General features: G+C 46.0%; 1 long non-coding RNA gene across 1 annotated transcript; it reads left to right on the top strand.

The window, feature by feature from the left end:
- The first annotated feature begins 21,650 nt into the window (after positions 1-21,650).
- Positions 21,651-39,332, top strand: LOC115079131. The gene is made up of 3 exons (XR_003853200.1): positions 21,651-21,700; positions 33,754-33,783; positions 39,306-39,332. It is a non-coding gene; the product is annotated as an uncharacterized LOC115079131 (long non-coding RNA).
- Positions 39,333-72,089: the final 32,757 nt, after the last annotated feature.

Here is a 72,089-nt window from a genome sequence, read left to right as displayed (position 1 = left end):
ATTTACACCAACAAAACCAGGTTACATGCATACATTTACACAATCTGAGTTCAGGCTTTTTTAGTACAGATATTTACTCACAGGAAACCAGGTTACATGACTACATATACACAAACTGGGCCCCAAGCTATTTTAGTACAGATAGTCATTTACTCATATAACCCTGGGTACAATCATACATTTACACAAACTGAGCCCAGGCTATTGAAGTACAGACATTTACACACATAAAACCAGGTTACATGCATACATTTACACAAACTGAGCCTCAGGCTATTTTAGTACAGACATTTACACACATAAAACCAGGTACATGCATACATTTACACAAACTGAGCCCCAGTCTATTTTAGTACAGACATTTGCACACATAAAACCAGGTTACATTCATACATTTACACTAACTGAGCCCCAGACTATTTTAGTACAGACATTTACACACATAAAACCAGGTTACATGCATACATTTACACAAACTGAGTCTCAGGCTATTTTAGTACAGACATTTACACACATAAAACCAGGTACATGCATACATTTACACAAACTGAGCCCCAGTCTATTTTAGTACAGACATTTACACACATAAAACCAGGTTACATGCATACATTTACACAAACTGAGCCTCAGGCTATTTTAGTACAGACATTTACACACATAAAACCAGGTACATGCATACATTTACACAAACTGAGCCCCAGTCTATTTTAGTACAGACATTTGCACACATAAAACCAGGTTACATTCATACATTTACACTAACTGAGCCCCAGACTATTTTAGTACAGACATTTACACACATAAAACCAGGTTGCATGCATACATTTACACAAACTGAGCTCCAGGCTATTTTAGTACAGACATTTACACACATAAAACCAGGTTGCATGCATACATTTACACAAACTGAGCTCCAGGCTATTTTAGTACAGACATTTACACAAATAAAACTAGGTTACATGCATACATTTACACAAACTGAGCCCCAGGCTATTTTAGTACAGACATTTACACACATAAAACCAGGTTACATGCATACATTTACACAAACTGAGCCCCAGGCTATTTTAGTACAGACATTTACTCACATAAAACCAGGTTACCTGCATACATTTACACCAACTGAGCCCCAGGCTATTTTAGTACAGACATTTACACACATAAAACCAGGTTACATGCATACATTTACACACACTGAGCCCCAGGCTATTTTAGTACAGACATTTACACACAATAAACTAGGTTGCATGCATACATTTACACAAACTGAGCTCCAGGCTATTTTAGTACAGACATTTACACACATAAAACTAGGTTACATGCATACATTTACACAAACTGAGCCCCAGGCTATTTTAGTACAGACATTTACACACATAAAACCAGGTTACATGCATACATTTACACAAACTGAGCCCCAGGCTATTTTAGTACAGACATTTACACACATAAAACCAGGTTACATGCATACATTTACACAAACTGAGCCCCAGGCTATCTTAGTACAGACATTTACACACATAAAACCAGGTTACGTGCATACATTTACACAAACTGAGCCCCAGGCTATTTTAGTACAGACATTTACTCACATAAAACCAGGTTACCTGCATACATTTACACAAACTGAGCCCCAGGCTATTTTAGTACAGACATTTACTCACATAAAACCAGGTTACCTGCATACATTTACACCAACTGAGCCCCAGGCTATTTTAGTACAGACATTTACACACATAAAACCAGGTTACATGCATACATTTACACACACTGAGCCCCAGGCTATTTTAGTACAGACATTTACACACAATAAACCAGGTTACATGCATACATTTACACAAGCTGGGCCCCAAGCTATTTTAGTACAAACATTTACACACATAAAACCAGGTTATGTGCATACATTTATACATACTAAGCCCTAGGATATTTTAGTACAGCATGTACTCATATAAAACCAGATTACATGCATAAATTTATTCAAACTGATCAAAGGATATTTTAGTACAGACATTTACACACATAAAACCAGATTACATGCACACATTTACACAAACTGAGCCCAGACTATGTATTTATTTATTTATTTATTTATTTGTTTGTTTGTTTGTTTGTTTATTTGCTTTTATATACCGACATTCGTTGGAATACATCACATCGGTTCACATTAGAACACCTGGAACAGTTTGACAAGGGTCGTACTATTTTACATTTTAACATAAACTGAGATTGAAATAACATAAACAAAAGTCATTTAACAAAAATCTTTTAACAATAACTGTGACTGGTACTAATACATATTATGTAACGTAGGTTTAGATAGAGAGTTTTAAAAAGGGGGGTATAGGGGTAGAGGAGAACATGAATAACGGAGGGTGAAAAGGGGTGTGAGGGTGGGGGGGTCTCAATGTTGGATGCCGGAAGTACTATGATTGTAATGGCGGGTCTGTGAGGCAGAGATTGAGTCGCAGGTGGGAGAGAGGGAGTTGGGGGAGGGTTAGGTTGTGTCATGGTAGGCATAGAGGAATAGCCATGTTTTCAATTTCTTTTTAAAAGTGTGAATGGAGGGTTCTAGTCTGAGTTGAGAAGGGAGCTTGTTCCAGAGGGTGGGAGCAGCTACAGAGAAAGTGCGTTGTCTGGTAGAGGTGAAGTGTGCTAGTTTAGTGTGAGATCACAGGTTTTTCTGGCTGTGGTGTGGTTGGGGAGGGTTGTTAGACCATTTGATTTTACGGTTGTTGATTGTTTTGTTAAGTATGGTGAGGATTTTGTATTGTGATCGGTGTGATATGGGGAGCCAGTGGAGTTCTTTTAGTATGGGGGTGATGTGTGAGGAACGGTTGCTGTTTGTGAGAGATCTGGCTGCTGCGTTCTGAAGCAGCTGGAGGGGTTTTAAGGTGGAAGCAGGGAGTTACAATAGTCCAACTTGGATAGTTTGAGGGATTGAAGCACGGATCGGTAATCATAGTGGAAAAGAAATGGTTTGAGCCTTTTGAGGACTTGTAGCTTGTAGAAGCCCTCCTTGATTGTCATGCTGACATGTCTTTTCATATTGCGGTCTGAGTGGAGGGTGATGCCGAGATCTCTGACCTCATTGGTGATGGAGGTGTTAAGTAGGAGAGAGGAGAGGTCTTTGTTGGTTTTGGTGGAGGATTTGTTTGAAATGTATAGTATTTCAGTTTTTTTGTCATTGAGGGTGAGAGATATCTGCGAGAGGAGATTCTTTATTTGGGTGGCGAGTGTGTCCCAGTGTGTAATGGTGTTGGTTAAACTTTCTTTGATGGGGAGGAGAATCTGGACATCGTCTACGTAAATGTAGAAGGTGAGGTTCAGGCTGGAGAGGAACTTACAGAGTGGGAGCATGTATATATTGAACAGGGTTGATGAAATGGATGATCCTTGTGGAACTCCGTGGGGGAGTGGGAATTGGTCTGATTCGCAGTTGTTGAGGTGGACTTTGTAGGATCGGTTGGATAGGTATGATTGAAACCAGTTGAGGGTGTTTTCTCTTAGGCCGATCTCCACCAGTCGCGTTATCAGTAAGTCATGGTTTACGGTGTCAAAGGTGGCAGAGATGTCCAGGAGGATGAGGAGGTAAGAGTGATGGGCGTCAATGCCTCTCAGTGCTGTGTCTGTGAGCAATAGGAGGAGGGTCTCGGTGTTGAGGGATTTTCTGAAGCCGTGTTGGCTGTGGTGCAGGATGTTTTGATTTTCTAGATGCTCGGATAGTTGTAGGTTCACATGTTTCTCGATGATCTTGGATATGAAGGAGAGAGTGGAGATTGGTCTGTAGTTGGAGGGGTCAGATGGTTTGAGATGTGGCTTTTTGAGGATGGGTTTAATCATGGCACATTTCAGTGCTTCTGGGAAGATGCCTTGTTCAAATGAGGAATTGATTATGTCTGCGATGGGTTTGGCGATGCTGTCGGGGATGAGTTTGAGGGTCGACTGAGATTGTGTTGATGGGGTGTGAGGATGGGTTGATTTTCTGGATGAACTTATTATTTTCTGGATTTTCTGGATGAACTTATTATTTTCTGAACTTATTGATTTTCTGGATGAAGACTAGTACAGACATTTACACACATAAAACCAGGTTACGTGTATGCATTTACACAAACTGAGACCCAGGCTATTTTAGTACAGACATTTACACATAAAACCAGGTTAGTACAGACATTTACACATAAAACCAGGTTACATGCATACATTTTCACAAGCTGAGCCAGGCTTTTTTAGTACAGACATTTACACCAACAAAACCAGGTTACATGCATACATTTACACAATCTGAGTTCAGGCTTTTTTAGTACAGATATTTACTCACAGGAAACCAGGTTACATGACTACATATACACAAACTGGGCCCCAAGCTATTTTAGTACAGATAGTCATTTACTCATATAACCCTGGGTACAATCATACATTTACACAAACTGAGCCCAGGCTATTGAAGTACAGACATTTACACACATAAAACCAGGTTACATGCATACATTTACACAAACTGAGCCCCAGTCTATTTTAGTACAGACATTTGCACACATAAAACCAGGTTACATTCATACATTTACACTAACTGAGCCCCAGACTATTTTAGTACAGACATTTACATATAAAACTAGGTTACATGCAGACATTTACACAAACTGAGCCCAGGCTATTTTAGTACAGACATTTACACACTTAAAACCCGGTTACATGCATACATTTACACAAACTGAGCCCAGGCTATTGAAGTACAGACATTTACACACATAAAACTAGGAAAGTGCATCCGTTTTCGACGTATTGGTGATCCGCAACGTATTTTGTCCTATCCGTTAAATACGTGGGGAGGCGAAACGCATCGCGACTCCCCAAGTATTTAACTTATTATCTGTTTAATTCGGTGCGCCCAGCGGCGCGCGCTTTTCTTCGCCCCCATTAGCTACTAGCTACCTATAATTTGCACAAAATGGCAGCACCCCTGCCCTACATTCCGGTATCCATGCCGACCTGTCTGACCCTTTCCTGTGAGTCACAGTGACTCACAGGAAAGGGTCAGACAGGTCGGCATGGATACCGGAATGCAGCGTATCTGCGCTGACATGTTGTGACATGCAATGAATGCAGCCAATAGCGCTGTCATTCAGGGCTCTCTGTCGATTTTACTGATGAGCCAGCACTATATAAACATCAGCACGAGGAGCCAGACACTTATTTCCAGTGATGCTGTGGGGAGGTGGGCTGGGTGGAAGAGAAGGCTGTACTGAGAGATAGGCTAGTTAAGCTAGTTAAGGAAAGAAAAAGCTAATTATTCTTTGTTTTGCTGCAGTGCCAGGGTCAGCTACAGCTAGTCCTGTTTCTTTCAAGCTGTTTATTTTGGTCATCTCTGACTGAGAAGAGAAGCTGTACTAGGTTAGCTAGCACTGACCACCATTTAGGGCTGGCTTGGAGAGATATATTATTTTCAATTTCATCCATTTTTCTGGAGTGACAAAAATTCCTGCTTTTTTAAACAGATTTTTTTTAATTCCAATTAATTAGTCTCTCAGTGCACTGGGCTTCACTGGGCAGTTTAACAGGCTGGGTCAGTGCAGTCAAGTGCCCAGGGAGTCTGCCTCTTTTGTGCTTACAAGCAAGCAGCTTCTGTGGGCACGCCACACACATTAGTGCACAGCCAGGCACCGTGACAGTGGGTACTTTTAACAGACTGATCCTCACTCTATGGGTGGGTCTGTGCAGTCAAGTGCCCAGGGAGTCTGCCTCTTTTGTGCTTACAAGCAAGCAGCTTCTGTGGGCACGCCACACACATTAGTGCACAGCCAGGCACCGTGACAGTGGGCAGTGGGTAGTTTTAACAGACTGATCCTAACACTTTGTGTGGGTCTGTGCAGTCAAGTGCCCAGGGAGTCTGCCTCTTTTGTGCTTACAAGCAAGCAGCTTCTTTGTGCACGCCACACACATTAGTGCACAGCCAGGCACTGTGACAGTGGGCAGTGGGTAGCTTTAACAGACTTATCCTAACTATTGGGTGGGTCTGTGCAGTCAAGTGCCCAGGGAGTCTACCTCTTTTGTGCTTACAAGCAAGCAGCTTCAGTGGGCACGCCACACACATTAGTGCACAGCCAGGCACCGTGACTGTGGGCAGTGTTACTACTCAGTGACATTAAATCCATAATGTCAGGGAAAGAGATGTAGTCGAGTGATTGGGACTGGCAGAGGAGGCACCTCAAAAGACACAAGTGCAACACCACCAATAGAGCTAAAAAGGCAACTGTTGCACTCTAAATTGTTTGTAGGGGATGGCAGTTCCATGCCAAATAAAATGAAATCTGACAATGATACATCGCCATCGCCACCACTTGTTTCTGGCCCTGTAGTTTTGGAGGTGAGGGAAGGGGAGGCAGAGTCATGCCAGACAAAATGTAGACACCCAAACGCAGCAGGGGGATAGAAGTCTCGACTAACACTTAGCATTGACAAGGTAGCACAGTCATTGTTTGCTTCTGATTCAGATGAAGAATCTTCTTGTGTGGGATTCTCATCAGAAATGGAAGAATTAATAGCTGCCAAATCTTTGGTAGAATCAGTTAATCCTGTCTTAGCCTCCACAAATGTGCAGCAGGGGAGAGATGAAAGTGATAATGAGGAGAAGGAAGAACAGTCACTACAGGCACAGAGTGTGACTGAGGCCCCCTCTGGCATTGCTTCTCAGGGTGCACCCACTACCTCAGCTCCAGGGCCAGCATCCACCCCCAAGGTGTTAGAGAAGGGAGGATCACGAAAGACATCTCCGATCTGGAGACACTTTAAAGTAACGGAAGACCCGCGTTATGCTCGGTGTAATTACTGTGCCAGGGATATTAGCAGAGGCAAGCAAATGGGACATCTATCTAACTTTGGCATGAACTATCATATGAAGAGGCAACACCCAACAAGATTACTGCCATCTGGGGATGGTGGCAGTATCAGTGGGGGGACCCCTTCCAACCAGTGTGCAGTGGTAGGAAAGCAGCAGAGTCAGCCCACGCCCTCATCCCCTTCTAGCAGTCAGGTGGCAGGCCAGCAACCGCCTGACATGTCTCAGAAGCGACAATCCACCATGGAGGAAATGGGGTGGAGTGTGGTAACGCTATCCCGGGGTAGGAGTGACTCTGAGCCCGCCCAAGCAAAGGAGACACCAGCACAGCTGTCAGTGACATGGTATCTCTCAGAGCCGACAGAGAAAATGCAGACAGATCCGCTGGCATATTGGGCACACAAGTCCACTGTCTGGCCACACCTAGCCACAGTGGCTGAACGATATCTGTCATGTCCACCAACCAGTGTGCCCAGTGAACGTGTCTTTTCAATGACAGGAGATATCATGAGCCCTCACCGCTCAAGGCTGGCACCAGAGTTGATGGAAATGCTAGTGTTTTTGAAAGTAAACCTGCCTTTGCTTGGGTTTCCAAATTTTCCCTGTGAATGGCAAGATGAATAAAAGCAATTCTAAGCCTTGCAGCAGCTCCAATTGCCTCCTATGCTGCAGATAATATAAGCATTGCAGCACATGTACCTGACATGAAACGCTGTGCCTGACTGTCAACTGTCCAGGCCTTGTGTTCCTACAAGTATTAGACCTCGATTGCTGCGCCTGTTCATCCAGGCCTTATGTCCCTAGGTGGGACTGACCTCTGTCCTCGACTGCTTTGCCTGTCAGTCCAGGCCTTGTATTCCTACAAGTGTTTGACCTCGATTGCTGTGCCTGTTCATCCAGGCCTTATGTCCCTAGGTGGGATTGACCTCTGTCCTCGACTACTTTGCCTGTCAGTCCAGGCCTTGTGTCCCTAGGTGGGATTGACCTCTGTCCTCAACTTCTTTGCCTGTCAGTCCAGGCCTTGTGTTCCTACAAGTGTTTGACCTCGATTGTTGTGCCTGTTCATCCAGGCCTTATGTCCCTAGGTGGGATTGACCTCTGTCCTCGACTGCTTTGCCTGTCAGTCCAGGCCTTGTGTTCCTACAAGTGTTTGACCTCGATTGCTGTGCCTGTTCATCCAGGCCTTATGTCCCTAGGTGGGATTGACCTCTGTCCTCGACTGCTTTGCCTGTCAGTCCAGGCCTTGTGTCCCCAGGTGGGATTGACCTCTGTCCTCTACTGCTTTGCCTGTCAGTCCAGGCCTTGTATTCCTAAATGTGTTTGACCTCGATTGCTGTGCCTGTTCATCCAGGCCTTATGTCCCTAGGTGCGATTGACCTCTGTCCTCGACTGCTTTGCCTGTCAGTCCAGGCCTTGTGTCCCTAGTTGGGATTGACCTTTGTCCTCGACTGCTTTGCCTGTCAGTCCAGGCCTTGTGTCCCCAGGTGGGATTGACCTCTGTCCTCTACTGCTTTGCCTGTCAGTCCAGGCCTTGTGTTCCTAAATGTGTTTGACCTCGATTGCTGTGCCTGTTCATCCAGGCCTTATGTCCCTAGGTGCGATTGACCTCTGTCCTCGACTGCTTTGCCTGTCATTCCAGGCCTTGTGTCCCTAGGTGGGATTGACCTTTGTCCTCGACTGCTTTGCCTGTCAGTCCAGGCCTTGTGTTCCTACAAGTGTTTAACCTCAATTCCTGTGCCTGTTCATCCAGGCCTTATGTACCTAGGTGGGATTGACCTCTGTCCTCGACTGCTTTGCCTGTCTGTCCAGGCCTTGTGTCCCTAGGTGGGATTGACCTTGACTGCTTTGCCTGTCAGTCCAGGCCTTGTGTCCCTAGGTGGGATTGACCTTGACTGCTTTGCCTGTCAGTCCAGGCCTTGTGTTCCTACAAGTGTTTGACCTTGATTGCTGTGCCTGTTCATCTAGGCCTTATGTCCCTAGGTGGGATTGATCTCTGTCCTCAACTGCTTTGCCTGTCTGTCCAAGCCTTGTGTCCCTAGGTGGGATTGACCTCTGTCCTCGACTGCTTTGCCTGTCTGTCCAGGCCTTACATCCCTACAAGGGCTTGACCTCTAACACTCTGCCTATCCGTCTACTGTCAAGGCCTTACATCCCTACAAGGGCTTGACCTATAAAACTGTGCCTGTCCGTCCAGGCCTTACGCCCCTATCAGGGCTCGACCTCTAATGCTGTGCCTGTCTGTCCAGCTTGGAGCTAGGATATAGTTTTCATGACCTTCATAACTCGGGCCATTTTCCCAAGATGTTTCTTAGTTGCTACATTAATGTTTCTAGTGCTATAGTGCTATAGTGCTACCCACCCTCCCCTAGGTTTGTGTTTCTTATATAACCTGCCTAGATTCATAAATGGCAACAAGGTAAATTAGTATTTCCATAATTGCTATTCATCACAAGTCAAAAATTACCAAAATGAGGACTATCCAATGTAACTGCTGTGGAGCCTTTATTCTGAGGGAAAGCATCTGGAAACATAGAGCTTGCCCAATTTGTGCACAACTCTCTTCCTTGAAAAAGGAGCTGACTGAGGTTAAAGCTCAAGTAGCTTCAATTACAAGAATTACACCCACATTGCATTACTCAGAAAATAATTCCCCAACATCACAGAAAAACCAGAAGTCATGAAAAAGAGATTCATTAGGCTCAGGTAGGACCCACAGTCACCCATTCTTGACAGATGGACAGCCAACAGGTACACCCTCCCACTCAAACAGGTCATTAAGAAATTCTTTAATATCCAGGATTACAGTGGGCTCTGGAAGAATTAGACATGTGATGAGGAGACACACAATGTACCGAATGCAAAAAGAACAAAAAGCCTTCTCTATATTAAAAACTGAAGAAGTTCTTGAGAAAAACATTGAAGTGTTACCAGAAAAGAGAAAACAAACACAATGCATGCAGAATTTCAAGATCCATAAACAAAAGAAAAATCTAATTGAGATGGATATCTCTGTCAACAGTGGCACAACTGCAAAAGGAAAGAGTGAAGTGAATAACAAATCTCAAATAAAGTCTCATAAGGCGTCCAGGAAAAGCAATAACCTTAAAGAGAGTACCTGGAAGGCTATGTCCACAAATGCTCATAGTTTGGGAAATAAAATCCCAGATCTGCAGGCCCTAATGGCTGAGGCAGAATTGGACATTGTTGCTATCACAGAGACATGGTTCACAGAATCTCATGATTGGGATACAACAATACCAGGCTATAACTTGTTAAGGAAGGACAGAGAGGATAGAAAAGGGGGAGGTGTGGCTCTTTATGTCAGAAACAACATCCAAGCATCTGAGCTGCAAGGAAGTTGGGGCAAGGAAGAAGCACTATGGGCCGACCTAACAAAAGATGACGGAGCATCCATTTTTATTGGAGTGGTTTACAGGCCTCCAAACCAAAAGGAAGAGCTGGACAGAGATCTGGTTGAAGACATCCATAAGATAGGCAAGAAGGGAGAAGTGGTGATCGTTGGTGACTTTAATATGCCAGATGTAGACTGGAAAATCCCATCTGCAGAAACTAAAAATAGTAGAGCGATAGTGGATGCCATGCAAGTATCTTTGTTCAAACAAATGGTATTGGAACCCACGAGAGAAGGAAATATACTCGACTTAGTGCTCACTAATGGAGATAATGTCTCCGATGTCCAGGTGGGCACCCACCTCAGCACCAGTGATCATCAAATGGTATGGTTTAATATCACTAAAAGAATAGGGAAAAGAACCACAAAGACCCGAGTTTTACAGTTCAAAAACACAGACTTTGAGGAAATGGGGAAGTACCTGGAGGTAGAACTAAAAGGATGGGAGAACGAGAGAGATGTGGAGCAGCAGTGGACCAATCTAAAAGGAGCAATCACCAAGGCAACTACTCTATATGTTAGAAATGTAAAGAAAAGCAAAAGAAAATTGAAACCTATCTGGTTCTCAAAGGAGGTAGCTGACAAAATTAAAGCTAAAAGAACAGCATTCAAGAAATATAAAAGATCCCAAGGGGAGGAACACAAAGAAGAATATTTGATTCAACTGAGGGAGACAAAGAAATTAATCAAGTTGGCAAAAAGTCAAGCGGAAGAGAGGATTGCCAAAGAGATAAAAAATGGTGACAAAACATTTTTCAGATACATCAGCGAAAAGAGAAAGGTCCAAAGTGGTATAGTGAAATTGAAAGGTGGTAATGATCAATGTGTGGAGAGAGACGAAGAAATGGCAGAAATATTAAACGAATACTTCAGCTCTGTGTTCACTAAAGAAGACCCTGGAGAAGGACCATCTCTACACAACAAGAAACTGGAGGGAAGTGGAATAGATGATAATCCTTTTACAGTAGAAAATGTGTGGGAAGAGCTAAAGAACCTGAAAGTGGACAAAGCCATGGGGCCTGATGGGATTCATCCAAGGATATTGAGGGAGCTCAGAGATGTTCTGGCGGGTCCGCTGTGTGACCTGTTCAATAGATCCCTAGAAACGGGAGTGGTGCCGAATGATTGGAGAAGAGCGGTGGTGGTCCCGCTTCACAAGAGTGGGAACAGGGAGGAGGCTGGCAACTACAGACCAGTTAGCCTCACTTCGGTGGTGGGAAAAGTAATGGAGTCACTGCTGAAAGAGAGAATAGTGAACTATCTACAGTCCGGAGAATTGATGGACCAGAGGCAACATGGATTCACCAGGGGAAGATCCTGTCAGACAAATCTGATTGACTTTTTTGACTGGGTAACCAAGGAATTGGATCAAGGAAGAGCGCTCGATATCATATACTTGGATTTCAGCAAAGCTTTTGATACGGTTCCGCACAGGAGACTGGTGAATAAAACGAGAAGCTTAGGAGTGAGTGCCGAGGTGGTGTCCTGGATTGCAAATTGGTTGACGGACAGAAGACAATGTGTGATGGTAAATGGAACCTTCTCTGAAGAGAGAGCGGTTTTAAGTGGTGTACCACAAGGATCGGTGTTGGGACCGGTCCTGTTCAATATCTTTGTGAGCGACATTGCGGACGGGATAGAAGGTAAGGTTTGTCTTTTTGCGGATGACACTAAGATATGCAACAGAGTGGACACGCCAGAAGGAGTGGAGAGAATGAGACGGGATCTAAGGAAACTGGAAGAGTGGTCGAAGATATGGCAGCTGAGATTCAATGCCAAGAAGTGCAAAGTCATGCATATGGGGAGTGGAAATCCGAATGAACTGTATTCGATGGGGGGGGAAAGGCTGATGTGCACGGAACAGGAGAGGGACCTTGGGGTGATAGTGTCTAATGATATGAAGTCTGCGAAACAATGCAACAAGGCGATAGCAAAAGCCAGAAGAATGCTGGGCTGCATAGAGAGAGGAATATCGAGTAAGAAAAGGGAAGTGATTATTCCCTTGTACAGGTCCTTGGTGAGGCCTCACCTGGAGTACTGTGTTCAGTTCTGGAGACCGTATCTACAAAAAGACAAAGACAAGATGGAAGCGGTACAGAGAAGGGCGACCAGGAAGGTGGAGGATCTTCATCGGATGACATACGAGGAGAGATTGAAGAATCTAAATATGTACACCCTGGAGGAAAGGAGGAGCAGAGGTGATATGATACAGACTTTCAGATACTTGAAAGGTTTTAATGATCCAAAGACAACGACAAACCTTTTCCGTAGGAAAAAAATCAGCAGAACCAGGGGTCACGATTTGAAGCTCCAGGGAGGAAGATTCAGAACCAATGTCAGGAAGTATTTCTTCACGGAGAGGGTGGTGGATGCCTGGAATGCCCTTCCGGAGGAAGTGGTGAAGACCAGAACTGTGAAGGACTTCAAAGGGGCGTGGGATAAACACTGTGGATCCATAAAGTCAAGAGGCCGCCAATGAAGAGTGGGTGACTCGCCAGAATGATGGCTACTGCCTGGAGACAATACCCTTATTCAATAAACATACACATGATTACTGTGACTCCAACATCGATCTAAGCTTCAACAGCAAGAGGAAATGTGGAAAAAAGGTTTGCACTCACAAAGAGGGGAGTAGCTGGCTTGTTACGGCGGTTACTACCCCAAACCAAATAAGCCTGATACTTCACTTTCAATGCATATCCAGCATAGTTCTCTGCTTCAATGGCAGGGGAGAAGAAAAACTGATACTTCACACATCCAGCAGAGCTCTCTGCTTCAACGGCAGGGGAGAAGAAAAAAGGATTCGCACTCACAAAGCGGGGAGTAGCTGGCTTGTTACGGCGGTTACTACCCCAAACCAAATGTGCCTGATACTTCACTTTCGATGCATATCCAGCATGGCTCTCTGCTTCAACGGCATGGGAGAAAGACTGATACATCATGCATTTCCAGCATAGCTCTCTGCTTCAACAGCAGGGGAGAAGAAGAAAAACTGATACTTCACGCATATCCAGCATAGCTCTCTGCTTCAATGGCAGGGGAGAAGAAAAACTGATACTTCACGCATATCCAGCATAGCTCTCTGCTTCAACGGCAGGGGAGAAAAAAACTGATACTTCACGTATATCCAGCATAGATCTCTGCTTCAACGGCAGGGGAGAAAAAAACTGATACTTCACGCATATCCAGCATAGCTCCTTGCTTCAATGGCAGGGGAGAAGAAAAACAACCAATAAGGGCTGTATAACATAGTCTGGGTAGAGCAGGTGCAAGAAAGCAAAGAGGTAGGCGATCTATGATACCGTCAGGTGAGCACAAAAGAAATAGATGCCTTAATCTTTTTCAATACTTTATTGTTGCAGAGACGTTTCAAGTGAATTGCTCGACTCAGGCTGAGTTTCGCAGCTTGTAGCCGCTGCCTCAGGGGCTACAATTAAACAATCAACATTAACCAAATAAATATCTCACAATAAATATATTATTAAGATCTCTTAAATATTAAAAAGAATTTTATATTAATTAATAAACATCCTTTTTAAACATTGCAAAGATCTAAAATCAAAACATCAAATCAAATAGAAAAATAAATTTTTTTTTAAAATTTCACAGCAAATATAATATTAAGATCTCAAATATTAAAAAGAATTTTATATAAATTAATAAACATCCTTTTTAAACATTGCAAAGATCTAAAATCAGCAAATCAAATTAAAAAATGAAAAAGTTGATAATAAAACAGTGACATTAGATGATACTTTACCTCCAAACTTCAAATCACTGATACTGTATAATCCACTCTGATTAAACAATATGCCATCGATGAATAAACAACTAAAAGAGAAGCAACCACTATTAAAACATGTATGAAATCTAAAAAATCTAATCTTTAATTCCATGTGACAAATGACCTCCATTATATATGCAAATTTCAAAAAATAACCCAAAATTATCTGTTAAGAATAATAAAAAATGTAAAAACATTTTTAAACAAATATATAGAAAAGATGATCTACACTGCAGCTAATACACCACACCACATTATTTGATTTGTGCACGACAGAAATTATTGATAAAAAAAATGTTTTTCAACTACTCACTATGTTGTATATCTCATTTCAACATTTTTGAGCAACAAATCACGAATGAGATGACATTACTAGCATCAGTAGCACTGTTTAATCAATAGTGCAAACTTGATCCTTTATTAATGTAAAATCTGCACATCGTTCATGATCAATACCTATCCTTTAGTGTAACACAACCTAAACGAGAGAGTATTATTAACAACAGTAGCACTTCTTGAACAAACTTAATCCTCAATTAATGCCACATCTACTACCCACTTGTGATTAGTAATCCTCCTAAACTATACTAAAAATATATTTTAGCTATCCTAAAATAATCTTTATATGCAGTTATTTCAAGCCGCGTTTAATCAATCATTTTGATTTTTAGCGCTAAAAAATGTATCTATGTAATTCAATTCCTGCCGATCTAAAAAATATATCTATGTAATTCAATTCCTGCTGATCTAAAAAAATATATGATTAATACCCCGGTTTGAGTACCATAGAACAGAAGGTGTAAGAACATCTGATTCAACTAAGGGACAGTGGAATATGTCATCAAAGTGAGTTTACGCTAGGATCTAAACAAATTGAAATTAGCTACCACAACGTTCTAAGCAAAACAATATAAGAAGATACAATCGATACTAAAAATAATTTATGTATTTCCTTAAAAGCAAAAGGTCCAAACCCAGATTTCTGTGGCAAACCGCAGTCTCTGCTTGTAGTAAATGCAAGCCGCGTTTCGGTAGCCATTTTTAAAGAGCCAATTTTGGCGCCAAAATTTTTTTTTCACAAACGTCAAAAATGAATGAAAAAGAAATTGTATTGGTTCAAAATGCATGAAATTAAATCTATACTCATTTATAAAAACCGAATATTAAAAAGGATTTAAAAAGTGTAAAGTGCTGTCAATCAAAAAGTGGGCGTGGCTAGTGTCACGATTCTGACATGATCATTAAAATGGTGCACTGAGGTCAAGTAGAATGCTCTTTCATATAATACCAACATCAATGTGAAATCTAAAAACACCAATTCTCTTGTGGCAATAAATGTGAAGCTAATCAAAAAACACTAATTCACTTATAACAATGAATGTGAAACTCGTGAAGAATTTCAATGTTTCAATTGTTGTCATGTCTGTCATGTCTATTGGTATGGTGTATATCTTATCTAAAAAAAATTTTTTAAAAATACATATATAATAAATATTAAAATATTTACTAATAACTTCCGCATATGTAAAAAGTGGTTGTTCTCAATCAGCAGCTTAAAAATTCTGTAATTGATAGACAAAAATGAATTCAAATGGCAAAAAGAACATCGGTTATAAAAATACTGACAAATCAGACTCCACATTCAGACCATACGGTGTTAAGGTATTAAACTCATAAATATATTTTTGCTCAATTTGTAATAGCAGTTTATCCAGATCACCACCTCTCCAATTCAACTGTGGTTGTTGGATTACACAAAATTTAAAATCTTCAAATTTGTGACCATTTTCAATAGAGTGATCAACCAAAGTTTTTGAGCTAACATTTCTTTTGATGCTACTTTTGTGTTCTAAAATCCGTTTGTTAAATTCTCTAATAGTTTTACCAACGTACAGTTTGTTACATGGGCAGATAGCTAGATATACCACACCTTTGCTTTTGCAGTTTGTAAAAGAGAGAAGTTTAAAATCTACACTACATCCTGGTATTTTTAAGAAATTAGTCTTCATATTGACTTTACATACTATGCAGTTCCCGCATGGACGATGACCAGGCGGTCTCTTATCTTAGATAATCTTTCTGGATAGAGCAGAGGGTGCCAATATGTCTTTAAGGTTTTTATCTCTTTTATTAGCTATCATTATTTTCTTATTCTTAAAAAATGGTAATACTTGTACTATTGGCCAGAACTTCCTTAGAATAGTGCTAATATGATATGACAAATGTGTGAAAGTAATAGGGCAGACTAAACAATCACTAGCTTTTCCAGATTTCTTCTCTCCTTTCAATAGTGCACGCCTGTCTTGTTTTTTTGCTTTATTTAAACCATTTTGTACATAATGTAGCGGATAATCCTTCTCTAAAAATCTCTGTTTCATTTGTGTTGATCTTTCATCAAAAATTTCTTCAGTTGCACAAAGACGTCTTAATCTCAAAAACTGTGAATATGGAAGATTCTTCAGTAGAGATCTGCTGTGACTGCTCGTATAGTGTAGCAATTTATTGGTATCAGTAGGCTTTCTAAATATATCAGTGACAAATTTGCCATCCACCAAGTTTATTTGAATATCTAAAAATGAAATAGATGATTTACTGTGATTCATAGTGAATTTAAGATTAAGATCTAATGAATTCAGCCAATTAAAAAACTCAAGTAGTCTTTCCATGCTTCCTTTCCACAGCAAAAAAACATCGTCAATAAATCTTTTCCAAAGGAGTATGTTATTAGTAAATACATGTGATCTCAAATTAACTTTTTCAAATTGAGCAACATAAAGGTTCGCAACTGAGGGTGCCATCTTTGACCCCATCGCGACTCCTTTAATTTGTTGGTAGATTTTCCTATTAAAGCTAAAAAAAATTTTTGTCAATGCCAATATAGCTATATCATTTAGAAACTCACTCGGAATGCGTTTATGTGTTGTACGAGTCTGAAAAAAATGTGTCAAAATTCCTAACGCTGCAGTCTGAGGTATATTTGTATATAGTGACTCAATGTCTAACGTCACCATAATAATGTCCTCATTCGAATCATTGGAAATATTCACTGTTTCTAATGTGAGAATGAAATCTGAAGAATCCAGGATATAGCTTGGTGTTTCTGAAACATGATTTTTAAGGAAAATATCTAAAAATGAGGAAAGCGGTTCTAATAAGGATCCTATCGCTGAAACTATCGGTCTCCCAGGGGGATTGATTAAAGACTTGTGTACCTTAGGTAGAATATATAGAGTGGGCATAATTGGATTGTCAACTTTTAAGTAACTTATTTCCTTACTCGTGAGAAAGCCTCTGTCACTTGCAATCTTGAGTAAAGTATCTATTTCTCCTTTGATTGTGCTTGTTGGATCTTTATCAAGCTTCAGATAAAAAGTCTCATCTGTTAGTTGACGTTCTACCTCTTTAATATAATTTACAGTGTCCATGATGACTATGGAACCTCCCTTATCTGCGGATTTAATCACAATGGAGTTGTCATTCTTCAACTTACCCATCGCTTCTCTTTCTTTCTTTCTTAGTTATTAGAGATGTGAATCGTGTCCTCGATCGTCTTAACGATCGATTTCAGCTGGGAGGGGGAGGGAATCGTATTGTTGCCGTTTGGGTGTGTAAACTATTGTGAAAATCGTTAAAATCGTGAGCCGGCACACTAAAACCCCCCTAAAACCCACCCCCGACCCTTTAAATTATATCCCCCACCCTCCCGAACCCCCCCAAATGCTTTAAATTACCTGGGGATCCAGCGGTGGTCCGGAACGGCGGCGGTCCAGAACGGCCCCCTCAATTGAATCGTGTTGTCTTCAGCCAGCGCCATTTTGCAAAATGGCCACCGCAAAATGGCGGCGGCCATAGACCAAAATGATTTGACTGCAGGAGGTCCTTCTGGACCCCCGCTGGACTTTTGGCAATTCTTGTGGGGGTCAGGAGTCCCCCCCAAGCTGGCCAAAAGTTCCTGGGGGTCCAGCGGGGTTCCGGGAGCGATTTCCTGCCGCGAATCGTTTTCCGTACGGAAAATGGCGCCGGCAGGAGATCGACTGCAGGAGGTCGTTCAGCGGGGGTTCCAGACCGCCGCTGAACGACCTCCTGCAGTCGATCTCCTGCCGGCGCCATTTTCCGTACGGAAAACGATTCGCGGCAGGAAATCGCTCCCGGAACCCCGCTGGACCCCCAGGAACTTTTGGCCAGCTTGGGGGGCCTCCTGACCCCCACAAGACTTGCCAAAAGTCCAGCGGGGGTCCGGAAGGACCTCCTGCAGTTGAATCGTTTTGGTCTATGGCCGCCGCCATTTTGCGGCGGCCATTTTGCAAAATGGCGCCGGCTGAAGACAACACGATTCAATTGAGGGGGCCGTTCCGGACCGCCGCCGTTCCGGACCACCGCTGGATCCCCAGGTAATTTAAAGCATTTGGGGGGGGGGTTCGGGAGGGTGGGGGATTTAATTTAAAGGGTCGGGGGTGGGTTTTAGGGGGTTTTAGTGTGCCGGTTTTCCTGCCCTCCCCCTTCCCCCGATTTACGATTTTTTGACGATAAATCGGGGTAATTGGTATTGTATCGTGGCCCTAACGATTTTTGACGATTTAAAATATATCGGACGATATTTTAAATCGTCAAAAAACGATTCACATCCCTATTAGTTATATTAAAAAATCTTTTGCTCAATTTCTTATCTTCAATCTTTCTGATCTCTTGTAGAATAAGAGTTTCAAAGTTTGTATCACAGGATTGGAGGTTCCAGGAGGTATCCAATTGCTCGGTTTCTTAATCACCGAGATATCAGTATATTCTGTTTCCTTGTTTGAAAAAAATTCTGCAATTCTAAGTTTGCGAATAAATTTAAACAATTCCACCCTGGTCCGAAATGAATTATAGGAGGGGGTAGGAATAAAGGATAAGCCTTTATTTAATATCTTGGTCTCTTCTTCATCTAATACTCTGGAGGATAAATTGATCACTCTGTTTTCATTTAATATTGGATCCTCCGATCTTGATTGGTCTGGAATCGATTGTTGTAACTGCCTCTTCTCCCCCTTCCTCTCCCCCTCCCTCTCCACTCCCCTCCCCCCCTGAAAAAAGAAGTCGAAGGTTTATTAACTAAGGGGTAGATTTTTAAACAGCGCGATTTGGCCTACTTTTGCTTGCGCATCAGACTCAAGCAAAAGTACGCTGGATTTTAGTAGATACGCACGGAGCCGCGCATATCTGCTAAAAACCTGAATCAGCGCGCGCAAGGCTATTGATTTTGTATAGCCGGTGCGCGCCGAGCCGCGCAGCCTTCCCTCCGAGGCCGCTCCGATTTCGGAGCGGCCTCGGAGGGAATCCTCTAACGCCCTCCCCTCACCATCCCCTCCCTTCCTCTACCTAACCCCCCCCCCCCGCCCCGTCTACACCCCCCCCCCCCCCTTACCTTTCTCCGGGGATTTACGCCTCCCGGAGGGAGAAGTAAATCCCCGCACGCCAGCGGGCCTGCTGCGCGCCGGGACGCGACCTGGGGGCGGGTACGGAGGGCGCGGCCACGCCCCCAAAACGCTGCCGACACGCCCCCGAAACGCCGCGATGACCGGGCCCGCCCCCGACACGCCCCCCCTCCGAAAACCCCGGGACTTACGCGAGTCCCGGGGTCTGCGTGCGCCGGTAGGCCTCTTTGAATGTAGGCATACCGGCGCGCAGGGCCCTGCTCACCTAAATCCGCCCGGATTTGGGCGGATTTAGGCGAGCAGGGCTCTGAAAATCCGCCCCTAAGGGTGCATCTAACTCTGATTCTTTTCCTTGATCTTTTACTGAATCTCTCCTCCAAAACCTCCCAATTTCTTTAACTCTATTAGATGGTCCTTCTTTATTAATTGTAGTAAAGAGGGATGCAGATGCATCTAAATCTGCGTCCGTACTGCTTCTTACATGCTTAGCGTTCCTATCTAAATTCGGACTGTCTTGTTGTCTCTTTTCATTCCTTTCTTCTCTGTTGTGTATTCAATTATCATTGTTCATCATTGTTCATCCCATAATCTTGTTTGTTTTTATTATAATTATGTTTATGGTGTGAGCATGGGTAGTGCAAGCAGGACAAGGCTGAAGCAAGGACTAGGATACAAGGTCTGACCCTCTACAGACCTGCACGCCCCAGGATGACCAACAGCGCAGTGTTGATCGTGAACAATCCTCCAACTGTTCCAAAGCCTTTCGCACCTGCCGCTGGGTACAGCAAGAGGCAGCAGGCTGGACAGAGGACGAGGCAGACAGAGTCCTTAGAACACTGAAGACTTTGGACAAAGACTGAAGTGAGGACACTGAAGATGAGGACTGAAGCGAGGACACTGAAGATGAGGACTGACGCGAGGACACGGAAAATGAAGGCTGAAGAGAGGATCAAGACCTGGGTCAAGACTGCAATGCAGCGCGCCCTACACAGTCCACCCGTGGGACTGGTCGCAGACCACGACAGCGGTACGCCAGGAAAGTGACATCTGGGAACCAAGGCATGGAGATAGAGGCGAAGACAAAGGCTTCAGGAAGGACATCAGACATCAGGAACGTGGAGACATCAGAAGACATGGACGAAGGACATCAGGAACCTAAAGACATCTGGAGGCACGGACAACGGACATCAGGAACAAAAAGACAACTGAAGACCTAGATGAAGGACATCTGGAACACGAGGTCGACTGAAGAACTGGACGAAGAACATCTGAATTGAGGGACTATATAAATAAGTCAGACTGTAACTCTGCGAGGATCAGTGATTTCCTATTAGTTTATATTTTATGGGAGGGGGACCTCCTGGTTTCTGTAATTATTACTTACAAATGTTCTTAATAAAGTAGGTTTTGAATTGAGGGACTATATAAATAAGTGAGAGTGTAACTCTGCGAGGATCAGAGATTTCCTATTAGTTTATATTTTATGGGAGGGGTCCTCCTTGTTTCTTTAGATGTAACTTATACATTTTTTTACTGAAGGAGGTTTTAAATGGAAAACAGAAAATTATCTGCTCTGTTTGCCATCATAGGATGCAGCTTCTCTTACCCACAGAGGGGGAGGGCAAATGTCAGCCCCCACTTTTACCCAGCTAAAGGTTCAGTAAAATCATTTGAAATTGCCCTCAGAATTCAGGCCTGGAATGATTCAGAGATGATAAAGTCTGTGTGTGTTTGGGTATTAGTTTTATATTTATCCCGCTATATCCTGGTTTGGTAATTTGGGGGAACTCTGAGATGTACATTTTTCTCTTACCCTGCAGTTTCCTCCTGCTCCGTTGGGTCTCCCGCTCAGTTGGAAGCAGGGAGGGACTCCTGAGGCCATGACCCCTCATTCACAATTACCCCAGGACTTTCCTCTGTTTTATAATCCTCAACCCCTGCTGTGCTCCTCATCATATCCAGTGTTATCATTGCAGAGGAAGTCCTGGGCTGAGACCATGCACTCGGGACCCTCAATGATGGCCACTAAATCTGGCCACAGGGTGTCTACCTTCATCAGGACACCAGAGGTCAATCAATGACAAGGACAGCATGACCAGGACTTGTTCCCCCCAGGGTCTGTGAACGCTGCCTCTGCAAGCTGGAGAGCAGAAGACTTAGCTCTGCTGGCTCAAAATCTGCATTTTAATCACTTCTGTTTCTATTTCTTTCAGAGGGGAGACATTAGAATTAGATTGGATGGTAAACTGGTAAGAGCAATTTACTAAATTAGAAACAATTTCACAAACTGTCGTTTAATTTAAAACTAATTTTTCACATTGTATATAATTGTATTTGTGTGTTTGTGTGTTTGTGTGTGTGTGTGTGTGTGTGTGTGTGTGTTTTGTGGGTACCTTGTAACTCATCCCTGGTTCAGCTCCTCCTAAATCTATAGATACAATAAGGGGGTAATTTTATAAGAACAGCTATAGCAGTAAATTCTGACAGTAGATTGCACCCACGAACATTACCAAGTATTTTCAAAGCAAATTTACTCACATAAGATGCTCACGTTACATTGCACAAAGTAGAGTGCAAATAGTTCTGGGGGTTTTATATGTATATTTTGTTTTATGACAGTGTTTGGGTATTAATCACAACTCAGCCCACTGGAACACATCTCTGCATGATGGGCAAAAAGGGATACCTGCAATCATTTACACACACTGAGCCCCAGGCAATTATATTACAGCAATTTATACACAAATAACCAGGCTACATGTTGTGGTAGTCTCGGTTTAGTGGACCCTTGGGCTGACCTGCTGGATACTGGGAAATATGGTCAATGTCTCTAATGAATAGGTCGGGAGGCAGATGTTCAGGCAGGACGTGGATGCTCTTCACCCTGGAAGCTGGTACTCCCCTGGGAGGAGCCCAACCGCTGGGACTTAGGTGGCTTCACCCTTGGAAGCCGAAGCCCCCCCGGGAGGAGCCCGTAGGGGCCCGGCCGCTGGGACTTAGCTGGGTTGTGGATCAGGACAGGTAACTGGAACCAGACTAGGACAGTAGCAATACTGTAACTGGGGTCGGGTTCTGGAACCAGGCAGGAACTGTAGCAAAACTCGGGTACTTGAACCAGGCAGGAACTGTAGCAAGCAGGCAGGAACCAAGCAGGTACTGTAGCAGGCAGGCAGGAACCAAGCAGGTGCAGGAACCAAGCAGGTACTGTAGCAGGCAGGCAGGAACCAAGCAGGTACTGTAGCAGGAACAGAGCAACGAAGCAAGGCAGGGTCACTCCGGGGCACAGCGCAACAGGGAAGCGGGGAGGCAAGCCCATTGCAAGGCAAAGACTGGATGGCCGGGGCCAGCTTATCAAGGCCGCGGCGTCTGACGTCAGGGATTGGGCGGAGTCACCACTGGCGGGAAACGGCCTAGAAAAGCGCCCAAGTGGCGCGCGTGCATGCCTAGAAGCAGGGCGTCCGCGGGTGACTTCGCGGCGGCGCAGTCCCAGTGGGGACGCCGCCAAACAGGCCGCAAACCATGGCCTCCGGAAGCAGGAGCAAGTCCGGGAGTGTGGAGGTAAGGGCCTGGCCGCGGTGCTCGTGGCCAGAACCGCAACAGTACCTCCCCTCTTACGCCCCCTCTTAGCCGGTCCGGGTTTACTTGGGTGGTCCAGATGGAATTGCCGTAATAAATCCTTGTCAACGATGTTATGGGCCGGTTCCCAAGAATTATCCTCGGGTCCGCAACCCTCCCAGGCAAGCAAGTATTCCCATCGGCGTTGATGGAACTGGACATCCAAAACTTCACGCACTTGATACGTGACCTCGTCCGGTTCTGAAGGATCTGATGGTTCAGGAGCCCGGGAGTGGTACCTGGATAATACAAGAGGCTTCAGCATTGACACATGGAACACGTCATGTATGCACATGGAGGAGGGTAGGCGTAGACGGTATGAGACTGCTCCCACTTGTTCATCGACTCGAAAAGGCCCACAGAATTTCGGAGCTAGCATTCTAGATGGAATACGTAGCTGTAGATTTCTGGTGCTAAGCCAGACACGGTCTCCTGGGAAAAGATGGCTGCTGGCTGACGATGCCTATCCGCCCACTTCTTGGCGGACAGGGTGGCTTTACGGATCTGTTCCTGGGTAGAGATCCACAAGGAACGAAGCTGGAGAGCTGAGAGTTGCACTGCCGGGGGTGCACTAGGCTCAGGCGAAGGTAGGGGCGGTCAAAGTTGCTTCCCATAAACAACGAGGAATGGCGAACTTCCAGTATCAGCATGCATGCGATTATTATACGAGAACTCTGCCCACGGGAGTAGCTTGGCCCATTATCTTGTCGTTCGTTCATGAAGGCACAGAGAAAAGTCTTCAAGGTTTGATTGGTTCGTTCCATTTGCCCATTACTTTGAGGATGGAACGCAGATGACAGACTAAGTTGCACATTGAAGCGTTTGCATAGGGCTTTCCAATAACGAGCTGTAAGCTGTGGTCCTCGATCAGAGACTATATCCTGCGGGAGACCATGAAGTCTAAAGGTATGCTGAGTGAACAGGCCAGCCAGGTCAGGTGCTGAAGGTAGCTTTGGCAAGGGAACAAAGTGTGCCATCTTGGAAAATCGGTCCACGGTTACCCAGGTAACCGAATTACCTCCTGAGACAGGAAGATCCATGACAAAATCAGTGATGTGTGTCCAAGGCTCCACCGAGATGGTCAATGGTTGCAACAAGCCCCTAGGCTTCCCGGTGAGCGGCTTTTGAACAGCACAGGTAGGGCACGAGCCCACAAAAGCTTGGTCGTCCTGTCTCACCGTTGGCCACCATTAAATCGGTTTAGCAAATCTAAAGTCCCCTTCCAACCAGCATGGCCCCCAGTGAGGGAGTCATGGGACCAAGTGAGAACTGCTCTTCGGGAGCGAGGTGGAATGACGGTCTTCCCTTGCGAGGACACCAAGGTTGCTACAAGACTTACTTTCTTAGGGTCCAAGATATACTGAGGTGTATCAGGAGTCTCTTCGACCTCAGAGGAGCACGAGAGCGCGTCAGCTCGAACGTTCTTAGAGTCGGGTCGATAGCATAAGGTGAAGTCAAACCGATCAAAAAACAGCGACCACCCGGCTTGTCTTTGATTCAGGCATTGGGCTTGCTTCAAGAATGCCAGGTTTTTGTGATCGGTGTAAATCGTAACTGGATGGTTGGCTTCTTCCAACCACTGTCTCCATTCCTCCAGGGCAAGTTTCACGGCTAGCAACTCTTTTTTACCAACACAGTAGTTGCTCTCTGCCGGGGAGAATTTCTTCGTGAAATATGAACAGGGCAACAATGTCCAGAATCAGAGTACTGGCTCGGCACGACCCCCACGACCACATTAGAGGCATCAACTTCCACTACAAAGGGCTGGCTGGGATCCGGATGATGAAGACAGGTATCTAACAAGAAGGCTTCCTTAAGGGCCTCAAAAGCTTTGCAGGCGGGAGCAGGCCAATCCACTGCGTTAGCCCCCTTTCTGGTGAGGGCAGTCAACGGAGCCACAATACGAGTGTAGTTAGGAATGAAGTGATGGTAGAAATTGGAAAAGCCGAGGAAGCTTTGCAACGCTTTAAGACCCCCTCGGCCGGGGCCAATTCTTAATAGCCGCCACTTTCTCAGGATCCATCTGAAAGCCTACTGCAGAGACTATGTAGCCTAGGAACTGCAGGGATGTCTTCTCAAAGCTACACTTTTCCAGTTTCGCGTACAGACCGTGTTCCCTAAGTATCTGGAGCACTTGACAGACATGCTGACGGTGAGACAACAGGTCCTGGGAGTAGACTAACACATTGTTGAGGTAAACAATTATGCAGGTGTTTAGAAGGTGCTGGAACACCGCCGGGGCATTACATAGGCTGAAAGGCATCCTGAGGTACTCGTAATGCCCGTCTCGGGTATTAAACGCGGTTTTCCACTCATCTCCGGGACAGATTCTGACTAAATTGTACGCTCGTCATAAGTCCAACTTTGTGAAAATCTTCGCTCCCTGAAGCCGATCAAGGAGCTCCGGGATTAACGGGAGCGGGCAACGGTCTCGCTTGGTAATAGCATTTAGGCCTCGATAGTCTATGCATGGCTTCAGTGAGCCGTCTTTCTTGCTGACAAAAAAGAAGCCTGCCCCTGCAGGTGACTTGGACGGGCGGATAAACCCCTTGGCCAAATTCTCTGCAATGTACTCAGACATGGCCCGGGTCTCAGGTAAGGATAAGCGATATACCCTTCCTTGGGGGGGGAGGGCATAGTACCAGGTAGCAAGTCTATAGCACAGTCATACGGACGATGCTGAGGAAGAATCTCCGACTTGGTCTTAGAGAATACATTCATAAAGTCCTCATAGGTGCAGGAGGACCTACGGCAGAGTGCATCAATGGAAGTGTTGGAATCTTCGGCACTTTCATACAATTAGCTAGGCAGAAAGGACTCCATTTGACAATCTGTAGCGTATCCCACTGAATCGTGGGTGAGTGTTTCTGTAACCACGGCAACCCTAGCACCACAGGGTGGACAGCCTTATCCAACACTAGGAAAGCTATCTCCTCTGAATGGATCACCCCGGTGTGGACCGTAATGGGTGCCATGGACATCTGGACAGGTCCAGGAAGGGGCATCCCCTGGATAGAGGTAGTTCATAACAGGACCTCCCGTCTATGCGTAGGGATTCGCAACTGGGAGACTAAGTCGTGCAGGATGAAATTACCTCCGGCTCCAGAATCCAGGAACGCCATCGTCTCAAAGGAGCCTCCGGGATATTCCAGAGTAAAAGGGGACAGTACATTGAGGAGCTGTAGCATAGCCTATGAGGAGCTCCTCCCGACCTCCTAGGCTTTGGCATTTTCCGCACGCTCCTGACATAAGACATATTAATTTAATACTCTCTTAAGACCTTTCTTCTTCCAGCTGAATCAGCTTCCAAGTTCATGATCCTTGTTTTAATGTAACTTTTTACTTTTTTACTTTTCTACTTCCTTACTTTTTTGCTTCCTCTGATTATAAAAAGTTGTTCCTCTTGTTATATGTATCTATCCCCTGTTCGATGTAAACCGACCTGATATGGTATTCATCCTTGAAGGTCGGTATAGAAAAAATGTTAAATAAATAAATAAATAAATAAGAAGTGGCCCTTCTGGCCACAATATAAACACAACTTCAACGAACGGCGGCGTTGCCTTTCTTCAGCAGAAAGCGGGGCCCGTCCCAGCTGCATGGGTTTGCAGGTGGGAGTATTTGGACGAGAAATCTTGGGAGAGGGCACAGGTCTCAGCCCACAAACAGGACTATGGCGAGAGGAGCACTGCTCCTTGGCCCATTGTTGTAGGCGGCGGTCAATGCGGGCAGCCATCTCAATCAGGGCGTTGAGGTCCTCCGGCAGGTCTCGAGCCGCAATTTCATCCTTTATGCGTCCGGAGAGGCCTTCCAGGAAGATGGCCTTAAGACTACCATCTTGCCAACCTACTTCCTGGGCTAAAGTACAAAACTCCATTGCATAATCTGCCAAGGAACGAGGCCGCTGACGAAGTTGCAGCAGATCAGACTTAGCAGTGGCTACTCGGGCGGGCTCATCAAAGACCTGGCGAAGGTTGATGATAAACTGTTGTAAGTCCGTTAGTGAAGAATCATTGTTTTCCCAAAGGGGAGAAGCCCATATTAAGGCTTTACCATCAAGCAGGGACAAGATATATGCCACTTTCACCGCATTTGAGGGAAACTTCCGAGGCAACAAGGAGAACCGTACAAAACATTGGTTCAGGAAGCCGCCGCAGGTCCTTAAATCACCAGCGAAGCGAGAGGGTGCCGGTAGCTGAGTCACAGAAGAGCTGTGACCCTTGGGGACCCTGCCAGCGGGAGGCAAGAACTTCAGGCGCGAGGATAGCCGTTACTAGGGATGTGCAGAGCAAAAGTTTATGTTCATAAGTCCATAAGTCGAAAGGGGGGGTCAATTTCGGTCAATATGGACATATGGAGAATTCCATAAGTTGAGTCTATGTCCATACGTGCAAATAAAAATTTAAACCCCTCACCCTCCTTAATCCCCCCACCCCCCCAAGACTTACCAAAACTCCCTGGTGGTCAAGCGGGCAGTCAGGACGCCATTTCTGAACTCCTTTGCGAGGAGCACGTGACGTCGGCATCACGTCGGAGTGACGCGGCGTCACGTGATTCCCCGCGGGTTCACTCCGGGACCCTCCTTGGACCCAAAAGGAACTTTTGGCCAGCTTGGGGGGGCCTCCTGACCCCCCCAAGCTGGCCAAAAGTTCCTTTTGGGTCCAACGCGGGGAATCACGTGACGTCGGCGTCAAGTGATTCCCCGCGGGTTCGCTCCGGGACCCTCGTTGGCCCCAAAAGGAACTTTTGGCCAGCTTGGGGGGCCTCCTGACCCCCCCAAGCTGGCCAAAAGTTCCTTTTGGGTCCAACGCGGGGAATCACGTGACGTCGGCGTCACGTCGGAGTGACGCGGCGTCACGTGATTCCCCGTGGGTTCGCTCTGGGACCCTCATTGGACCCAAAAGGAACTTTTGGCCAGCTTGGGGGGTGCCTCCTGACCCCCCCAAGCTGGCCAAAAGTTCCTTTTGGGTCCAACGCGGGGAATCACGTGACGTCGGCGTCACGTCGGAGTGACGCGGCGTCACGTGATTCCCCGCGGGTTCGCTCCGGGCCCCCTCGTTGGCCCCAAAAGGAACTTTTGGCCAGCTTGGGGGGGCCCGCGGGGAATCCGCGGGCCCCCCCAAGCTGGCCAAAAGTGTTTCTGTAACCACGGCAACCCTAGCACCACAGGGTGGACAGCCTTATCCAACACTAGGAAAGCTATCTCCTCTGAATGGATCACCCCGGTGCAGACCGTAATGGGTGCCATGGACATCTGGACAGGTCCAGGAAGGGGCGTCCCCTGGATAGAGGTAGTTCATAACAGGACCTCCCGTCTATGCGGGAGCGAACCCGCGGGGAATCACGTGACGCCGCGTCACTCCGACGTGACGCTGACGTCACGTGCTCCTCGCAAAGTTCAGAAATGGCGTCCTGACTCCCCGCTGGACTACCAGGGAGTTGTGGTAAGTCTTGGGGGGGGGGGGGGATTAAGGAGGGTGAGGGGTTTAAATTTTTATTTAGGATCAACAATCGCGATTTCCAACGTATTCAACATAGCTATGTTGAATAAGTTGGAAATCCGATCGTTTTCGCCTCATCACTTTTTTAAGTTTAAAAAAAAAAAAAAGTTGCGTTTTACATTTAAGTTCAAAACGAATGCACACCCCTAGCCGTTACAGCATGGCTGCCAAAGTATCAATGCAGCTCTGGTGCTGTAGCATCTGCTGGGCCATCCCGGACAGATCCGAGGGAGCGGGAGCATCCGCCGAGTCCATGGCCTTGCAGTCTGTTGTGGGAGTCTCAGTTTAGTGGACCCTTGGGCCAACCTGCTGTAGACTGGGAAAGATGGTCAATGTCTCTAATGAATAGCAGGCCGGGAGGCAGATGTTCAGGCAGGATGTAGATGCTCTTCACCCTGGAAGCTGGTACTCCCCCGGGAGGAGCCCATAGGAGCCCAACCGCTGGGACTTAGGTGGCTTCACCCTTGGAAGCCGAAGCACCCCCCCCCCCCCCCGGGGGGAGCCCGTAGGGGCCCGGCCGCTGGGACTTAGGCGGGTTGTGGATCAGGTCAGGTAAATGGAACCAGACTAGGACAGTAGCAAAGCAATACTGTAACTGGGGTCGGGTTCTGGAACCAGGCAGGAACTGTAGCAAGACTCGGGTACTGGAACCTGGCAGGAACTGTAGCAAGTCTCGGGTACTGGAACCAGGCAGGAACTGTAGCAGGCAGGCAGGAACCAAGCAGGTACAGGAACCAAGCAGGTACTGTAGCAAGCAGGCAGGAACCAAGCAGGTACTATAGAAAGCAGGCAGGAACCAAGCAGGTTTGCTTTGCTTTGCTTTTCAAAATGGCGCCGGCCATATGGCCATATTGCCGTACAGCAAAATGGCGCCGGCCGTACGGCAACACGATTCGAGTGCAGGAGGTCATTCCCGGACCCCCGCTGGACTTTTGTCAAGTCTTGTGGGGGTCAGGAGGCCCCCCCCAAGCTGGCCAAAAGTCCCTGGGGGTACAGTGGAGGTCCGGGAGTGATCTCCTACGCTCGTGATGTCGGGGAACAGGAACCAAAATGGCGCCGGCGCTACCTTTGCCCTGTCATATGACAGGACAAAAGTAGTGCCGGCGCTATTTTCTATCAACGCGCCCGACGCCCGAGAGTGGAAGATCATAACGGGACCCCCCCCACTGGACCCCAGGTAATTTAATACATTTTGGGGGGGTTCGGGAGGGTGGGGGATTTATTTTAAAGGGTTGGGGTGGGTTTTAGGGATGTTTTAGTGTGCCGTTTTTCCGCTCTCCCCCCGATTTACGATTTACACGATATTTATAAAAACAAAACCGCGACGATCCGATTCCCTCCCCCCCCCCAGCCGAAATCGATCGTTAAGACAATCGATCACACGATACACATCTCTACAAAGTAGCAGGGAGAGTTTCAAAAACACACCTCAGTTTCAGAATAGAACATCGATAACAGCTGCATGAACCCTCGAAGGTAGCACAACAGGCAAAGTGGCAAGACAAGTGGCATCAACATCCTACAGCCCAATGAAGGGGGAACAGAGCAAGTAGAAAGGGTGTCAGAAAAAAACAGAAGGTGCCGATAAAGGGACAAAGTAGCAAAAAAAGACTAGTATCAATACACTGAGGAACCATGATAGTGGCAAAAACACCACAATGAGTAGAGTCATCTAGTGTATGGCAGCAAGGCAGAATGGCAGAAAGTTGATAGGGGCAAGACAGGCTGGCAGAGTGGAGGTAGTCAAGTCCTTGTGGTTTTTATAGGGGCAAGACAGGCTGGCAGAGCGTAGGTAGTCTGGTCCCTGTGGTTTTGATAGAGGTAAGATAAGCTGGCAGAGTGGATGTACTCAGGTCGCTGTGGTGTTGATAGGGGCTAGACCGGCTGGCTGAGTGGAGGTAGTCAGGTCGCTGTGGTGTTGATAGGGGCAAGAAAGGCTGCCAGAGTGGAGGTAGTCTAGTCCCTGTGGTTCTGATAGGGGCAATAGTGATCATAATATGATCAAATTTGAATTAATGACTGGAAGGGGGACAGTAAGCAAATCCATGGCTCTCGTGCTACATTTTCAAAAGGGAAGCTTTGATAAAATTAGAAAAATAGAAAAAAACTGAAAGGAGCAGCTACAAAGGTAAAAAGTGTGCAAGAGGCATGGCCATTGTTAAAAAATGCCATCCTAGAAGGACAGTCCAGATGATTTCAACGCATTAAGAAAGGTGGAAGGAAGGCAAAACAATTACCAGCATGGAGGTGAAAGAAGCTATTTTAGCCAAAAGAACTTCATTCAAAAATTGGAAGAAGGATCCAACAGAAGAAAAAAGGATAATGTATAAATGTTGGCAAGGCAAATGTAAGACATTGATAAGACAGGCTAAGAGAGAATTTGAAAAGAATTTGGCTGTAGAGGCAAAAACTCACAGTAAAAACTTTTTTAAATATATCCGAAGCAGAAAGCCTGTGAGGGAGTCAGTTGGACCGTTAGATGATCGAGGGGTTAAAGGGGCACTTAGAGAAGATAAGGCCATTGCAGAAAGATTAAATGATTTCTTTGCTTCGGTGTTTACTGAAGAGGATGTTGGGGAGGTACCCGTAATGGAGAAGGTTTTCATGGGTAATGATTCAGATGGACTGAATCAAATCACGGTGAACCTAGAAGATGTGGTAGGCCTGATTGACAAACTGAAGAGTAGTAAATCACCCGGACCGGATGGTATACACCCCAGAGTTCTGAAGGAACTAAAAAATGAAATTTCAGACCTATTAGTAAAAATGTGTTACCTATCATTAAAATCATCCATTGTACCTGAAAACTGGAGGGTGGCTAATGTAACCCCAATATTTAAAAAGGGCTCCAGGGGCGATCCAGGAAACTACAGACCGGTTAGCCTGACTTCGGTGCCAGGAAAAATAGTGGAAAGTGTTCTTAACATCAAAATCACAGAACATATAGAAAGACATGGTTTAATGGAACAAAGTCAGCATATTGGTAAAAATAACCCATGCTATAATTACACAATGTTAGGTTCCATAATAGGTGCTACCACCCAAGAAAGAGATCTAGGTGTCTGGTGTCATAGTGGATAACACATTGAAATTGTCGGTTCAGTGTGCTGCGGCAGTCAAAAAAAGCAAACAGAATGTTGAGAATTATTAGAAAGGGAATGGTGAATATAACAGAAAATATCATAATGCCTCTGTATTGCTCCATGGTGAGACCGCACCTTGAATACTGTGTACAATTCTGGTCCCCTATGAGGAAAGACTAAAGAGGTTAGGACTTTTCAGCTTGGAAAAGAGACGGCTGAGGGGGGATATGATACAGGTGTTTAAAATCGTGAGAGGTCTAGAACAGGTATATGTGGATTGGTTATTTACTAGGGATGTGAATCGTTTTTTGACGATTTAAAAAAATCGTCAGATATTTTTTAAATCGTCAAAATCGTTAGAGTCACGATACAATAGAAATTCCCCCGATTTATTGTGAAAAATCGTAAATCGGGGGAGGGGGAGGGCGGGAAACCCGGCACACCAAACAACCCCTAAACCCACCCCGACCCTTTAAAACAAATCCCCCACCCTTCCGAACCCCCCCAAAATGTTTTAAATTAACTGGTGGTCCAGTGGGGGGGGGAGGGGTCCCGGCGCGATCTCCCGCTCTCGGGCCATCGGCACCATTTTGGCTGCCACTAATATAAAATGACCCCCCCCAAAACCTTTTAAAATTACTTGGTGGTCCAGCGGGAGCATGGGGAGCGATCTCCCACTCTCAGGCCATCGGCTGCGTTAATAAAAATGGCGCCGATGGCCCTTTGTCCTTACCATTTGACAGGGCAAAGGTAGCGCCGGCGCCATTTTGAATATTGGCAATAAGGCCTGAGTGCAGGAGGTCGCTCCCGGACCCGCGCTGGACCCCCAGGGACTTTTGGCCTCCTGACCCCCACAAGACTTGCCAAAAGTCCAGCGGGGGTCCGGGAGTGACCTCCTGCACTCGGGCCGTATTGCCAGTATTCAAAATGACGCCGGCGCTACCTTTGCCCTCACTATGTCATTGGGGCCGACCGCCCCATATGAACATATTATTTTTAAAAAGTACCTATATTCCAAAACTTCCAAATATATAATTTGTTCAGGGTGGATAGCATAGGTACATACATAAATTAAACTAAAACAGCGCCTGCCTTCAGAACCTCAGGACTTTTCTTCAGGGTATCTGCTGGTACTGAGTACCTGCACATTTCTCTCCTTTCACATGACTTGCCCTGAGGTTCCCTCTCTACTGCGCATCCTGTGCTGCCTTCATCCCTCCCTCCCTCCCTGTATCCTCTCTTCTGTTCTGTATGGGCAGAGAAGTGGAGGAGAGGGAGAGGTCTGATTCTGGATTCCTGTGGAAAGAGAGGGGGATCCAGCCTGCCTTCAACGAGGAAACAGGTGAGAGACACAGGGTGGTGATGAATCGGGCAAAGTAGGGGGAGGGGTTGAGGACTGCTGAGCACTCATTTGCTGACATTCCCTTCCTAACGGGATAATAAATTGCAGATAACGCGCTCGCGTGCTTTTTCTTACTTTGCAGCAGTTACTTCTTACTGCCTGGGAGAAGGATGTAAATGATTTTAGGAAACAGGTGAAGGCTTTATATTTTACTCAGGCATATGGAAGTAAAGGTTTCTTTATTTTATTTTCTTTTTGGTTTTAATTTGTTTTGTTATGATTAACTGATTATGTGCATTACTGTACTCCACACTGAACAAACTGGAAGCTGCAGACAATAAGACTTTTAAAATAAATAAAAACAAACACATCTGGATCCTGTATGTCACCCCTTCCTGGCCCATGCATAAGGAGAGCCTGCATGAGAGTCCCAGCTCCTTTTTATCCAGAAAGAAAGCTCTGCCAAGCATGAACACCAGGTTATGCTCATACAGGTTTCCACTGGTAAATGTGCTGGAGATTTCTTCTCCTAATCTTTCACATCCTGAGATATAATGCTGAAACCACATGGGGCTTAGAACCCAATGGGATGAGGACAGGAGAACCAGGAGTAGGAGGGAGCCCCTCCTGCTGGTCCTGGTGGTTTTAACATCTGATCACTGTGACATGGACTGCAGTTCTAACTCTGCTGTCTCCCCTATAAAGTGACCTTCCCTTGAGATGATCTTCTCTAATCTCTCTCCTCTCATTCTTTCCTTTAGTTTGCTGCTGCTGAATTTTCACTTTCTAAGGTAAACCTAAACTTTACCCCCAATTCAATTCTGTTTATTGAAACAATGTAAAATGGTACAAAAGATGAACAGGAGGCATGTATGATCTTTTACCAGCTGGTGAGAAGTTGTACGGGTGCATCCGATGCAAAGAGCTCCTGGCTCTCAGAGAACGAGTCCGATCTCTGGAGGCTAGTGTGGCAGACCTGGAGGAGCTGAGGCAGACAGAGAGGTACATTGATGAGACCTTCAGGGACATAGCAGCCAAGTTCCAACTTCAGACTGAGAGCCCTGATGCTGCCATGGAGGTAGAAGGTCTCATGATTGGCAAGCATCAACCTGGTGCAGCAGGAAAGGATCCTGTAGCAAGCACCTGCTCTCCAGGTGGTGCACAGCTCTCTTGCATTGAGGATACTGCCCAGGAGGGAAGGGTTAGGTCGGCTGCCATAGTTGGTGATTCAATTATTGGGAATGTACACATCTGTGTGGCTGGTGGGCGTGAGGATCGCCTGGTAACATGCCTACCTGGTGCGAAGGTGGCGGACCTCACGCGTCACCTAGATAGGATTTTAGACAGTGCTGGGGAGGAGCCGGCTTTCGTGGTACATGTGGGCACCAACGACATGGGAAAATATGGGAGGGAGGTTCTGGAAGCCAAATTTAGTTTCTTAGGGAGAAAGCTTAAATCCAGAACCTCCAGGGTAGCATTCTTGGAAATGTTCCCTGTTCCACTGCAGGTCACCAGAGGCAGGCAGAGCTCCGGAGTCTCAATGCGTGGATGAGACAATGGTACAAGGAAGAAGGATTCAGTTGAGTAAGGAACTGGTGAACCTCTTGGGGAAGTTGGAGCCTTTTCTGAAGCGATGTGCTCCACATTAACCAGGGTGGAAACAAGCTGCTGGCACTAACAAATAAAAAGGATATAGAGCAGCTTTTAAACTTGAACAAAGAGGAAAGCCGATACTCACTCAGCAATGCATGGTTTGGAGGGAGGTATCTTCAAAGGATACTAAGGATGCATTTGAATTAGAGCATCCCGACAGTGAGGTTCCAATAATAGAGATGTGCTGTTTCAGCCCGCTGTCAGAAATTTTGTTTTTCCCGCATTTCAGGCATTTGTTTTTCAGGGAACCCGAAATTTTGAGTTAGTGCGTACTAACATTTAAACGTTAGTGTGCACTAATGGGGAGTTAGTGCGCGCTAACGGGAGTTAGCGCACACTAACCTGAAAAACACATTTTTCTGAAATTTCAGAAAAATTACATTCATTTTTTTGGTTTCCCGAAACAGGACAAATTAGGCAATTTAGTTGAAATTGCCTAATTTGTCCAAAACGAATGCATCCCTATCCAATGATAAGAAAATTAGTCCATGTATTTAAAAATTCACCTGAGCTAAAAGGTTCCAATCTATTCCTATCAATTAGAAAGCAGAATGAAAATACAAACAAAAAACAAACTTTGAAATGTTTGTATGCTAATGCCAGAAGTCTAAGAAGTAAGATGGGAGAATTAGAATGTATTGCAGTGAATGATGACATAGACTTAATTGGCATCTCAGAGACATGGTGGAAAGAGGATAACCAATGGGACAGTGCTATACTGGGGAACAAATTATATCGCAATGACAGAGAGGAGCACTCGGGAGGTGGTGTGGCACTTTATGTCCGGGATGGCATAGAGTCCAACAGGATAAATATCCTGCTTGAGACTAAATGCACAATCAACTCTTTATGGGTAGAAATTCCTTGTGTGTTGGAGAAGAGAATAGTGATAGGAGTATACTACTGTCCACCTGGTCAAGATGGTGAGACAGACAGTGAAATGCTAAGTGAAATTAGGGAAGCTAACCAAACTGGTAGTGCAGAAATAATGGGAGATTTTTCAATTACCCCAATATTGAATGGGTAAATGTAACATCAGGACATGGTAGAGAGATAATGACAGTTTTATGGAGCAATTGGTTCAGGAACCAATGAGAGAGGGAGCAATTTTAGACCTAATTCTCAGTGGAGCACAGGATTTGGTGAGAGAGGTAATGGTGGTGGAGCCGCTTGGCAATAGTGATCATAACTTGATCAAATTTGAATTAATGACAGGAAGGGGAATTAAGTAAATCTATGGCTCTAGCACTAAACTTTCAAAAGGTAAAATGTGATAAAATGAGAAAAACATTTAGGAAAAACTGAAAGGAGCAGCTACAAAGGTAAAAAGTGTGCAAGAGGCGTGGTCATTGTTAATAAAAAATACCATCCTAGAAGCACAGTCCAGATGTATTCCACACATTAAGAAAGGTGGAAGGAAGGCAAAACGATTACCGGCATGGTTAAAAGGGGAGGTGAAAGAGGCTATTTTAGCCAAAAGATCTTCATTCAAAAATTGGAAGAAGGATCCAACAGTACAAAATAGGATAAAGCATAAGCGTTGGCAAGTTAAATGTAAGACATTGATAAGACAGGATAAGAGAGAAATTGAAAAGAGGTTGGCAGTAGAGGCAAAATCTCACAGTAAAAATGATTTTAAATACATCAGATGCAGAAAGACTGTGATGGAGTCAGTTGGACCTTTAGATGATCAAGGGGTTAAAGGGGCATTTAGGGAAGATAAGGCCAACATGGAAAGGTTAAACAATTTCTTTGCTTCGGGGTTTACTGTAGAGGATGCTGGGGTTTTCATGGGTAATGATTCAGATAAACTGAACCAAATCACGGTGAACCTAGAAGATTAATTAATTAATTAATTAGTTTATTAATTCATTTATTTGACACTTTTTTATAACGATATTAGTAGCTACATCATATTGGTTTACAGCAGAACTGAAGTTAGAGATTACATTAAACGGGTGAAGGGATGGGATTAAATAGGAACAAAGATGTAGCATAGAACTGGCATACAAAAACAACAGACTGCTTGCAATCACAATAAAAACAAGGAAGCAAGATAAAACATTGTAATGTAATTTGTACCAGGTATCAGATTAAGGGCTGGCGTGACACGTGTTAAGGGAGCAGGGAAGATGTGGTAGTAAATCACCTGGATTGGATGGTAAACACCCCAGGATCCTGAAGGCAGTCAAAAATGAAATTTCAGATCTATTAGTTAAAATTTGTAACCCATCTTTAAAATTGTCCATTGTAACTGAAGATTGCAGAGTGGCTAATATAACCCTGGTATTTAAAAAGGGCTCCAGGCGTGATCTAGGAAACTACAGACCAGTTAGACTGACCTCAGTGCCAGGAAATATAGTGGAAAGTGTTCTAAATATCAAAACCACAGAACATATAGAAAGACATGTTTTAATGGAGCAAAGTCAGCATGGCTTTACCAAGATAAGTCTTGCCTCACAAATCTGCTGAACCGGTGGATGTAGTATTCTTGGATTTTCAGAAGTCGTTTGACAAAGTTCCTCATTAGAGGCTTCTAAGAAAAGTAAAAAGTTATGGAAAAGGTGGTGATGTCCTTTCTTGGATTAAAAACTGGTTAAAAGACAGGAAACAGAGTAAGATTAAATGGACAATTTTCTCAGTGGAACAGGGTATACAGTGGAGTGCCTCAAGGATCTGTACTAGGATACATGCTTTTCATTATATATAATAATGATCTGGAAAGGAATACAGCGAGTGAGGTAATCAAATCTGCAGATGATACAAAATTAATCAGAGTAGTTAAATCACAAGTGGATTGTGATAAATAGGAGGAGGACCTTGTGAGATTGGAAAATTGTGAATCCAAATGGCAGATGAAATTTAATGTGTATAAGTGCAAGGTGTTGCATATAGGGAAAATATACTATGCTGTAGTTACACGATGTTAGATTCCGTATTAGGAGTTACCTCCCAGGAAAGAGATCTAGGCGTCATAGTGGATAATACTTTGAAATCATCGGCTCAGTGTGCTATCGCAGTCAAAAAAGCAGACAGAATGTTAGGGATTATTAGGAAGGGAATGGTGACTAAAACGGAAAATGTCATAATGCCTCTGTATCGCTCCATGGTGAGACTGCACCTTGAGTACTGGGTACAATTCTGGTCGCAGCATCTCAAAAAAGATATAGTTGCGATGGAGAAAGTACAGAGAAGGACAACCAAAATGATAAAATGGGATGGATCAGCTCCCCTATGAGGAAAGACTAAAGAGGTTAGGACTTTTCAGCTTGGAGAAGAGACGGCTGAGGGGGGATATGATAGAGGTGTTTAAAATCATGAGAGGTCTAGAATGGGTAAATGTGTTAATGTGAATTGGTTATCTACTCTTTTGGATAATAGGACTAGGGAACACTCCATGAAGTTAGCAAGTAGCACATTTAAAAGTAATCGGAGAAAATTCTATTTCACTCAATGCACAATTAAACTCTGGAATTTTTTGCCAAGGGACGTGGTTAGTGCAGTTAGTGTAGCTGGGTTTAAGAAAGGAATGGTTAAATTCTTGGAGAAGTCCATTACTTGCTATTAATTAAGTTGACTTAGAATATGGCCACGGCTATTACTAGCGTCAGATATTTATTATTTTTATATACCAACATTCAACCTGAGATATCATATCGGTTTATATTCAGGTACTGTAGATATTCCCCTATCCCCAAAGGGTTTACAATCTAAGTTTTGTACCCAAGGCAATTGAGGGTAAAGTGACTTCCCCAAGGTCACAAAGAGCAACAGTGGAACTCAAGCTCTGGTCTCGTGGTTCATAGCCCACTGCTCTAACCACTAGGCTATTCCTCCTCCTTTGTTTGGTATGCTTAGTTTTTGAGTACTTGCCAGGTACTTGTAGGCTGGATTGTCCATTGTTGGAAGCAGGATGCTGGGCTTGATGGACCCTTGGTCTGACCCAGTATGGTAATTTCTTATGTTCTTTTGCTTTTGCTTGTGGCCTTCTCAGGCCTTCTGTTTCAGTCTTGATTTGCTTTGCCTATCCTTGTGGCCATTCAGGCCTTCTGCTCCTGCCTTGGCCTGTTGGCTTTCAGGCCTTTTGTTCTTGCCTTGCCCCATCACCTTCTCAGATGTTATGCTCTAGTATTGTCCTATAGTCTTTTCAGGCCTGTGCTCTAACCTATTGCCTTTGGGCTTTTGTGTTCCTTGTTCTGTTCTGTTTAGTCTTGTCCTCATCTTGTTCTTTCCTTTTCTGTCTGTTCTAGTGTCCCAGTCTTAACTACGCTCTGTCCCTGTGCCCCAGTCTTATCTGTACTCTGTCATTGTGTCCCAGTCTGTTGCAGTTCCACACCTGCCTCTGACTCCAGCCTTGCCTTACTCTCCAGTTCTGAATTGCCTTCGATTCCAAGTTCCAGTCTGCACCAACTCCAGCCACAGTCTGACCTGCTGACCACCAGAATCCGAGGCTCAACCTCCAATGGAGGTGGCTGGTATAGGCCAAAGATCCTCCAGCTCTGTGCTGAAGGCCTGGACTGCCCCTGCGGGGGTTCACCAGCCATAGCCAGGCCCTCAGCCATAACAATAATTATTCAAATTAACTGTTGGTAGGCTTAAATTTGAGTTACTGTCTCAGAAACTTCCTCTTTGTAAACTCTGTTACTGTTCTCTCCTGTAGGTTGGCAAAGGCCCTCACTAACTGCAGGTAAAACCAACTTCCTGTTCTTATTAATATTAAGAGTTTGCACGAATGCTCCGTTGCTGAAATAGTAAATGACTGCAGATAAAAACCAATTGCTCCCCCAGTCTGCTCAGTGAGATTCTTCCTCTCTGGTTTTCTGTTTCTTTCGATAGATGAGCATAAAACTTCCACTCACAAACCAACACCTGCTCCCCATCTCCCCTCCTTCCCCTCACCACATTGTCCTTACTGATCTCTCACCCCTCTCCCCATCGCTGGCCTCTGAAATAATCTTCACCTGAACATTGGCAGAATGTGGCAATTTTGCTTCCATGAACCCCCAACCTCCTCCCCCCAGCCTTATGCAGCTTTTGTCGAATCCTGGGGTTAGGTGACGGCACCGTGTGCATTAAACTGGAGGTTCTGGGAGGAGACCCGATCCTGCTCTAAGACAGCCTGGTTCTGTGATTGCTGTGGAGGGGGTGAGAGCTGTTTCCTGTGGGGAAAGATTGGGGAGGGGAGCAAATGTGACTCTTACTCCAGCAAATACCTGCAGCCTCCTTCCTTACACCTGGAGTCCTCTAGGATTTCTGTTTTATTAATCAGAGAGCAGGAACGGGACCATTAGAGAAATATTGCATGGATGAAAGTGAGCATGGAAATATAGAAAGTATCAAAGCAGAGCAATAGAAGTTAATAAGCAGGAACAGTCAAGGCCAATAAGTAGCCAATCAGAAAGCTTCAGCAGTCAGAGCCAATAAGTAATCAGTAAGATCCCATAGAGCAACCAGAGGAAACGAGCAGCGAGTTGGCTTCTCCCCATGGTGCCCTTGGATCATCCCCCTCATTAATAGAGATCCACTCTCACTGATCCCTTCAGAAGATTTTCTATTTTCTGTCTCAGGCTGACCCTGCTCTGTATTTATTGCTCTTATTCTCTCTTTCAGTGAGTCCTGGTCCATACCTGAATATCAGCCGATGGATCTGCAAAGTGATGGCTGATGGCTGAATCCTCTCTGCTCCTTCCTGCTCAGTACAAGGGATCTTCTTCCATTTCTGCTGGCACACGAAGCATCTTCTCCTCCAGAGACTTCTCATGATTCTGCTCTCCCTTGTATCGCTTCTTCAATAAATCAAAAGCATTGACATTCCTGAATCTTCTAATTTGTTGCTCTTTTCCCAGTAGGGACCTTTGGGGGCCTGATAATTCAGTCTTTCCCTTTTCCCCTGGTTTCTAGGGTTTATACACATAGAAAGCTCTCATAAAATAGCCCAGGGCTCGATGTGCTTAAAGCAATGAGAAATGTTCCATCAGCAGAATCTGTAAGAAGTAATCTGCCCACTCAAGATGTGACATATCCTGCATTCATGCAAAAGATGACAGAGGCTGTATCATAGTAACACAGTAATGAGGGCAGAAAAAGAACAGATGGTCCATCCAGTGTGTCCAGCAAGCTTCTTATGGTAGTTTCAGCTGTGCAGGTTACCCCTATGTTTGTCTTCAAAACAGTAACTGCAGGTCCATGCAGTTATTTCCAAACCTTATGCTAACCCATATTAATGTATCGCTAGCAACATTTGTAATGGGTGATGAGCCATCTTGAAGATTCAGACATTACTGCTTGATGTGCTTTGCCTATGGACTTGCCCGTAGACGCAATCCTGAGCTTTTTCCATTATGTCTGCATATGAGTAACCCAGACTGTAAAATTCAGGGCCCGTGTTGGTTTCATCTGAATCCAATTCCCCTTTCTACCACCATTGAAGCAGAGAGCAATGTTGCAGTTGCATCAAAAACATCAAGGCTTCTGGGTTAAGAATATGAATCCCAAGCCTTTTGTTAAGGGGAGTTACTGCCGCTCCATGCAAGTTACCCCCATGTTTATCAATACTCCAGAGGGTCCTTCAAAAAGGAAATCTCACCTTCAGTAATAAACAAAAAATATTAAAATGTATCCAGCCTCTCAATCAAAATAAAGCTGCCCCATTACATAAGGTTTTGCAAAGAACATGGGGGTGGATATTCAGCTGCTGTGAAAATACTTGATCTCTTCTTTAGTTGCTCCTATCTCCTTGGGTTATTGACTGAGTACACGCAGAGGTTTTATTGCACAAAGTCCAAATACAAAAGGTGTAGTGCTAAGCATTAGGATACACAAAGCAGCAAGAGGATTCAGTCAATAACTCAAGAGTGCGAGGCAATTCCACTCTTATTAATAGTCATATCAGAGGGTGATTTCAGTTCCCCAACATGGAGGATGTTTTGCCACTACAGAAGTCCAAACTATGAATAACTAGAGACAGATAAGAAGAGAAGGATCTATAAACAACAAGAGGCTACAGCAGTAATATATACAATCATACCCCATATATAACAGTGTGCTGAAAAACAGTACATCCAAAAACAGTCAGCATCTCCAGACTCTGAAAGCAAGGAAATAGAGCAGTAATAAACACAATCATACCCCATGAATAACAGTGTGCTGAAAAACAGTACATCCAAAAACAGTCAGCATCTCCAGACTCTGAAAGCAAGGAAATACAGCAGTAATAAACACAATCATACCCCATGAATAACAGTGTGCTGAAAAACAGTACATCCAAAAACAGTCAGCATCTCCAGACTCTGAAAGCAAGGAAATATAGCAGTAATATACACAATCATACCCCATGAATAACAGTGTGCTGAAAAACAGTACATCCAAAACCAGTCAGCATCTCCAGACTCTGAAAGCAAGGAAATATAGCAGGGCTACAAGCAGCACCTCAGCAAAGCTCAGGCAGCAAAATAATTAGTACATAATTAATAAAATGGGGCAGTGCATACCACAGTAGAACATCACAGAAGACTGCCCAATCCCCCTAAAGAGTATGTGACAGCACATTTAAGAGAGACCCCATGAGTGAATTGTCACTAAATCTGTGCATAGGGACATAAGAAAGCTCCAGGGGAGCTGTAACGAAAGAAAGGAAAGGAAGCTGTTATTATTTGTGATATTTGTGGGTGAATCCTTGGGCCACACCCCTGGGGGAAGATCCCAAGAGGGACCACCTGTCAGGCTTAAAGTTGGGAGACCGACACACACTAGATCTTTTATTAGACTATATAGTGACCCACCAGAGATTGCAGTAATGAGCTGGAAAAGCTCAGCTGGGCTGTAGTCCCTCAGGCACTGGAACAGCGATCCCAGGATGGCTGAGCTGTAGAGAAACTAAATATAGTGAGTAGGCAGAGTAGGCAGAGTTCAGGAACAGAAACTTGATGGTAATAGTCTCTTGAAGCAGCCCAGAGGCTGGAATGAAGTAGACCCTCGAGGAGCGAGTACCTGGTTCCAGGGAAAGCTCTGAGAGAGAGATGGTAACTCACTGGAGTTGTAGGCAGCAATAACTTCCTGGCAGAAGTAGTATTCGATAGCAGGTCCGGGAACGTGGGCCCTCGAGGAGTGAGTATCGGTTCCAGACTGCTACCTGAAAAGTAAGAGAGAGAGCGAGGCCCCCGAGAAGCGGGTACCCCTGGTAAAGTCCAAGGAGGCAGAGTAGCAAGGTATGTGGAGAGCGAATCCCATCCGCAGCGATACCTGGATGAAGCTAGCTAAACCTGGATTAACCTTAACCTTTGCTAACTTGATTAGCTAGCAAGACGAGAGACCTTAAATATCCGGGCTTGATGACGTCATCTCAGGGGGACGCCCCTGAGGTTCACGCCACTGCTGGTACTTGAGTTGGGGCCATGCTTTGCTCGTGCCCTTAGATCTCAGGAGAACATGGTGGAAGGCAGCGTCTAGCCGGTCCGGGGACGCTGGAGGAGGTCGGCAAGATGATACCATGGCAGCCAAACTTCCATCAACCAAAGAGGGAGTCGTCAAAGAGGTAAGGTGGGCGGAGTGGAGACATCGGGCAACGATGGTCGCAACAGTACCCCCCTTCAAAGGGCGATCTCCTCTTCGGGTACCAGGCTTGGGTTTGGAAGGATGTGCGATGTGGAACTGATGAAGCATCTCTTTGTCAAGGATATTGGTCTGAGGCTCCCAAGAGTTTTCTTCGGGTCCGAAACCTTCCCAGGAGAGAAGATATTCAAAAGTATTGCCTCTTTTTTGAACATCCAGAATCTCTTTGACTTTGAACTCTAAGTCGTCTTCTGCATTGATGACAGGTGGATCCGGAGATTTGAAAGAAAATTCGCTGAGTATGAGCAGTTTCAGAAGTGAAACGTGGAAAGCATTATGGATGTTGAGACCAGGTGCTAGTTTCAGATGGTAGGTGACTTTGCCAATACGTTGAAGGACTGGGAATGGTCCCACGTAGCAAGGAGCAAACAGAGAGGAGGGTAGTTTAAGTCTGAGGTGCTTGGTTGACAACCATACCTTGTCTCCTGGCTTGAAGACTAGAGCTTGCGAATGGTGCGCATCGTAGTACTTCTTAGCACGGTCACTCGCTTTTAATAGCATGTCCTTTGTCTGAACCCACAGATTATGGATATCATCAGCAGTGGATTGAGCTGCTGGGGACGTCACTGAGAGCTTCAGTGGAAGTGGCGGTGTTGGGGAACGTCCAAAAACCACCTCAAAAGGTGACAATCCAATAGATGTTGCTGGATGAGAGTTGATGGCGAATTCAGCCCATGGAAGCAATTCGGCCCAGTTATTCTGTCGGGATGTGACATAAGCTCGAATAAACTGCTTCATTGTTCGATTCATCCGTTCCGTCTGGCCATTCGAATGCGGATGATAGGCTGAGGTTTAGTCTAGAGGTATGTCAAACAACTTGCACAAGGCCCTCCAGAATCGTGCCGTGAATTGGGACCCACGGTCGGATACGATGTGAGAAGGTAGTCCTTGGAGGCGGAATATGTGTGTTATTTATTTATTTGTTTGTTTGTTTGTTTATTTATTTAAAAACTTTTCTATACCGTCGCTAAGTTATATACCATTGCAACGGTTTACAAATAGGACATAGATTAAGGTAAGTAAATGTAGGATATCGTACATTCTAACAGGTGCCAATAAAGTTTGGTTACAATTTCATAAATAAAATCATTATTTTAGTAATGTTGGTCAAGTCCAGGTATATTATTGAGGTACTATGAAGAGCTTTGCAAGCTCCAAGGCTAAAGGTATGCCAGGGAGCGCCAGGGAGCGCCAGTCCTGTCTCCCCTCCTCCCGAAGCAAGGTGCAAAAGCAGCCTTGCTCCAGGAGGAGGGGAGAGAGGACTGGCAGTGTGAAGCGACCTAGCAACTTATGTTTTTTTGCAGCCCTCCGGAGGAGACGGCCATCAGCAGAAACGGATTGCTGCTCCCGGCGAAGATGGACGCCTGCACGGGGGAAAGCGGCCCCTGTGCGTGCAATTGGCCGCTCAAGACGTGATGGCCGTCTCCTCCGGAGGGCTGCAAAAAAAAGTAAGTCGCTTGGTCGCTTCACACTGCCAGTCCTCTCTCCCCTCCTCCCGGAGCAAGGCTGCTTTTCGCGCCTGCCTCGGGAGGAGGGGAGAGGGACTGGCCATCCCGAGCGTAGGATTGCCCGTCCTCTCTCCCCTCTCTCGCAACTTTTTTTTTCGATTTTATTTGCTTTTGTTGCTTCGGGAGGAGGGGAGAGGACTGGGGCTGCCCCGGAGACCAGCACCCATGGACGCGGCCAGGGCAGGAGAGCGGGGGCTGGGGGAGTTTGCCGCCTACCCTTACCCCTGCCTCTAACGTAGGGGTAGGGGTAGGCGGTAAGTTAGCAGGTTAAACACGCGGCAAAACGGCAGGGTAAAAAAGGGATAGTCGGGGCGCGCGTTACTGGATGGTAGGGAATAGCTAATTCGATCGTTTGCATGCAATATACATGCCGCGTGCGGAAGGGGTTGCCCGGGGATTTTAGGACGCGGGTAGGAGTAGGTTAAAGGGGATAGTGTATCGCAGGAAGGGCTAACGTGGCCGGAAAGTGAGTAGAACGCGAGTTAGGAGCAGGGTAAACGCGGCCGCACTTTACTGGATCGATCTGAATGTGAGTTGTTGGGAATAAGCTGGCAATAGATGTGCAGTAATTTTTGAACCAGTTCCACACTGAGGGTCATTGTATTGTCATTCCCTCCTAGGTGGAGGATAATAGACTGTTGAGAAGTCTGTGAACGTTTCATCTGTAGTAATAATGGCATTAACTGGCCCCACCGCATCCTGTGCTGATCCATCCAGATTAGCGATGTAAGCCTGGCTGCCAAGCCAGGTGCTTTCCCAATGGATTCACTAAAGCCTTATGGGACCAAATTATGAATCAATACCCTAAAATCCATACTCAGTGAGGGACCTGAATATTATTTGCAGTAGAGCAAAATAATACCTACATTTTTATAGAAAATAGACATAGCATCTGGCAAGTTAAAGTCTAATATATAATTAAAATCATCTGGATCACCAACCACCAATAGACATAATCCAGTGTGGAGGCACGTCCAGCTCAGCTGTAGTTGTCGCTGCCCCTATGGGAAATGAATGCATGTTATACACTGCTGAGTCTAAACCTAAGATTGCCAAGCACGTCTTCAGTATTCAGTATGAGAACTGAAACCTTGATAAAGGATGACTGCCCTTGTGGATCAATAGAGAAACACCCCCTTGAGGCCTTAGTGCTATATAGTCACGTAAAAGTCTAACGAGACAAGTCTCCCAGCCAGGAAAGCAGTCTAGCACCATCTGCAGGCCACATCCTAGCTGGTTAGTCTTACACCAATGGATCAGCAACACCATTATTTCGCTAATATAATAGATTTTGCCTAGTCGCAAACCTGCAGGTTCCCTAGCTGAATAGGATTGAGCAACCAATTCATTGATATGGAAGGCCCCAAAAGAGGCCAAAGAAAAGGTGCATCGAAACACGCAAGCTTCAAAGGGATTATAGCATGTAAGATGGTCTACACCCAACTGGGCGCACAAGCAATCACACATAATAGCGTGAATGCTTAGGGCAGCTTCCTGGACTACTGGGTCAGTTGTGTAAGTCTTATAGCTATGAGCAGAACGCAAGCTGGCAGTCACACTTCATTAGGCTGAGGACCTTTGGACTACGGTTGGGCACATCCAATGCCTCAGACCTTATGAAGGTAGTGCAGGAGGTACCGGCCCTTTCTCTCACATCTGCTTCCTTCCAGCTCTATACAGATCCTTCCTATGTTCCCCTCCTGTGCCTTCTCGCAAGTCCATTTCAGTGTAGGCTCAAGCACTGTTCTCTACCCAAGCCCTTCAGCTTAAGGAAAGGAATTCAGCTAGAATCCTGCTCCAGTACTTGTTTACAAACCATAAGGTGTTTATTCTTCTTCAAGCAGAAAGACAGTTCACTTGGTTAGTCACACCCAACATGGTCCCATTTCCAGCTCTTAATGCAGGAATTACTTATTCAATTGCTGACCGTGAGGTTAGCCCAGCTCGCTGGGAAGTTCAGCACTGAACCCCAGGATTTCACCAGGCTGCTCAGAGACCCTCCTGGCTCGGGTATTCCAGCAGCACAGGCCTCCTGCTGCTGGCAAAGCTCCCCCAAATTCCAGTAATCATAAAGCAGTAGATCCAAGTACTCAGAGGCCTTCAATCGGGCCACGATTCCCCTATTCCATTACTGACCAAGTGGAGAGTCAGAAAGCTTAGCGCTTCTGCGGTGGAACTTGGGCTCGCCTGTAACTGATCCCTCCCACTTCAGTTTGATGCATAACCCAGGCCAGCCCTCTGCAGCCAGTTGCGACCACCCGGAAATCAAGAACAACTTTTAGCAGCTTTCTGGCTTCCCCGAAGCCTCTCTTAATTAACTTGGCTTGCAGAGTAGTATAGAGCTGAGTGCCTGCACAGCTCAGGACAGTCTTTTCAAGCTAGTTTTCTTTAATCCCAGAAGGTAAGAATAGTTACTATGAAGGCTCTAGGTTGCATCTCTTAATTAGCCTGCTGGTGAGTTTATAACATAGCACAAGCACAGATCTTAGGATGACTTAGGGAATGGCCTCTGCTATTAATTGCATCAGTAGCATGGGATCTTCTTGGTGTTTGGGTACTTGCCAGGTTCTTGTGGCCTGGTTTGGCCTCTGTTGGAAACAGGATGTTGGGCTTGATGGACCCTTGGTCTGACACAACATGGCATGTTCTTATGTTCTTTAGTGTCTTAAGCCAGTGTTTCAAACAAACAAAATAAACAGCTTTTAGAGATACTCTGCCTATTCTACAGTTTCCTTCTCTCTCGGTTTCTAAATTAGCCTGCAGGTGAGTACATTGCATGGTACAGGCACAGCTCAGGACATTCTCTTAAGCCAGTGTTTAAACAAAATCAATAAACAGCTTTTAGAAAAATGTTGGCTATGCTGCAGTTTCCTTCTCTCTCTCTGTTTCTAAATTAGCCTGCAGGTGATTATCCAGTACAACCTGCTCATCTTTCACACACAGTCTTTTCCCTTCTTGGTACCTCAGTTTAAAGCAGGCACTCGTTTCCTTGAAATACTCTCTCTAATAGCATCTCATAACTCCCTTGTAATACAGTTAAAAAGAAACCATTTAAGCTTATCTTTTAGGCTAGAGTTGTTCCTGGTCCCAGTCTGGTTCTTCTTCCTCATCCAGCTGCTGCCTGTTACCCCCCTTTATACAGATGTTAGCCTGTTAATCCCCAGCCGTTTCCTTCTCTGCTGCCAGCACTTCCAAGGGCTGCCTGCTGGGGATCCTCCTGGAGCCCTGCTCTGGAGGTTGGCATTCTGGAGCCCTGGTGCCTAGGGACTTGGCTTCTAGAGCCCTGCTCTGCTCCTGGGCCTCCTGGAACCCTGGAGTCCTGCTTTGTTGCTGGGCCTTCTGGAGCTCTGGAGCCCTGCTCTTGGGCCTTCTGGAACCCTGGAGCCCTGCTCTTGGGCCTTCTGGAACCCTGGAGTCCTGCTCTTGGGCCTTCTGGAGCTCTGGAGCCCTGCTCTTGGGCCTTCTGGAGCTCTGGAGCCCTGCTCTTGGGCCTTCTGGAACCCTGGAGTCCTGCCTTGTTGCTGAGCCTTGTGGAACCCTGAAGCCCTACTCAGCTCCTGGGCCTTCTGGAACCCTGGAGTCCTGCTTTGTTGCTGGGCCTTCTGGATCCCTGAAGCCCTACTCAGCTCCTGGGCCTCCTGGAGCCCTGCTCTGCTCCTGGGCCTCCTGGATCCCTGCTTTGTTGCTGGGCCTTCTGGATCCCTGGAGCCCTGCTCTGCTCCTGGGCCTCCTGGAGCCCTGCTTTGTTGCTGGGCCTTCTGGATCCCTGCTTTGTTGCTGGGCCTTCTGGATCCCTGGAGCCCTGCTTTGCTCCTGGGCCTCCTGGAACCCTGCTTTGTTGCTGGACCTTCTGGAGCCCTGGTGCCTGGTCTGCTGCCTCTTTCCTCGGTTGGAGTCGTGGCTCCGAGGCTTTCCTTGCTTGGGCCCTCCACATCTCCGGCTCCTCCAGGATCACCAGCCTCCTGCTCATCCAGCATCTACAGCACCTGCAGCCCCGCAGGGCCTACCACCTGGGACCTCTTCTGCCTGGGAGAGCACGCTCCCTCCCCTTCTTTCCTCCTCCTCCTCCCTTTCTCCCTCTTTTTATTTACATAGAGCTGCAGCACTCTCCCTCCCTCTCTTTTATAATTTAGTTCAATCCCATTTTTCATTCTTTTTTTCTTCACTTTGTCCCTCCCCCTCCTTTTCCTCCCTCTCCCTAGGTGTTGCCCTCTGAGGTCATTTGCGCTTCCTCTCCACTGGGGCGGAGACACTAAAACCCTGCAGGCCTGCGGGGTGAGTAGGAAGAGGAGGTAAGGGGGAGAGGAGGCAGGGCTGCCTGAAGGTGGCGCCTTCCTCTTCCCTCCTTTGCTTTTCTTCTTCTTCTTGGACAGCTTTCTTCAGGCTTGGGGTTGTTCATTTCTTTTTCCCCCTTCCCCCGGCTCCCGGAAGCTGAAGGAAGGAGGCCCTGCTTTCCTTTCTCTCCCCCGCTGAAACCTGGAGGATGGAAATCTCCTCCCGGACCGCTGAAAAGCAGGAGGGGGCAGAATCTCCTTCCCTTCGTTTTCTCTGAAGAGGAAAAGAATTAGGTAATAGTGGGAAGTGATTTGAGTTAGCCTCTCAAGTTTGAGCTGCTGCTTGGGTCTCCCTGCCCCCCAACTGAGGGGGGGTGGGGTGAAGGAGGGAGTCCTCCCCTTCTCTGTCTCTGTTTTTTCTTTCCCCGCTGTCAAGTAGAAAGGGGATTTGCTTCCCCTCCTTCTGGACCGCTGAAGAGTGGAGGAAGGAGAATCCTTTCCCCGCTAACAACTGAATACAGAAAATAGCGGAGAGTGAGGACCTCCCAGGCTTTTCTTCCCTCTTCTTCCAGTCCACTGAGAAGTGGAGGAAGGAGACGTCTTTCCCCCTTTCCTTCTTCGCTGAAGAGCGGGGGGAAGAGAGAAAAATCCCTTTTATCCCCTTGATTAAAAAAAAAAAAGAAAGGAAATGCGGAGAAATTTATGAAGCTGTTTGAAAGCATCCAAAACCTCAGCCTTATTTCTGATCCTTTGCAGTTTTGTTTTTAATTTATTTCATAATGGAGTCCTGCTGCCCCATTACGGGAGGAAAAAGTGAAATAAAGACAATTAAAAACCCCGCCCCCGTTCCAAGCAGAGAAACAGACTCCGCCCCTTCCTCCTCTGCTGCCAGCACTTCCGGGGGCTGCCTGCTGAGGCTTCTGGGGGATGTAGTTGCCTGGGGCGGCCTTTCCTTCTGAGGGCTGCTCCTGAGCTCTCCTTCCCGCCCCCCCCCCCCCCCCCCCCCCGGCTCTCTGACTTTCAGGGGAAAGCAGTTTCACCCCCCCCGCCTTCTGTTTCTTCTCCTCCTAGGAGGGGAAGCCACTCTTTCTTTATGGTCTGGGTAGCTCTGGGGGCTGCTGCTTGCTCCACCTCAGGCAAAGGCTTTTTTTTTTTTTCCTCTGTCCTTGTTATTCGGAAACTTTTCCCTCCTAGGCCCGAGCACCTGGGCGTGCAGCGGCCGCGGCCCTGGCTCTCCCCTCCCCTCGCTTTCAAGGTTTTCTTTTTCCTGGCCCGTTTTCAGCGAGCTGCGCTCACAGTTTGAGTTTACTTTTTTTTTCTTTTTTGTTTGCTGACTTAGGTTTGTTTGTTTGGAGTTGTCTTTTGTACCTTTTGAGAGTTTGTTTTGAGGAGTTAAAATTGCTTTGGCCCTTCCTGAGTTTGTTCACCGCTCTTCTGTTTGTTAGGCTCTTTCTCCTGTGTGATGGATTTTGTTTTTTGGTTCTCACATCCCAGCACAGAGCCTCAGTGGCCTGTGCGCAGCCCCTTTCCCCCCCTAAAACCCCTTATTTTCTTTCCATCTCCCCCTCCTCCATCTTTAGTCTCCTGGGCGGTTTCTCACTTACCTGCTGAGACCCTTCCTCCCCTTCCCCGCTGCTGGGGAAGGCCCGTTCAGCCCTCAATTTTTTCCCCCTTGTGATTTTTTCACGCACAAAACACACAGGAGACATCAGAGGGAGGCACTACTACTCTCAAGATTAAGGTCCTTACCAGGAGAGGCCCTTCCCCACACCACAGCCGGAGGCTCCCCCGGTATCTCAGGGCTGTCACGTCCAGGAAAGGCCTGGCGAGAAGGAGGCACAGGCACTCCATGAAGGAGAGAAAACGTGGCAATACACAGAGGCCAAAGCCTGCCTCCACACCAAGCCTGGTACCGGAGGCTGGGAGCCCAGGGGAAGGGACCTCGGAAGGCTTCAGACATCTGCCAAAGAAATGGGCCCATTGTTGCGGACAGACAGGAATTGGGAGAGCCTCCACCAATTCCCGAATTACTATGACCAAAACACAGGATGTGACAATTACCCTCCCCTTAGGAGAGGCTCTGAAGGATGAGGTCATGCCCCAGGGAGGGAACACAAGACACCACTAGCTCCCAGAGTGGGAATTCCCCAGATGGCATGGTCCCCAGAGTGGGAACCCTGTGGGTGGCTCCCTGGTAGTGAGACTTCTGCAGGGGTCCCCAATCCTCATGGAGAGAGACCACAGGGACCAAAGTCAACCCACAGAGATGGAACACTATGAACATCTTAGGCACCCAGATCTCTGGGACGAAGACCCCATACAAGCTGGCCCAGCCCAGGGTGAGCACCCTCATGCTACTAGTGACCCCTGGAGATGGACAGCAACTGGTGGAGATGGAGACCCGGGGAGGGCGCACATAAATAGCCTCCGGTCCCGAAGGGGAAAATCCATGGGCATCCCTTAATCCCCAGGGTAACATCAACTCCCAGGGAAGGAACAAATCCAGCACCACCAACTCTTCAGTGAAGAACAACCTGCCCACCTCTGAACCCTAGGGTAGGAATGACCGAGGGGCTTGAGGTTGCACGGAGAAGCCCAAGGAGGGAAAAGAAGCTTAAATTTAAATGAATGGAAGAGGAGGAGCTGAATCTGAGCACCCAAACCCCGGCTGCCAAATTCTACAAGGCTGCAGTAGCCGGAAACCCCCCTTTCCCACCCACTGCAAACGTTAGAACATCTTAGGATCTAGCTCATAAAGATAGGGGTAATTATATGAATTATATGAATTGAGCTCTGGGAAAACCTCATGGTGCCTCGAAAGGCTACATGGCTTGCTTGCAGAAGTGCACAGCTTTAAAATGCTCTTAAGCGCAGCTTTAAGAGACAATGTGATTTTTAATCATTGGTGACCCAGAGCCTATGATGCCTTGTAAGAGGATATCTTGTATTCAGGTTAAAGTTCACTTTAAAGGAAAGACTGGTAATAAAAGTTCATATCACCAATCTGTAGTGTCACTATGAATTGATGCCAGGCACATTTATGACGTATCTTGTACTGTCTGTGTGCTATCCATCCGATATCACAATGTTTCGGGAAAGAATCCTTCTTCAGGGAGACATGATGTGCATGACGCCGGCAACTTGTGACTAGTATAAACTTGATTTCAACTGAATAGGTCAATGATGCGTGGAAAGCGGTACTTCGTAAATGGCGCGTGATAAGATTCTACTGCGTCTATCGAGTCCTGTAGACTCTTATCACGTGCCATTTACGAAGTACCGCTTTCCACGCATCATTGACCTATTCAGTTGAAATCAAGTTTAAACTAGTCACAAGTTGTTGGCGTCATGCGTGAGCAGGCTGGAAGACTTCCAACTGGTGCATTTCTGTGCTGCACCGAAGAAGGTGATAGCCGGCCTAGTGCACCACGCAGTATGTCGAGCCTCCCTTGCCCCCCAAATTGACACACTTTGGTGGAGAGTGCTGGGTGGCATGAGGGGCCCCGGTGGAAAGTTTTCTATTTGGAGCTGACTCCCAAAACCAATGAGGACCTAAGTTGGTGTATCGCCCATGGTGCCATAGCAACTGGCAGCCTTTTGGACCACATCAACAGAACCAGAAGAGGATGCAGTTTTTGTGAGGTGGAGGACACACTATTTCACATTTTTCTATACTGTCCCCACCTGATTCCATTCTTCCCATACCTGAAAACCCTCTTCTTAAAGTTCTGGTTAAACTTCAGTCCACATTTCTTAATCTATGGATGCACCGCATTGAAGAGCCCCAGAAATTGAGCCTGTGACCATCTGGCAAATCTCCTGATTGCCTCCACAAAGCTGTTCATTCACAAGACCATAATCAAGAAGCTTGATGGAGGAACACCAGGGGAATGTGGGGTTCTTTTTAGATGGCTGGCTCACTCCAGGATCTGAGCAGAGTATCAACACGCAGCATCCACTGACTACATCGATGAATTCAAGAGAAAGTGGGTGATTGAAGAAGTTCTCTGCTCGGTGCCCTCACTACCCAACCCTTCTCTAGTCATGCTTATCTAAGCAAAGGCCAAATTGCTTTCAGGGCAGTGGTGCATGCCCTTTTCAGGGCATTCCCGCTCTTAGTCAGCCACAGCCTCGGGGTATCTCTTGGGCAAGTGAGAGAGGCCCCGAGGCCTCCCTGCCAGGGTAACGGCCCCCTAAACCTTTTCCTGCCCATGAAGAGTCAATTCAATCCTGCTACACCTGGTTGGGAGAGCACCAACCAGGTGTAGCAGGAAAGGATCCTGTAGCAAGGACCTGCTCTCTAGGTGAAGCATTGTCCTTTCGCACTGAGGATATCTCCCCAAGGCCTACTGCCCAGGAGGGAAGGGTTAGGTCATCCGTCATAGTTGGTGATTCGATTATTAGGAATGTAGATAGCTGGGTGGCTGGTGGCGGACCTCGCGCGTCACCTAGATAGGATTTTAGACAGTGCTGGGGAGGAGCCAGCTGTCGTGGTACACGTGGGCACCAACGACATAGGAAAATGTGGGAGGGAGGTTCTGGAAGCCAAATTTAGGCTCTTAGGTAGAAAGCTTAAATCCAGAACCTCCAGGGTAGAATTCTCTGAAATGCTTCCTGTTCCACGCGCAGGTCACCAGAGGCAGGCAGAGCTCCGGAGTCTCAATGCGTGGATGAGACGATGTTCCTTGTAAAGACGATGTTCCTTGTAAAGGCTTTGCCTATATATATCCTTGTTTTAAGTTATCTGTAAACCGGCACGATGTGCAAACGGTTGCCGGTATATAAAATTAAATAAATAAAATAAAAAAAGAGGAATTCAGTTTTGTTAGGAACTGGGGAACCTTTTGGGGAAGGGGGAGTCTCTTCCGAAGGGATGGGCTCCACCTTAACCAGGGTGGAACCAGACTGCTGGCGCTAACCTTTAAAAAGGAGATAGAGCAGCTTTTAAACTAGAACAAAGGGGAAAGCCGACAGACGCTCAGCAGCTTATGGTTCGGAAAGAGGTATCTTTAAAGGATACTAATGATGCATTAGAATTAGGGCATCCCGACAGTGAGGTTCCAATAAATAGAAAAGTAGTCCAAGTGCCTGTAACTAAAAACTCACCTGAGCTAAAAAATTCTAACTTATCCCTATCAATTAAAAAGCAGAATAAAAATACAAACAAAAAACAAACTTTGAAATGTTTGTATGCTAATGCCAGAAGTCTAAGAAGTAAGATGGGAGAATTAGAATGTATAGCAGTAAAAGATGACATAGACTTAATTGGCATCTCAGAGACATGGTGGAAAGAGGATAACCAATGGGACAGTGCTATACCGGGGTACAAATTATATCGCAATGACAGAGAGGAGCACTCGGGAGAAGGTGTGGCGCTTTATGTCCGGGATGGCATAGAGTCCAACAGGATAAACATCCTGCATGAGACTAAATACAAAATTGAATCTTTATGGGTAGAAATCCCTTGTGTGTCAGGGAAGACTACAGTGATAGGAGTATACTACCGTCCACCTGGTCAAGATGGTGAGATGGACAGTGAAATGCTAAGAGAAATTAGGGAAGCTAACCAAATTGGTAGTGCAGTAATAATGGGAGACTTCAATTACCCCAATATAGACTGGGTAAATGTATCATCGGGTCACGCTAGAGAGATAACGTTCCTGGATGGAATAAATGATAGCATTATGGAGCAATTGGTTCAGGAACCGACGAGAGAGGGAGCAATTTTAGATCTAATTCTCAGTGGAGCACAGGACTTGGTGAGAGAGGTAACGGTGGTGGGGACGCTTGGCAATAGTGATCATAATATGATCAAATTTGATTTAATGACAGGAAAAGGAACAGTGTGCAAATCCAAGGCTCTCGTGCTAAACTTTCAAAAGGGAAACTTTGATAAAATGAGAAAAATTGTTAGAAAAAAACTGAAAGAAGCAGCTACAAAAGTAATAAATGTCCAAGAGGCGTGGTCATTGTTAAAAAATACCATTCTAGAAGCACAGTCCAGATGTATTCCACACATTAAGAAAGGTGGAAAGAAGGCAAAATGATTACCGGCATGGTTAAAAGGGGAGGTAAAAGAAGCTATTTTAGCCAAAAGATCTGCATTCAAAAATTGGAAGAAGGATCCAACAGAAGAAAATAGGATAAAGCATATACATTGGCAAGTTAAATGTAAGACATTGATAAGACAGGCTAAGAGAGAATTTGAAAAGAAGTTGGCTGTAGAGGCAAAAACTCACAGTAAAAACTTTTTTAAATATATCCGAAGCAGAAAGACTGTGAGGGAGTCAGTTGGACCGTTAGATGATCGAGGGGTTAAAGGGGCACTTAGAGAAGATAAGGCCATCATGGAAAGATTAAATGATTTCTTTGCTTCGGTGTTTACTAAAGAGGATGTTGGGGAGTTACCCGTAATGGAGAAGGTTTTCATGGGTAATGATTCAGATGGACTGAATCAAATCATGGTGAACCTAGAAGATGTGGTAGGCCTGATTGATAAACTGAAGAGTAGTAAATCACCTGGACCGGATGGTATACACCCCAGAGTTCTGAAGGAACTAAAAAATGAAATTTCAGACCTATTAGTAAAAATTTGTAACTTATCATTAAAATCATCCATTGTACCTGAAGACTGGAGGATAGCAAATGTAACCCCAATATTTAAAAAGGGCTCCAGGGGCGATCCGGGAAACTACAGACCGGTTAGCCTGACTACAGTGCCAGGAAAAATAGTGGAAAGTGTTCTAAACATCAAAATCACAGAACATATAGAAAGACATGGTTTAATGGAACAAAGTCAGCATGGCTTTACCCAGGGCAAGTCTGCCTCACAAATCTGCTTCACTTTTTTTGAAGGAGTTAATAAACATGTGGATAAAGGTGAACCAGTAGATATAGTATACTTGGATTTTCAGAAGACGTTTGACAAAGTTCCTCATGAGAGGCTTCTAGGAAAAGTAAAAAGTTATGGGATAGGTGGCGATGTCCTTTCGTGGATTGCAAACTGGCTAAAAGACAGGAAACAGAGAGTAGGATTAAATGGGCAATTTTCTCAGTGGAAGGGAGTGGACAGTGGAGTGCCTCAGGGATCTGTATTGGGACCCTTACTTTTCAATATATTTATAAATGATTTGGAAAGAAATACGACGAGTGAGATAATCAAATTTGCAGATAACACAAAATTGTTCAGAGTAGTTAAATCACAAGCAGATTGTGATAAATTGCAGGAAGACCTTGTGAGACTGGAAAATTGGGCATCCAAATGGCAGATGAAATTTAATGTGGATAAGTGCAAGGTGATGCATATAGGGAAAAATAACCCATGCTATAATTACACAATGTTAGGTGCTAAAACCCAAGAAAGAGATCTAGGTGTCATAGTGGATAACATATTGAAATTGTCGGTACAGTGTGCTGCAGCAGTCAAAAAAGCAAACAGAATGTTGGGAATTATTAGAAAGGGAATGGTGAATAAAACGGGAAATGTCATAATGCCTCTGTATCGCTCCATGGTGAGACCGCACCTTGAATACTGTGTACAATTCTGGTCGCCGCATCTCAAAAAAGATATAATTGCGATGGAGAAGGTACAGAGAAGGGCTACCAATATGATAAGGGGAATGGAACAACTCCCCTATGAGGAAAGACTAAAGAGGTTAGGACTTTTCAGCTTGGAGAAGAGACGACTGAGGGGGGATATGATAGAGGTGTTTAAAATCATGAGAGGTCTAAAACGGGTAGATGTGAATCGGTTATTTACTCTTTCGTATAGTAGAAAGACTAGGGGGCACTCCATGAAGTTAGCATGGGGCACATTTAAAACTAATCGGAAAAAGTTATTTTTTACTCAACGCACAATTAAACTCTGGAATTTGTTGCCAGAGGATGTGGTTAGTGCAGTTAATATAGCTGTGTTTCAAAAAGGATTGGATAAGTTCTTGGTTGAGAAGTCCATTACCTGCTATTAAGTTCACTTATAGAATAGCCACTTCCATTAGCAATGGTTACATGGAATAGACTTAGTTTTTGGTTACTTGCCAGGTTCTTATGGCCTGGATTGGCCACTGTTGGAAACAGGATGCTGGGCTTGATGGACCTTGGTCTGACCCAGTATGACATTTTCTTATGTTCTTATGTTATTAACCCTTAAATTGCTTCAATCACACTAATGGTCTGTTATAGTTATAAGGTTTTGGAGGGTACTGCGGTGATGGCCACTCCCACGGGGTGGAGCCCCATGAGGAACCCCAGTACTAGGCTATACTCTATATGCGCAAACACAGAGAAGTTGTATTTATTGTACAGCTCGATGATACTGCCCGGGGAGCGGGCAGCAGTGAAGGTAGCCCAATGAAGTAGTCCAGGGATCCTCAGCAGAGGAGATCAGTTTCATACTCGAGTAGGTGATAGGCAGCACGGATTAGCAGGGACAGGTCCCGGATGTAGACACAGCGCTGGAGCTGAAGGTGAGACAGACTGAAAGGGTTAGTACTCACTGAAGCAGAAAGCTGTATAGTTGAAGGTCCTGGCAGGCAGAAGTTGATCAGTGGCAGGCACCAGATTAGGGAGAGCAGGCCCTCGAGAAGTGAGTACCCGGTATCCCAAGATAAGTACCTGAAATAGAGCAGAAGGGCCCCCAAGGAACGGGTACCCAGGTTAGTGAAGAATTACCCTGAAGGGCAGAGAGAGCTTCCTGCGGCAGCTGGGAAGCGGCAGAGCAGCTTAGACCAGAGGCAATCCAATCTTTGCTAACTCAGTTTGTTAGCAAACGAAGGGCAGGCTAAATACCAGGATATGATGACGTCACTCAGAGGGGACACCCCCGAGGTTCCTGCCATGACGTGGATAAAGACGTGGGTGGCATTTATTTATTTATTTATTTATAACTTTTATATACCGAGGTTCAATTAACAAGGTTAATTATCACTTCGGTTTACATTACAACCAGCAAAATAACATAGACAAAGTCTTGTTTTACAATGAACAGGGAAGAATTACCTGGATGAAAACAATTAACAGGGTAGAAATAACCTCGAAAACATAAAATGGGTGATGCAAGTATAGAGAGTAGGGTTTGTATAACTTGGGCGAAAAGTAAGGAAATTAAATAGGGGAGGACTGTGAAGGCATCAGGTTGGATAGTCTACTCATGATGCGGATAAGAACCAAGGCTAAGGTGTGTAGTTATGGGAATGCTTGCTTGAACAATAAAGTCTTAAGTCTCTTCTTAAAGGTGATTGGACATTGTTCCAGCCTCAGTTCAGGAGGGAGCAGGTTCCATTGCTTGGGGCCCGAGGCGGAAATAGCTCTCTTACTGAAAGAGGTCTTGATGGTGGGTGCTTGAAGCGTGCCTCTCTGGGCTAGTCTAATTGGACGGATTGAGGTGTGGAGTTGCAAAGGTATTGTAAGATCCAGAGGAGTAATGTTATGTATGGCTTTGTGTATGACTGTTAGTAGTTTATGAAGGATTCTAAACTTAATTGGTAGCCAATGTAAGTTCTTTAAAATTGGGGTTATATGGTCCCTCTTATTGGATTTTGTGAGGATCCTGGCCGTGGCGTTCTGTAGTAGCTGGAGAGGTTTGAGTAAAATATCAGGCAGGCCGTGAAGGAGTGAATTACAATAGTCAATTTTGGAAAATATGATGGCTTGTAAAACTGACCTAAAATCGTGGAAATGGAGGAGGGGTCTTAGTTGTTTTAGAACTTGGAGTTTAAAATAACACTCCTTTACTGTGTTTGCGCACCCTAGGAGGCTCTCAGAAAAATCATGGCGAACACCATCGCCGTTGCCGATCCGGGGACACTGGAGAGAGTGGCATGAAGACGCAGCAGCAGATATCTTCCCAAGGCTTGAGGAGAGAGCAGGAAGAAAGGTGAGGCACAGAGGTCAAAGCCACCTGAGACCAACAGACGCAACAGTACCCCCCTTTAAAGGGCCCCTCCAGACCCCCTACCTGGTCTAGGTTTTTGAGGATGTGATCAATGAAATTGACGAAGCATCTCTTTATTCATGATATTAGCCAATGGTTCCCAAGAGTTTTCTTCTGGTCCGTATCCCTTCCATGACAGGAGGTATTCCCAAACTCTGCCTCTCTTTCTTACATCAAGGATGGCAGCAACCTTATATTTGATGTCTTCTTCTGCATCAACTGGGGTTGGTTCAGGTATCTTGGTGGAAAACTCGCTAAGTACAAGCGGTTTCAGCAGCAAAACATGAAATACATTGTGAATCCTCATAGCTGGAGGGAGTCGCAGACTATAGGTGAGTGAGCCCAACCGTCGGAGAATAGGAAAGGGTCCAACAAAGCGTGGAGCACATTGAGCAGATGGAAGCTTAAGTCTCAGATGTTTGCTAGAAAGCCAAACTTTATCTCCAGGCTGGAATTCAGGAGCCTTGCTTCGGTGAGCGTCATAGCCTTTCTTTGCTCTTAGTCCTGCTTTTGGAGCATCTCTTTAGTCTTTCTCTAGAGCTGCTGTATATTTTTGGCAGTAGATTGAGCTGCTGGGGATGACACATAAAGTGGAAGTGGTAAAGGTGGTAAAGGTTGTTATCCATAGACCACTTCAAATGGAGTAGATCCAGTAGATGACGCTGGATGCAAATTGATGGCAAATTCAGCCCAGGGCAACAGTTCAGCCCAGTCATTCTGTCGAGAAACGACATAGGCACAGAGGAACTGTTTGAGAGCTCTTTTCATTCTCTCAGTTTGGCCATTCGACTGAGGATGATACGCAGAGGTGAAGTCAAGTGTAATGTCGAATTTCTTACACAAGGCTTTCCAGAACTTTGCTGTAAATTGAGCTCCTCTGTCAGAAACATGTTTAGGCATGTCATGTAGGCGAAAGATGTGACTGATGAATAACTTAGCAAGTTCCATGGCTGATGGCAAGCCAGGGAGAGCCACGAAGTGATCCATCTTCGAAAATCGGTCGACTGTAACCCAAATGGTATTGTTACCTCCGGAAAGTGGCAGGTCCACCATAAAATCTGTTACAATATGGGTCCAGGGCTCATCCGGTGCTGGCAAGAGTTGAAGCAGGCCCCAAGGACATCCGGGCGGAGGTTTTTGTCTGGCACAATTGGAACAGGAGGCTACGTAAGCTAGAGTGTCTTTTTTCATGATGGGCCACCAGTAATACTTTTGTAGCTTGGCCAGTGTTCGTCATTGACCAGGGTGTCCGGCCAGTTTCGAATCATGAGCCCATCTTAGCAATTTCTTTCTTAGATTGCAGGGTACAATGATCTTGCCCAGGGGTACTGGATGTAAAGCTGTGAGAAACACTCTCTTCAGGTCAAGTAATTGAAATATCAGATATGCTGCAGGAGGTCAGTTTTCAAAACCATTTACCAGGGAAAATTGATATTCAACCAGGAAAAATATCCGGTCAGAAAATGACCCTCCTCAGCTCATCTGGAGTTGTGTTGGAACCATGGACTCAGACGCAAACAAACAAGTCAAATTTGAATACTGTTATGTCTGTTCAAGATCAAGAATCAATGGTCATTAACATTTATCACTATGAGGCTCATTTTAAAAGTCCTGCATGCTCCAAAACCTGGAGATACGTTCATAACAAGCAGATTTTAAAAGCCACCCGTGGATGCCTACAGTTCCTGCTGCGCACACAAAACGTTTCTAAAAAGGGGTAGAGTGTGGGTGTGGTCTGGGCGAGGCGTGGATGTGTCAGGACCTGACCGAGAAAGGTGCCCATAAATACTTACGTGTTCTGCTGTGTAAATTTACTTTTGTTAAGGATGGAGTGAAAGAATTAAAACAAAAACATTTTGGCTGGTCAGCAAGGTTTTAAGGGTTGGGGCTGACAGAGAGGCTATTAAGCTAGGGGGGGGGCGGGGTGGTTGGAAGTCCTATCCCTTAACTGGGCGAACAGGGAATGAACTGGTAAAACTAGCTATGGTGTCAGCATGTATCAATAATAAAATTCCTCCACTTTTGCGGTAGAAGGCAGCATTTGAGTAAGCATGCCTGTGACCATTTAAAATTGCACAGAAATGTATGCGTGTCCAGCCTATTTTATAACATGCACACATATACATACGTGTGTTATAAAATGCAGGTCTCTCGATGTGAATCTGCAAACACCTGCATGCCTGTTTAAAAATTACCGTCCCTGTTTTGTCCTCTACACAAGAGAAGGCATTAAATAAAGGATTGTCTTTTGTTCCAACACAACCTCATTATCCTTTTTTTTTTTTTTTTTAGTTTATTAGGCAATTACAACAAAAAGTGTATTCTGAAAAGAATCCCTCAATTCCATTTGATATTTTATTTGTGAAGAACAAATTCATAATGCCTCTGTATCGCTCCATGGTGAGACCGCACCTTGAATACTTTGTACAATTCTGGTCACCGCATCTCAAAAATGATATAGTTGCGATGGAGAAGGTATAGAGAAGAGCTACCAAAGTGATAAGGGGAATGGAACAGGTCCCCTTTGAGGATAGGCTGTGTTACGCTCCGCGGTCGCAGATGGCTGTGACCACTGTTGCTCACCTCCTTTTTCTGTGCTTTGGCCCCGTTGGGCAAATTCACAGCCTCTGCCAGCTACCGTCGGCCTTCTGGCCCCTGTTCTCGGACACTCCGGAGCAGCATGGACACTGCTGACTGCCATCTTTCCTTCGGGGTTCCCTAGACGGGCGCTTGCGCTCCTGGGCCAGCTTTAACCATGTCATGGCGGGAATCTTGGCATTCCCCTCAGATGACGCCATTCATCTCCTATACTTAAACCCGCTGGTCCAGACGACCTATGACTTGGCAACGAGTTCATCATGCTGAATCTACCGACTCTCGCTTCAGTGCTTGTTCTGGTTCCTGCTTCCGTGGCATGAGACTACAGGGTACCCGCTCCTCGGGGGCCTTCCTCATCTCTCGGCTATCCACTCCTCTGAGGGCCTGTGCCCGGATTTCTTCCTACCTCGCATTCCGAGGTTCACTACGGATCTACTCATTGTCTTCAGCCTCTGTGAGTATCCACACTGTGGAATGCTGCTGTGATATCTACCATGCTATCCTCTCCGGTGTACCCCGCTCTGTGGACCATTGTCGAGATATTGCTAGAAGAACCCACTCTGGGTCTTCCCCACTCTGCACATTGCCGCCCTACTCCATTCTGCAGACCAGTGCTGAGATATCCTAGAGAAACCCTTGCCGGTGTACCCCGCTCTGCGGACCATTGCTGTGTTCTCCCACTGAGTAACCCTCTTGTGTGCCATCTCTACGGACCCTGTGTACCACAGTGACTGTACTTTTCTTGGCACCCCAGCTCCTCAGGTAGTGCCGCTCCTACTGCCTGTGACTCTTGTCTAATCCAGGCTGAGTCTGACGTCCACACCTGCACTGTCACTTCGTGGCCTCCAGGGGTCACTCTCTCTCTCTCTCTCCTGCACGACCTCTGCTATACATCATCCCGCTGCCAAGACCTCGCCTCCCGACGGTGAGGCCCCTCCACTGGGCTAGTATCATTTCTCACCTCGGCCAAAGGCCCACACACTCACAAATCTTAACAGGCTGAAGAGGTTAGGGCTGTTCAGCTTGGAGAAGAGATGGCTGAGGGGGGATATGATAGAGGTGTTTAAGATCATGAGAGGTCTTGAACGAGTAGATGTGAATCGGTTATTTACACTTTCGGATAATAGAAGGACTAGGGGGCACTCCATGAAGTTAGCAAGCAACACATTTAAAACTAATCGGAGAAAGTTCTTTTTCACTCAATGCACAATAAAGCTCTGGAATTCATTGCCAGTGGATGTGGTTAGTGCAGTTAGTATAGCTGTGTTTAAAAAAGGTTTGGATAAGTTCTTGGAGGAGAAGTCCATTACCTGCTATTAATCAAGTTAACTTAGAAAATAGCCACTGCTATTACTACTAATATTAACATGGAATAGACTTAGTTTTTGGGTACTTGCCAGCTTCTTGTAGCTTGATTTGGCAACTGTTGGCAACAGGATGCTGGGCTTGATGGACCCTTGGTCTGACCCAGCATGGCATGTTCTTATGAAGTCCACTTGTCATTATGGATCCATTTTTTCAACTGCTGGTACTGATGGTTGTAGAAAACGTGGAGAATAAACAGGTAAAGCATTTTTTAGTTTGATAAAGGCTGAGAATTGGCAATTATAAGGCTTAGGAATTCGGATGACATAGTTAAATCTGGAAGACAAAGTATTACGCACCCTATCCATGCCCGGCCCGCACACGGGCCTGCTGACGTTCATGGTTCCACGGCAGGTCGGACTCCCTAGCGGCAGCTGCAAGCGCTTCCAGGCCTCGGCGTCCTGCAGCAGCGGTCGCCAGGCCTTCCACTGCGCACCAGGCCTCATGCCGGAGCTCGGAGTCCTCAACTGTGTTGGTCACGCCCCTACGCATGCGCTTGCGTGGACCGCCCGGCCTATTGTAGGGCCAAGAGCGGGTCCTAGCTCCGCAGCACGCCCTGATTGATTCCCTGTTATAAGGAAGTCCCTGCTTATACTTCCTGGCCTTGGCAATCGGGTCGGCTTGTATGCTAGATTGTCACTGCGTTTGTATCTTGCTCCAGTCTTGTTCCAAGTCTCGTTCCAGGATCCTTCTGTTCTAGTTCTGTTCCTGCCTTGTTCCTGCATCCTACTACTCCAGCGTCCTTCTGTCCCTGTTCGTCTGTCCGTCTCCCCAGGTAGTACCTCTGGTCTGTCTTTCTGGTACTGACCTCAGCTTGTTCCTTGACCTACCTGCCTACTGCCTGCCTTCTGGCTCCAGTCTGTTCCTCGACTTGCTGCCTGCCACCTGCCTTCTGACTCCAGTCTGTTCCTCGACCTGCCTGCCTGCTGCCTGCCTTCTGACTCCAGTCTGCCTCTCGACTCATCTGCCTGCTGCCTGCCTTCTGACCTCGGTCTGCCTGTGACCTCATCTGACCTCCGTAACCTGACCTCTGCTTTGCTGACTACTTCTCGGACTGACCCCCGGACTCTGACCTCTGCCTGCTTGACCTCATCTCTAGATTCTGACTCTGTTCCTAGCCTTGTCATCACCTACGCTATTCTGGTCCTCTTTGTTCCACCTGACCTCCAGTCTCGAACCTGACTGCACTCTCCTTCTGTCTGTGGGCACGACGAACTTCCATCCTTCTAAGAGATCCTGAGAGGCCCACCTAAGTCCAAGTGGCCCGGGCCACTACGGGCTCCTCCCGGGGGGTCCTTGGGCTTCCAGTGATGAAGCTCATCCTAGCCTCTGTCTCCTCCAGGCTCCGCCCCCTGGGCGCAGTTGCTTCCTGGTCCCTACCAGGGAGCCATTCTCCACTGCTCCAGAACATGGGTCCATCCCCTGAGCGCAACACAAATCAGGTGTTATTATGTGATGGACAGAGATACATACATATTATAAATTAAGAGACAGCTAAATGATGATATAATATCAATGTTTACCTTCAGAGCTCACAAGTTATATTTCAGTGCTATGAGCTGCTGTGGACTGTAATTTAGAGTTTAAATAAGAATGCTCTTTGGGTCTGGCCCTGGCTTTTCTTAAGCCGTTTGAAATAACATTTTCTTCACTTCTCTAGAAGACAAATGATAAGCTTGTAAAAGATTCTTAAACTCCAGTCTGTGAGTAGTATTGAAGTTAGTCCAGAGTGATAAACCGTAAGCTCTCCCGTACCTGAATGCAACATGCCTGACACTCCTTTTCCACAACCCTAGGCTGTCCCCTCTACTCTGTCTCCCCCTCTCCTCTGTCCTTCAGACCTCTTCCTACCCCAGCCCTTCTCTCTCTCTCTGATGTCCCCTCTCCGGTTCCCATCCTATGGCTGCTTCTCTGCTCTGGCTCCTCATTCTCTCTCTCTGATGTCCCCTCTCCGATTCCCATCCTGTGGCTGCTTCTCTGCTCTGGCTCCTCGTTCTCTCTCTCTGATGTCCCCTCTCCGATTCCCATCCTGTGGCTGCTTCTCCGCTCTGGCTCCTCTCTCTCTGATGTCCCCTCTCCGATTCCCATCCTGTGGCTGCTTCTCTGCTCTGGCTCCTTGTTCTCTCTGTCTGATGTCCCCTCTCCGATTCCCATCCTGTGGCTGCTTCTCTGCTCTGGCTCCTCGTGTTGCTGATACTCCCATGCCATTCTAGGGGAGTTTAACTGGCAGTGAAAGATCAATACAGGGTCCCGGGGCACCGTGCAGAGTCAGATTAGAGAGACAGCCATAATACATGGGCAGCAGCAGCAGAAATGAGAGAGAGAGAGACCCAGTTCCTACCTTACTGTGATCCATCACTGGGTCCTGTCCCTAACTATGACAAACACTGCCCATACAATCTATTTACCCTGTGACCAGCTGTAGCTTCTTGCTTATGGGCAATAATTAACAATTTTTATTATACCGCCTATAGGAAGCATGCTAAGCAGTGTACAATAATATGCACATAATATGAAAACACGTTTTACAGCCTGAAAACATGCAACTTATTAAAAAACATCATAAAATGAATAGGCTTTCAATTTTTTTTACAGAACTGCTTGTAAACTGTGATGGAATGAAGGGTGAGAGGCAGGTTGCTGAGAATGCATGTGAATGGGTGGACTACAATCGGACATTTTTGTAAGAAGGGATTCCAGGAAAGATTGAGACATTTATGAAATCTTTCACTACCTTCCAAAAATAAGGAAATAAAAACAAATCCATGATAATGTGTGTGAACTGCAAAAGTAAATAGTGCAGATTCTATCTGCACACAATTACTCCCCTTTGAAATGGTATTTATATTTGTAGACATTGGAAGTGAAACTTAAATTCTATGCCTGGAGCTCAGATACTCAGGGCTGGTGCCAGGAAGACCTCCCTCAACTCAAACTTCATCCAGACATTAATAAAAACCTTCAGGGCTTCTTGTTTATTTATCCCATTGCACTACAACCCTTCTCTCAAGGATGCACCCAGCACGGCTTCCTCCTGCTATGCATGCACCCTTAGATCTTACTTTAGAGTAATGGCTGGGACTGCCATCCTGAGGACTGTGAGTGCTACCTCCTCAGCCCCCCGTCATCCGACAGGAACTGAAACCCAGATCTCCTGCAGGACAGACCCAAGAACCAATTGTGTTTAATCAGCCTGAGAGCTCCTTGCCCTTCTGGGTTCGAGATACGCACAGTACATGGGCATGGGATAAACAGAGAGGACCCCTTGTTGGCTAGAGAATGGACCTGTTTGACAGTCCCTGCCCAGGTGTTGCGTACATGAATTCAAGATAAGTGATTCATGTGGAGACTGGATTGCACAGAACAGTGTGAGGGACCCTGGGATACATTAAAAATAATGCGCACACAGCAGTAAATGATTAACTCTGTGCTAAGCTGAGAGCCGTAATGTTAACCTCAGTTCATTGTGGTGAAGATCACTTGCTGCCCGATACCCACTTTAACCCATCTGGATGTAGGACGGCACCTTGTGAGTCTCATTGTAAGATGCGTTTGCAGTTATCACATCTCAGAGTGGGAGTCAGCCAGAAGCTCGCCCAAGTGGGAGAAGCTGCTGGGACACAGGAGGAGAAGCTTCCTTCAAAGCAGGGACTTGGAAGGGTTCCTGTCCGGAGAGCTGACCTGTGTTGGGAGGAAGTTGTTATTACTGCTGAAAGTGGCTGGGATCTAGTTTTCAGCTGCTTTCGACTCTGTGGGCCTGATATTCAGTGCCGCCGGCCAGATAAGTAACTCAGATGGATTTGCCACTGAATAGCCCCCCGGTCAAGGTGCCACTTAGTCGGATAAGTAGCACTGCCCAGATCTGCCCAATGCCCACCCACAAATTGGCCGGCTAAAAGAATTTGTAAACACTTTCCAAATTTGTCTTTGATGGTAGCAATGCAAAAAGCAATATTAACAATTCTCTTCTCTTGCTCCCAAGAACCTTGTGCTGGATTCAGCTCCAAGTCAGAGAAGTCTTACTTTTACCGTTTTGTGTTTTGCTCTTCACTTTGCTCTGTTTAACCTTCACAAGGAATTAAATCTCGGTGGGGGACTTTTGTCTCTTGTTCCAGGCTCCTCTCATAACCAAGAGACCGCCACAGCAAAGTTAGCCCTCTGAAAGGGAACCGGTCCTTTCTCTGACGTGGCAAATAGGATTTGGCATCTGGCCAGCTTCGTTTCGTGACACGAACCTTCGGAAGGCACCATTTCAGATAGACGACCTCCGCCTCTGACCCCCCATAGGGCCAGGAGCTTGGGTCGGGCCGGCCGCGTGAAGTTCAATGACCACCTCTGAGCAAGCGTTAACTTTCCCGCGGCAGTAGGGCATGGGCTAGGCAGGCAGTCTCTAGCTTAGGACGCCTCTTTGAATTGCAGGGCAATAGCTAATTAGCCTATTGCCTAGGAATTTGCATGCACCTGCACTAAGCCTACTGCAGGCTTTTTAAGTGTGGGGGGTTTTTTTTGGCGTTAAAGCCCTTTTTTTACATAGCAGGGCTACGTCAATGCCGAGAAATGCACGCTGAAAGGCGAGTAAGAAGTCTAGGATAGGTTTAGCGCCCCTTATTGCTTCTGCCCCATAGAGGGCGCCTGCAGGAAAACCTGGACTGGAATCCTGCTTGGACTGGAGCCCCAGCACAGGGGCTTTCCGTGGCTACATAAACACACTAAACCAGCCTTGCACAAGTGACGGGGGGGTCTAGCGCTGGTCACCCCCAGGCTCCATCTTTTCCAAACATTTATTTTGAATCTGTTTTTCCCGGGGACACAATGGACTTGCTTCCCGGGATCCATCTTTCTCTCCAGGACCCTCTCTCATACAGCCCAGCATCCCTGTTGTGTTCTGTTCTCCCATGTGCCTGCCTCTATCGCTGCCAGGGATGGGGGGGCTGAGGTAGCCCCCCCATCCCTGGCAGGGGGGGCTTGGTAAGTGCCATCTGCTCCCTGACCCTTCCCCCTCCCCCCGGAGTCCAGCATCTCCTCTCCTCCGGCATCTCCCCAGGCCCGGGCTGATCCCAAGCTATCACAGCAGCTTCCCCGTGCATCTTTTGTTTAGGGTTTGCATCTGCCATTCTACGCCGGTCGCCATCACCTGGAAATGTTACACCAAAATTGCCACCTGTTGTCTTGGTTCTCCATTTCCTTCCTCCAGGCAATATGAATCCTCTGAGGTCCGTGTTCAGTGAGCCTTTGAGCGGACAAGTTATCTTGGCTGAAGTTAGCCAAATACCTTGCCCCATATATTCTGCAGGATAAACGTCCTGCTCAATACAATCACCTAAAATTATCCAGATGCATGTAACCAGATAACTAACTATATAAACCAAGCACAGAGATTCCCGTTCATCAGAAAAGATTTGAGTCTTGTGCATTATTAATAACTTTCAGCTATTGGAAAGTCTGTATCTTCCCAGCTTCTCCTTCAGCACCATTTCACGTGCTTTTAACCTATCCATGTCCTAATGTATGCAGAGATTTTTTTGGGTGAGCATTCGCTGCACAGCCTCCCCCAGATGTGTTCACTGTGTCCTTGTGTTTGCAGGGGATTGGGGTCAGAGCTCACTGCACAGCCTCCCCCAGATGTGTTCACTGTGTCCTTGTGTTTGCAGGGGATTGGGGGTCAGAGCTCACTGCACAGCCTCCCCCAGATGTGTTCACTGTGTCCTTGTGTTTGCAGGGGCTTTGGGTGGGAGCCTGCCTTCTCCTGGATGTATTCAGCATGTGCTGGGGGACACAGGCACCTAGGAGGGAACTTGCTATCTCAGAGTCTGATAGTGGCCACCCTGGGTCCTTCAGGCTAGGACCTGCAGGACACAGAGCCCGCATTCTTGTTTTGTTTTGTGGTTGGTTTTTTTTTTTTTTTAGCTCAGTGGCCATAGAAGATGCTGGGAACTCTTCCATGTTGGTTTTCAAAACCCTGACACTCTGGGGTTCAATATGTAGAGTTTCTAATTATGTCCCTCTGTTCCATGTAGAAGTCAGGGCAGAGTATTTTATATGACTTAGATTAATCATGAACACATCATTCAAGGCACTAAGGACCTGATATTCTAGAACCGCCCTCACATATTAACATTTCAAATCAACTCCACTATGTAAACTGTATTTAAGTTTATCAGATAAGCAACCGCTCTCTGCTTACCTGCTCATCTCTACAGCTAATGTAGAAGTTGTTAGAATTTGTTCATCTATTCCTTTTTCTTCAGACAGCCTTGTTCTACTTCCTAGTTTAATGTAACTTCCGCTCTCTGTGTTAACTGGTTTCCCCCTTGTTTATTGTAAACCAGTACGATAAGACCTGGTCTTGGGCATCGGTATAATAAAAGAACTTAAATAAATAAAATAAGGCATCACTGTGTTCTTTTCTCACAGGATATCGTGAGTGTATATAGGATATTGGCACAGATTAGGGCACCAGGTGAGCTGGCACCTAAGATCCTGGGTGGAGCGAGGGGGGCATTCAGTGAATATATGAGCTCGAGCACTGACTTCTCTTCTCAGACTCCTCTGTGTATCGAAGCTCAGAACTCAATATACAACCAACCCAGCCATGAAGATCGCAATTGCCTTTCTGATGATGGCTCTGATATACTGCTATCAGGGTAAGTAATCTTTATTATCACAGAGTACTGAGCAGAAATCTCCATATTTACTGAAGTCTGACCTTTCATGGGATAGGATGCAGAGAATTCCTGAGTGGACTATAGGATGTGTTCTTTTGCATTCAAGTATCCAGAAGGGTTTCAGGCTGGCATCCATGGTCTGAGAGCAGGGTGTATGGGGCAGGCAGATGTGCTGAGAAGGTATTGCACGTCAGTCTCTAGCAGGGGGCCATCTGAATATTTATGTGGCCAGCTAGATGGCCAGGTTTCTAGTTTTGAGATGGGAAGCTCTCTTTTCTAAGCCTCTGGCACTCTCTATCACCACCACCACCACTCCCTGAGGCCCTTCCAACCCATGGTTTGGCAAACAATTTAGAAAATGAAGATAGTAAATTAAAACTATAGGAAAATCTCAGGTTAGGTGTGTTACTTTCCTGAGAGCCTGGTAATGGAAGGAGTTTGTGTCGCTGTTATAGAGGGGACACCAGAATGTGGATATTCCTTTCTGCATGGTGAGTAGTAATGGGAAGCATCCTTGTTCTGCTCTGCGCCCATTGTTACAGGAGTTTCTGAGGACATGCAGTGTCTGTCTGCAGAACTGGAGGTGTAGGATTTATCTCGGGGGTCCTCCCCATTCTGTATGGTTTGGGGTTAATGACAGGCTCCCAGACCTCACTCCCATATATGAAGATTGGTGGAATGTGGGTAATGAATAATTTTAATAGTAGTTTTACTGAGGGTTTGTATTTGTGCAGAGGTATCCTTGTTGCATAGAAGGCTCTTAGGGATATTACTTGTGGTTTCTTTAGAGCTAGTTTAACACTCTCAGATAATCATATTCCCAAGCCCAGGCTATGCTCAACTTTATATTGATTAAGGAAGAATTTGAATTTGTGTTGAAGATTGTTTTGGCAAAACATAATTTTTCTCCAAGTTTGCTTGTAGGACCTGTGATTTGACGTAGGTCTGGGGTGAGGACAAATGAAAAGATGATCCAAGTATAGCAGGCATTGGGTTTCTGAATATTTAGTCTTAGTCCTGCAGCTGGAGATCTCTCCAGAACCATGGAGAGATAATTAATGCAGATATTGAAGAGGGAGGGGCTCAGGGAACATCCCTACCTGACTCCTCTCTCCTGGTCTGAAGCTGGGGATCTCTTCAGTACCATGGGGAGAACATCAATGGGCCACCTTCCTGTCTTACTCCTCAATCCTGTCTGAAGCTGGGGGTCTCTTCAGTACCATGGACAGATCATCAGTGTAGATAGTGAAGAGAGGGGCTCAGGCTACATCCCTGTCTCACTCCTCACTCTTGTCTGAAGCTGGGGGTCTCTTCAGTACCATGGACAGATCATCAGTGTAGATAGTGAAGAGAGAGGCTCAGGCTACATCCCTGTCTCACTCCTCACTCCAGTCTGAAGCTGGGGATCTCTCCAGTACCAAAGGGATATCACCAATGTAGATACTGAAGAGAAAGCATCTCAGGATACATCCCTGTCTCACTCCTCACTCTTGTCTGAAGCTTGAGATCTCTCCAGCACCGTGGGGAGATCATCAATGCAGATATTATAGAGGGAGGGGCTCAGGCTACATCTGTGTCTCACTCCTCGTTCCTGTCTGAAGCTGGGGGTTTCTCCATTACCATGGGAAGATCATCAATGTAGATATTGTAAAGGGAGGGGCTCAGGCTATATCTGTGTCTCAACCCTCGCTCATATCTGAAGCTGGGGTTTCTCCAGTACAATGGGGAGATCATCAATGTAAATATTGTAGTGGGAGGGATCTCAGGTGTCATCTGTGTCTCAATCCTCTCTCATATCTGAAAGCTGGGGGGTTTCTTCCAGTACAATGGGGAGATCATCAATGTAGATATTGTAGTGGAAGGGATCTCAGGTGTCATCTGTGTCGCACTCCTCATTCCTGTCTGAAGCTGGGGGTTTCTTCAGTACAATGGGGAGATCGTCAATGTAGATATTGTAGAGGGAGGGATCTCAGGTTTCATCTGTGTCTCATTCCTCATTCCTGTCTTGAAGCTGGGGGTTTCTTTACAATGTGTTATGGTTGAGTGGTGTTTGTGTGGATCCTTGGGTACTGTGGCAGATGACCATGCCCACGGGGGGGAGCCCCTTGATGAGCTACAGTACTAAGCTAGACTCAGAATTCACAAACACAGTTAGTTTCTTCATTATACAGCTTGAAGAGTACCACCAGAGGTGGCAGTAGTGAGGTAGTCTGGTAGTTGCAGTCTCAGGGACCTCAGCAGAGGGAGCCCTTCTCACCCTGTTGGTCTCCACAGCAGGTTTTCCAGCAAGGTAGTACTGTGGATGAGATAGACTGAGCGTTACTCTCTAGGTGTTTCCTGTAAGTATGCGATTCCACCAGGTTGTAGAAGAAGGTACAGGCACCGAGGCAGGGAGAGCAGGCCCTCGAGGAGCGAGTACCTGTTCCCTGTAAGGCACCTGAAATAAAGCAGAGGGCCCCCAGGAGCAGGTATCCAGGTTAGCAGTTACCCCGT

Source organism: Rhinatrema bivittatum, chromosome 1 (genome assembly GCF_901001135.1).
Source record: "Rhinatrema bivittatum chromosome 1, aRhiBiv1.1, whole genome shotgun sequence".
NCBI classification, from domain to species: domain Eukaryota; kingdom Metazoa; phylum Chordata; class Amphibia; order Gymnophiona; family Rhinatrematidae; genus Rhinatrema; species Rhinatrema bivittatum.
The sequence above is the reverse complement of the archived record's forward strand: the minus strand, read 5'-3'. Positions and strand labels throughout refer to the sequence as shown.